This window comes from Saccostrea echinata, unplaced genomic scaffold, assembly GCF_033153115.1.
Source record: "Saccostrea echinata isolate AGI-Se365-2 ecotype Australia unplaced genomic scaffold, CSIRO_AGI_Sech_v1 ptg000009l, whole genome shotgun sequence".
Lineage (NCBI taxonomy): Eukaryota > Metazoa > Mollusca > Bivalvia > Ostreida > Ostreidae > Saccostrea > Saccostrea echinata.
In genome coordinates, this window is record NW_026889758.1 from 67,972 (window position 1) to 140,060 (window position 72,089).

General features: G+C 33.0%; 1 protein-coding gene and 1 pseudogene across 1 annotated transcript; both read right to left on the bottom strand.

Annotated features, from left to right (window-relative positions):
- Positions 1 to 5,593: 5,593 nt before the first annotated feature.
- On the bottom strand, positions 5,594 to 9,733 carry LOC133183127 (uncharacterized; annotated as a pseudogene).
- An 8,917-nt stretch (positions 9,734 to 18,650) lies between these two features.
- LOC133184038 (probable tubulin polyglutamylase ttll-15) lies at positions 18,651 to 44,655 on the bottom strand. The gene is made up of 15 exons (XM_061318908.1): positions 44,638 to 44,655; positions 44,164 to 44,427; positions 42,262 to 42,417; positions 41,087 to 41,206; positions 40,479 to 40,554; positions 37,624 to 37,693; positions 35,165 to 35,248; positions 32,894 to 32,978; positions 32,338 to 32,416; positions 31,000 to 31,108; positions 30,818 to 30,884; positions 25,400 to 25,527; positions 23,920 to 24,019; positions 22,796 to 22,909; positions 18,651 to 19,820 (listed from the first exon to the last, which is right to left on the bottom strand). Exons 1-15 carry the CDS (start codon positions 44,653 to 44,655, stop codon positions 19,692 to 19,694), a joined length of 1,599 nt encoding a protein of 532 aa, XP_061174892.1. The 3' UTR covers positions 18,651 to 19,691.
- Between the last annotated feature and the right edge of the window lie 27,434 nt (positions 44,656 to 72,089).

Below are 72,089 nucleotides of genomic sequence, written 5' to 3' on the forward strand. Positions count from 1 at the left end.
CCATGCAAGTTAAACTAAGACTTAGGCAAAGACTCTTAATTCAAAATGAAATAATATCTCATCCTGTTTGTTTTACTGAATTTGGAATTTTTTATGCATCTATGTTGCTATAGCGGAACGATTTGTTCTTACACTGCGTTTTGGCCATCGATACTACATAATTAATTGTCTATTTTGAAATACGTTGAAGTAGGAATGCTACACCAAAATTTTATTGACGGATCTTAAAGATATCCTTTTTAAACTTAGGTTTCAGCATTGAAAGATTGATATTCGCTCTTTATTATTTTATATAATTTTGTTTCATTTTTTCAGCGAAAATGTAAAAAAAAAAAAAAACTTTACATTTTATATTAGAACAAGGCATAACTTACATACATGCATGTACACGTATAAAAAAGAAGTATTTTTTTTAATTGAAGTAGTCAGTGAAGCAAAAATAGATTACCCAAATCCCAGGGCACTGATTTGCCAGAGAAAAAGTCTCATACAACTTGCTCTACGGAATAAAGACGCTCTCTATTCGAATGCGTGAAATATACGACTCCAGGGAGGTTTAAATTGCGTGTAATATCGCCGTACACACAGTAGCAAATTTACTGTATATGGCAAGGTTTTTACAGCTTGCTCTGTGTAAACATACCCTAACACTGGATATCAACACTTGCCTCTTGGGTATACAAACAACTTCGTAATACTTGTTACCAGCACTCACCACTTGACTATACAACATGGCTATTTACCACTTGTCACAAACTACAGCACATACCCTAAATACCCTGGCTCTCTACAATCACTAGGTCACTTTGATAAAGAATTAAAACAACTTTATGCAGGCTTTTACCAACAATCTATGATCCCCATGACTTTTCCTGACAATAATTCATCCTCAATCAGGACACCACAGTATACTCATTCTCTGTACAATTGGCTATGTTGCTACATAAATAATGTTTGTATCATTATCTTTTATATTGCTTCACAGGCAAAAATCTGACTTTGAGCTTGCTTTGCTCATTTAAACCATTCATTCACTTTTATTTTGTTTCTATATACGAGGGCCGTTCAAAAATTACGCGGACTCTGCTATTATTTACTTTTACTGACGTCAAATAGCGATGAAATTTTACAGAAACATATTTCTTAATGATTTTAGTAAAATTTTGGAAAAATCTTTTGATAATAATTAATTTCTCTTAAAATTATTGCTGTTTTCCTTTTGCCGATGGTGATGTACGGAGCACGGCAAAATATTTGAAAAAAGAACTCACAGAACCCATTATTTTTTCTCATTGATTTTCTATAATTCGCGAGATTGTTCGACAATTTTCTCTAAAGATTCTTTATATTGTTACATTATTATGAATTAAAATTATTGACGTAATATTTCAAGTATTAATAGAAATATTGTTATTTTTCTCCGATGTGTTCACTATAAAAACAACCGCAAAAATGACGTCGAGTGATTTGACGGAGCAGTGCACGTTTGTCAAATCATGTGTATAATATGGAAAACGCACACAGAGACCCAAAATATACTTGATGAAACGTAATAAATCAGCGATAAGCCAGACATTTGTCTACAAATAGCACAAGAAAATTTCAGACGATAGGACATTATTAATAACGTTGTGTGTGTGTGTGGGGGGGGGGGGGGGGTTCGAAGGAAGATCATCGACAAAATCGTGAACTGGACTGTTACCGTTTTTAATGGCGACCGACGTCACAGAATATTTCAGAAGTAGATGCAGTTTTGGGGTTTAAGAACAAACAAGATTTCAAACAATTCTCTAGCTTTATAGTTCTCAAGCTGGTTTAGGAATGAAATATTGATGTCTATTATGAGTGGATAGAGTGACACAAATTGTGTATCAAACACAAAAGAGAATACTTTTTGAGAAAATGAGATCGCATATTTTATATGATGTCGTGACGTCGCAGATTTCATTTTAACTGCGCCGTGATTTCTTGATAGGTCTGAAGTAATCACTCAAAATTGATATTTATTTACAATATATTGACATGAAATTTTGTTGACCACTAAAGTAAAGATTCTGTTATAATACGTGTGACTTTTTGTGTGTTTTTGTCGTCAAATATTTTTTCTCTGCAACAAGTCCGCGTATTTTTTGAATGCCCCTCGTATATATATAACATTCTTTCTTGTATTATCATTCAGTCAAAATGACCTGTTAATTAAATTATATGCAAGGATTTCTTGATTAATACAATTTAGCTAAGGGGAGTAACTCTCATTTGCTTCACTTATTAGCTCACCTGAGCTGAAAGCTCAAGTGAGCTTTTCTGATCACCCGTTGTCCGTCGTCCGTCCGTCTGTCCGTCTGTCCGTCCGTCCGTCCGTCCGTCTGTCCGTCTGTCCGTCCGTCTGTAAACTTTTCACATTTTCAACTTCTTCTCAAGAACCACTGGGCCAATTTTAACCAAACTTGGTACAAAGTATCCTTGGGTAAAGGGGAGTGTAAATTGTTAAAATAAAGGGCCAAGTCCCCTTACAAGGGGAGATAATCAAGAAAAGACAAAAATAGGGTGGGTTCATTAAAAAATCTTCTTCTCAAGAACCACTGGGCCAGAAAAGCTGAAACTTATGTGGAAGCATCCTGGGATAGTGTAGATTCTAAATTGTTAAAATCATGACCCCCGGGGGTAGGGCGGGGCCACAATAGGGAATCCAAGTTTTACATTGAAATACATAAGAAAAATCTTTAAAAATCTTCTTCTCAAGAACCACAAGGGCAGAAAAGCTTAAACTTATATGGAAGCATCCTGGGGTAGTGTAGATTCTAAATTGTTCAAATCATGACCCCCGGGGGTAGGGCGGGGCCACAATAGGGAATCCAAGTTTTACATTGAAATATATAGGAAAAATCTTAAAAAATCTTCTTCTCAAGAACCACTGGGCCAGAAATACTGAAACTTATATGGAAGCATGCTGGGGTAGTGTAGAATCTAACTTGTTCAAATCATGACCCCCGGGGGTAGGGCGGGGCCACAATAGGGAATCCAAGTTTTACATTGAAATATATAGGAAAAATCTTAAAAAATCTTCTTCTCAAGAACCACTGGGCCAGAAATACTGAAACTTATATGGAAGCATCCTGGGGTAGTGTAGTTTCTAAATTGTTAAAATCATGACCCCTGGGGGTAGGGCGGGGCCACAATAGGGAATCCAAGTTTTACATTGAAATATATAGGAAAAATCTTAAAAAATCTTCTTCTCAAGAACCACTGGGTCGGAAATACTGAAACTTATTTGGAAGCATCCTGGGGTAGTGTTGATTATAAACTATTCAAATCATGACCCCTGGGGGTAGGGCGGGGCCACAATAGGGAATCCAAGTTTTACATTGAAATATATAGGAAAAATCTTAAAAAATCTTCTTCTCAAGAACCACTGGGCCAGAAAAGCTGAAACTTATTTGGAAGCATCCTGGGGTAGTGTAGATTATAAACTATTCAAATCATGACCGCCCGGGGTAGGGCAGGGCCACAGTAGGGAATCCAAGTTTTACATTGAAATACATAAGAAAAATCTTTACAAATCTTCTTCTCAAGAACCACTGGGCCAGAAAAGCTGAAACTTATATTGAAGCATCTTGAAGATTATAAATTGTTCAAATCTTGACCCCTGGGGGTAGGGCGGGACACAATAGGGAATCCAAGTTTTACATTGAAATATATAAGAAAAATATTTAAAAATCTTCTTTTCAAGAACCACTCGACCAATAAAGCTGAGACATATTTAGAAGCATCCTGAGGTAGTTTAGATTCTAAATTGTTCAAATTTTGACCCCCGGGGGTTGGGCGGGGCCACAATAGGTATATTAAAAGGGGGGAAATCTGGTAAAGAACAGCATGGCCAAAGTTACTCAGGTGAGCGATGTGGCCCATGGGCCTCTTGTTATAATTTTGAACTCAGTTTGCCTCCCAGATACCCTGGAGTAGAGGAGAGGCACATTTATCTATATTTATACATTAACATTAATATTATTGCATTTAGTTTATTTGCTTAATACCCAGGAGCATAGAAGAAGATTTTCAAACAATTAATGCATTGTCACTATAATCATTACAACTCCGCCCTAACACCAGAACTCCAGATCCAGGGGCCATGAAATTCACCATTTTGGAAGAGGCACCCTTGCTCATCATGACTATGCATTTAGCTTGTTTGTTTAATAACCAAGAGCAGAGCAGATTTTTTAATAAATAAAGCATTTTCACTTTATATTCAACAGAGCCCCACCCTAGCACCAGAAACCCTGACTCTGGGGCCATGAATTTCACAATTTTGGCAGAGGGCTCAATACAGTTGCTGCAACATTATTGTTGACAACTTACACAAACGATCACATTACAAGAAAGATTCCGCACTATTAACGTTTGGCACGATTAACGATCCTTCACGAAAACGATTCCACACGTTAAACGATCTTTCACGATTGCTAACGCAAACGCACGATTCTTCTAAAAACTTACAAAACTTTTTTTTTTTATTATTTTATTATTTTTTATTTTATTTTTACTAAAAGCGCTTCGAAACCAAAATAACACTACTATCATTATATACAATGTAAACATTATTATATCTACATACAACATGTTAACTCTCAATATACAGATTATAAAATAGAAGTCACTACTTGTGTTAGACATTCTTTGGCAGATAATGAAGGTCTCGTGTTTAGCTTGACAATGTTTAAAATCTGAAAATTATCATTTGACAAGTACTGCACACATTTAAATGCCTAGGTAAATTTGTACAATTGAGATATTCCCAATATACCTACATGCATAGCCACAAAACGGACATGGGCACCTGGTTCGTCTAATCCCCCAGATTCTTTGGTGGTATCTATTAAAATTCTACTTCTGAAGAATTACTGGGTAAAAAGAGATTAAACTTACATGAAAGCGTCAATATTCTGTAGATCCTAGGTTCTTCTCATGACCACTGGGGGGCTATGGAGGGGTCCCAACAGTGAATCTTAGTTTTACATAGGATTTGATATATAGGAATTTTTTTTTTCAAAAATCTTCTCAAGAACAGCAAATCCATGATGAGTCATATTAATACGGAAGCAACATCAGGTAGTGTAGATGTTGTGAAGTGCGTTAGTATAAGGGAGTACAGTATTTCGCTAGTACAACTTGTGAAATATGGTGAGGGGTAACACAGGTTACAACCCACCTGAGCTGTGGACTCCGGACGGGACAGGTGTCAACAGACTTCTGTATACATCCAGGGTAGATTCACAACTAGTTTGATATAGTAGTTCAGTGATCAGCTGATCGTGACGTATACAAATATGTACATCCCGAACCCGAACTATTTTATAAAACCTTTTATTACTACATTCCTCCCCATTTTAATGAACCCCAAGGTATGGCACAAAGCAGAACATCCGACTTAATGCCATTTAAATATAAAAACAGTATACTGTACATGTATATATATATATATATATATATATATATATATATATATATATATATATATATATATATATATATATATATATATATATATATATATATATATATATACAATTTTAAAAATGATTACACTATACAATCAGCATAACATTTGTAATGCATCTTTGAAGTCTGACAGTAAGATGTCATTTCCCTTCTCAGTCAAATGTATCCTATCCCTTCTAAAAAAAGTGTTCTGTTTTTCCAATATACTTTATGATGAAATATCACTTTCCCTCCCCTTCTCTCCATGAATGATCCTAGTTCTTTATTGATAATCATTTTCTTATTTTCTCCCTCCCAGACTGCAATTCTGCCCCAAACTCTTCTTGACAGCAGTTCAGAATATATAAAAATTGTATCTGGAAAATTTTCTATGTATGAAGCAATGTCATTTTTCATTTTGGCTATAAGAGGAAGACGACTTAAAAGAGATGTCACTAGATCCTAAATGGATTATAATAATTCTTGGGATTATATCCTTTGTAGCAGAGATAGAGTTTGAGTGAGAGAAGACCATTTCATGCCTCTTATTCCATGCCATTTAATGTTGCAATTTTGTAAACCCATGTTAGTCGAGTTGGTGTCAATTGATCTTTGATGGGCCCAATAAATAATTGAGGATCCTTTTATAAGTATTTCTTTGTTTTGTTAAGTTCACATTTTTGTAGAACCTCAGCAGGAGGGCTGCTAATATCCAAAAAGAATACTGAGTATTTTCCAGTGTAATAGACTTGTAAAATTTTTAGCTGGATAAGGTGTCTTTGGTAATGCCTGATGTTGATGTGTTGCATCCAAGTAATGTTTTATTTGTACTAGGTCATCTTCTTGCCAAATTGTTCCTAAACATGTGTAAAATTTTTCATTTGAATTTATAAACAATATCACATTAAGTTTGTTGATCTGTTGATTAAAGAAATTTTTTCGCCCCAAATTTGACCATGGATGTTAGTATCATATCCACAATAGCTGGAGTCATCTTTTTCTATATGTAGTCTTAACGTAGGTCGCGGGTTTGGTGACCTTTTAAAATTGCTCGAAAACATACCATGAAAATCACATATATGAATCTCCTACTTTTGTTGTACATTCTCTGAAAATTTTATTAAATTCGTCTGCACTGTTTTTGTGTTATTAAATCCCAAACATGCCATCGTTGTCGTAATATTTTCGACTTTATTCTATTGAATTCTATAGAGAAAACGTCATTTTTGACTCGTTTTCAGGAAAGATTTCTTTTCAAAAAATCTCCGTAACTTTTAAATGGTGCAGACGAAATTGTTTCCCTTTTGGTCATTTCACACAGAGATGATTTCAGATAAATCTATGTAAAAAAAATTAATATGTCTTCGAGTTAGTTTTCTCGTAATTTAAATGCGAATAATTGCCTTTACATCACAAAATGTAGCATTTTTAAGAATGACGCTATAAACTATCGCGAGGTCAAGCTCGGTATAAAGTGCAGAAAAACAAAAAGAAGAAAATTATGTTTATATATATTTAATGTAAAGTTTGTATTTAAAATAAGCACAGATGTATGAGTTATGTAACAATGTATTTTGTCTGAAACACCTTGTTTAAGCTGTAACTAAGAGAGAAAGACAGAGAAGGCTAGCTGGGGGGGGGGGGGGGCAGGTGTGCTTGCAGGAGCAGTACTCCTAGCGTGATTCAGAGACTTTTTTCTTACAAGAATGGGGGAACGAATATTAATTAGAGAATAATATTAGAAAAAAAATTTCAAAATTTTCTGACAAGTAAGAATATGAGTAATCGCCAAAACGTTAGGGAAGAGAAATGGTGAGTGGTTAGGTACAACTTTTATTCAGGAGCAAATGTGGTAGGGGATGAGTATAGTAAATAATCTTTTTTCAACAAATACATATCTATTCTCTGTAAAGTTGAAATGATACATGTTATATGTCCAATATTCTCCTACATCGAAGACTAATTTTTGTTTCATTTTGCTTGATATAAATCCTAAATAAATAATCTTCACGAGGAACAGCTGAAGTGCTAACAAATAAACTTTTTCTTAATTCAATACCGATCAACGAAGTTTGGACCCCCAACACACTTGTATTCTAGATGTTATTTGCTTCCGATGCCTGTGATACGTATATCAAGTGCTTTCAAATGACCCGTATACGGAATTTTCACATTGGTAATGTTAATACGAGCAGGATGTCGCTGAGGTATCACCACATATCGTCATGCAGCGTTTTTCCAAATAAATCAAATTCTGTTGGTAAATAAAAAATAAGAAACAAGAACTACTCGTGTTTTATATGAAAAGATCACAAATTTTCACCGAACTTTGTCATTTTTTGAGCGTCCGATTTTTCATTCTTGACACCGTTCGATATTGTTAAAGTATTTGTAAAACATGGCGTTATAATAGTTTAAAGAATTTATTCTTTGATGAGCGTGTTTTTTTAAACACCAAGATACACAGGAACATGGGATGTAATTTTTAGTTGGGGGGGGGGGGGCAACCTAACAGATACAGACAAGTTTAGGCACGTAGCAATGGTTTCAATATGGGGGGGGGGGGCAACCTAAAAAAAAACCTTATAAGCTGTCGAAATCCTGGATTTGCCAGGCTCGACATAACAGCAACAAAAAGTGTGTGTGTGTATGTGTGTGTGTGGGGGGGGGGGGGGGGGCAACCAGCATGCATCTATAGGAAAATTAAATTACTGTAGCAAAATACTATACTCAGAAAAAAAGTGGGAACACCCCCCCCCCCGCGTTCTACGGGCCTGAAGCAGACATTCTTGAGGGGGCACAACCGCAAATTACCTCTGTTTTCTAATATGCATATTATTTTCATGCACTGGCAATATTATCGAGGGGGACAAGAACTGTAAATTAGCTCGATTTTCTAAAGTATTTTATACACATTGAAAAAATTATGGGGGCACGCCCCTCCTCAGATTCCTACCGAATTAATATCCCTGTTTTCTTTATCGCGAATTTTTAATAAGTCTGCCAGCAATCTTTTTTAATCAGTCGAAATAACACACAAGTACCTCTAGCTCCGAGATTCTGTTATTTTGGAGCTTTAATTTCTTCGTCGCAGTACTTTTACTTTGTTCAAATCTTTCTATGATAATAGATGTATCTAAATCTAGTTAAACATCACTGCCTTAATTCTCTTTACATATCTGTATTTATACGGTGCATTTACACTGCATTCCTCGCCGGTTTTTTTTTTTTTATTTATTCTTTATTCGGTTTTTCGCATACAAATGGGGGATACCTCCCAAACTTTTACCTTGATTTTATATTTAAATACTTCTGAAAAGAATTTTTAAAAAGCCATCGGACGAAATACTTTGAGAGAGGTAAATGGAGATGAAAATCTAAAAATTAATTCTATCTTGCCTTATCAACAGGCTACAATTTACTAGCCAGATTTTTTTTTAGCGACTTTTCAATTTATCGGGCAATTTGCTTGACCGGGAAAGCAAATTAAATATAATCTGAAGCTAACAGCATTGTAAGCTGTTATTATAGAAGGTCTGTGTCGTTTTTATGTTTTATGCTTCATACTTGAGCAGTTTTTCAATTGTGATATAGATATACTTTTTTTTTTTTTTTAAATTTCCTTTTTAAAAATAAAGTTTAAACTTTTGATATAACAGTTGTAACTGCGGTTGTTTATATAATGACGGTTTATCAGTAAAACAAACTTTTTATTAAAATACGTCAAAAGAAAAAAAAATAATCATGCAGTTGACACTTGTTCAGTTGCTCCGCATCTTTTCGTGATACTGTTGTGGCCTCAATGTGATGATAAATAAACGCTTTCTAACGCTTTCTATTTTCGAACATTAAAAAAATCATTTAAAAAAAGTTTTCAATCTGTGATAACTTCAGCTTGTTGTATTGAAGAGTTAAAAAAATGACTTACTCATTGTGATGTCATAATCAAATGTGCACAAGAAAGTCGCCCAAATCATATAAATTGCGTACTCAGTTTTAATGACGTCAGCAAACCCGCGACCTACGTTAAAAATCTTTCCTGGCCAAAACCTAATTTACATGTCCAACATGATATGTTTGGATAAAGAATCCAAGGAATATGTTCTTGACTAACATGTCGTCGAACATGTGTAAACTTCGAGTTACAAACAGGGTACTTTTTCCCTTTCTTACCTAAAGTGGAACCTTGCACATGGTTTGGTAGAGGTTCTTCCTCATCGTCAGGTACAAAATGATCTCCTAAGTCTGACATTTCTAAAACAATTCTACTCTACATTTAATAAAGGTTAAATAATTACTATTAAACAGTGACAAAATATTTGTCAATGAAAATAAAATTTAAATGCTCCTTATGCTTGTAAGTTTTTGATATTACTAACACAAGTTTGGCACCAATTTTAAAGTAAAATGAAATAAATATACAATTTTAAAAAATAAATATGTGTGTATTTATTTATTATTTTGTTTGTTTGTTTGTTTGTATGTTTGTTTTATATATATATATATAAAACATTAAAAACAGTTAATGAAGTTGTTAAAAAATGTTAGTTATTCATTCATATGCATTTCTGCTAATATAATCCTGTACATAGTCAAATAGGTAATGTGGTCTTTGTCGTGTTCTTTGACCTTTTCTAACCTGTTCTTTTTCTGTAGGAGAACCTGAAGAAGTAGTGGTGTTTTGATGATGCATCAGAACATCCGACGTATCATCCTTAGCATTAAAAAGATTTACAACATCCGGGAGCACATCATCAGATTCAGATGTTGTAGTTGAAGAAGTACAATTAGTCTGCTTCAAAGACCCATCACTCTGATTGAAAAATTTATTCCTGAATCTTTTTACCCAGCCGGGATGATCTAGATCTTTACAGAGCTTGATACGATCATGGTGTATTACAGTTTCTCTCTTTTTCTTATCAATGATCTTAAATAAAACAGGAGATTTGACTTCAGTTATGATATATGGACCCTTCCAAGGAGACTTTAACTTTGAACTTTGACCCAGTTTTGTAGCTGAATCAATTTTCAGTACAACATCTCCCACATTGTATGTACTTTGATATATATTGGTGTCAAAGTATCTTTTTGTCTATCTTGGGCTTTACAAATATTTTCTCTTGCAATTTGATGACATTCTGTAATATTAGACCTTAAATCTTGTAAGTATTCAGGAATTTCTTTCTCTGAGTCGTTCAAGTTGTATGAACCTAGTATCAAATCTATAGGTTGAGTTGTTTGCCTAATAAATAGACCTACACTACGGGCAACGCGGATTACGCTCCCCCCGCGGTGTGTTAATCCTTTCCGCGATACACCCCGCGATACAACTTCATCGCGGTCCTACCTGTAGCCAGATATAGACCGCGGCGGTGTGACTTACCGTTGACATGCACATCGGGATTTTTTTTTTACCTGTACAACCGTATAACCGTATAACTGCTTCTTGTTCGGTCTATATTACAGGTTTTTAGTATAAATGGTTAATATGCTATTAATATATATATATATATATATATATATATATATATATATATATATATATATATATATATATATATATATATATATATATATATATATATATACATAATGTAACTACTACCGTAGTTGTAACTACAACCCTAATTTCTTAAATGAAATTTAGTAGTGTAGGATTGTTTTTCAAAAGTATTCTGATGTTTGATCAATGTGATAAAATATTTTTTTTAGATAAATTTATTCCTCGACATAAGCATAAACTTTGTTTCCATAATTCCGTATTATTTTTTTTTATGAAACGCGCACGTTTCGCTAAATATTCGATAGATGGAAAAGTTAGATATTCTGAAACATGTTTAGGCAATGTGCAGTAAATCTCTCTCTCTCTCTCTCTCTCTCTCTCTCTCTCTCTCGTATAAATTATCATGGCATTTTTTAATCGGCATAGTTCAATTTGAACTTTCCGCTTGAGCGCATTACCGAGGCAACTACATGCAAGTAACCTTTATCATCAGAAGCGTTTGTTAGCTGAAAACACTGGATATAGAAATATTGTTATACAGTTTTACTTAGCTCTTAATGTGCAAATAAAATAAGAGAAATATTGCGCTTTCCCCATAGTATAATCTAGTATACAGATGAAATGGTGTGCTTTGTTTCATTATTTGTTAAAAATTAAAGTTCATTCGGTTGTGCGTAATTTATTGGCTTTTTCCTATGTATAAGAATTAGTATTATTTCTACCTTAGAGGCATTCACACCTCTATGGCCTCGGGTACCTTGTCATCGTATTGGATTAACTACACAATAAAATAGCATGCTGTAATTTTGGGGGTACATGTAGGATAGCCCTTAGCTTTAACATCCCAACATATTGTTTTTTATAGATGACCAAGCAAATAGAAATTGATTCAAATTTATTAAGATCAGACATTTGTGATGAGAATCCGACTGTAATTTTATCAAAACATACCAACTTATGTTAAAAAATAATAATATGAAGTTCAGACGGCAATGGAGGATTCAGACGTGGGGGAGGGGGGGGGGTCTGAAATCATAATCCTCCCGGTCTATGATTTTTATATTTAACAACTGTCAATATGTTGCAAAAATAAAACAGACTTAATCCAGGACTGGTAGGCCATCAAATTACGCACACACAATATCCCATTCTAACTGATTTCAAGAATTATGCCCGGAATACATTTAGATAGGAATGACGTTTCACAGACGACTCCGAGAATGATAATTACATCCAAAATCTGCTTATTTTAATCTTATATTGGAATCTGAATATTTAAAAAAAAAAACATCATTCATAGCCGCCCCCCCCCCCCTTCCAATAAAATTGAAACTGTGATAGATGCATTCTTTAATCAAATCACCTAAAAATGATATATCTTAAATTCACAAAACACACCACGAAAATATTAATTAATATTGAATATCATGAATTTTTGGGTATATTACCTTGCATAGTCGTAAGACTATATCACCTAGAGTATTTATATCGAATGCTGTGGCTTCTAATAGAATGAACATATTGCTTGACTTTTGCTACATGCACATTAAATAAAGTTCAGAGATTATATAACACTATTTGAAAATTGCAATAAAAGTTTTAAAATTATCTTAGATACATGAGAATATATTTTTATAAGAAAATTAATTTTCATTTTGTACTTAAAATATTCTAATATTTCAGCTTCTATATTTTTAATATCATCACTGTTACATTTTTTATTTTTTTCTTTCTGTTTGGTTTCGTTTTATTTTGTTTTGGTTTATAATTTCGAAGGGAGATAACTCGCGATTTAGACCAAGACTGTTTTTCACCTATGATCGGTAGGCTGCACCGCGGCGGTGTGAATTACCTGGATGGCCGAACCGCGGGGGCACGCGGTTATTACCTGAGACACCTGTACTAACTGCGATGAGAATCACACCGCGGGGGCACGCGGTTATTACCTGAGACACCTGTACTAACTGCGATGAGAATCACACCGCGGGGGCACGCGGTTATTACCTGAGACACCTGTACTAACTGCGATGAGAATCACACCGCGGGGGCACGCGGTTATTACCTGAGACACCTGTACTAACTGCGATGAGAATCACACCGCGGGGGCACGCGGTTATTACCTGAGACACCTGTACTAACTGCGATGAGAATCACACCGCGGGGGTGCGCGGTAAATGCATAAACCGCGTTGACTGTACTGTAAATCAAAATTATCTTTGGCAAAAACGTGTTGAAATCTATTTAACAAAGAGAAAACTTCATAATGGTCTTTTTTTTATTTAGGTTAGTAATTGATCTATAATATAGGTCTTGTAAGTGAGGTGGTAACTGAGATCTTAAATTTTGTGAAGTATGGGTAGTAATGGAGTGATCTATGTCAATTTTATTGACAGATATTTGTTTGTCATCTTCCATATCAACTACTTCATCTATTTCCATTCCAAAACCTATATTTTGACCCTTTTTTATAGTGACAAATCTATCTGTTGGATTTCTAAAGGGAATTCTTGCTTGTTCTTAATTTATCACAGAATTGGGAGGCATAATACCCTTTGAAAAAATTTGAAAAAAATTTTCCTGTTTCAATACAAAGTGAACCATTGAAAATGAATTTGTCAACATTTAATGGTGTTATTTGAACTGTTTGAGGTGGGATGACAGTTCTTTTCTGTACAGAAATTATGTAAATTTGAAAATCATTCTTAGAACCCTCTGTTTTGATCTTAGTGATTGGTACTTATGTTTGATCCAATATAAGAGTCAAGTTTTGCATATTGATAATGCTGTTGTGTGCTTTCAAAAAATCAAGGCCAAGTAATAATGAGTCTGCAATCTCCCCAACCACTATATCCCATCTTTGTACAATTGGCCCTATTCTTAACTTAACCTTTTCTGCTGTTTTGGCTTTGATGATATTATGTTCACCTGTCCCTTTTAAAGTTACTAGATGAAATCCCGCGCAAGCGCGGGAATTGAATTTATACCACTAACGACAGAAAATGAAAATATATAATTGTAGTTTCTACTGACAGCCTACAGACTTATAGCAGGAAGAAATACTTTGTTCAAAATCCTGCATGAAGCACATGTAGATGAATGTCTCCACCCCACCCCCCCCCCTCCGAAACCCCCGCCCCTACCCCACCCCTTTCTGAAAATACTTGACAATAACAATTTCGTTAATTGGCGTTTATTGTGAAACCTGTTATACTATGTTATGGATATTGTACTTCAGATGATATTATTTCATTTCGATCAAGGATAAAAGCAGCGAATATGCACAATTTACTGATAAACTGCATGATTTTTTTTTTCGGGGGGGGGGGTCACAAATACTTGGGTCTTGGTTTATAAATATGTATGTACCTTATTGATATGTAAAAAATGTAGTTTACTTTTTTAACATATCAATAAGGTACATACATATTTGTAAACCAAGACCTAAGCACGGGATCTGTGTAAAAATTAGTTTTTAACGCCCTATGAATAGGCCGAGTATTTGATACAAAAGACTGTATTCAGAAAAAAACTGAAATGTATTGATTAAAGCACAACATTTTACACAGCTTTAATTGTATTTGAACAATGCCTTATTCATTAATTTTCTCTTTTCATGTTAGCAAGTTTATTACGAAGTACAAATTGTACTTCGGGTTCGTTGCCACGATGATCTCAGTAAGGAATACTTGTATATACAAATTTCACCGATAAATTTATTAGAAAAACCAACTACATACATGAAATAGTCTTTCGATATATAAATATATTCAAAACGTATAGTGTTATCAATGATTTACCATTATTTCAATGACCATTCATACAAAAGCTTTTTTTTTAAATGATCGCCTCGTATTTCTTTTTAACATCGGGCTCGATGCTATATGATGTTCTAGAAGCTTCCGTCAATATTAAGATCGGTGAATGACGAAAATAATTTGCATATTTCCCTCTTTAATCGGTTATCACAACTTATTTCTTTTATATCATCTAAATCAAGTTTTGATTGAATAATTCAGTGATGACGTTTAAAAAAATAAATAAATGATTGCTTGTTGTCAGTTTCATTAAAAATTACCAGTATTTTAGATCCGCCAACCGGAATCGCCACCGTACTCAATTTTTTGCTATTTCATGGCTGTTTTTAGAAAATAAAAGAAGACTTTTAATTTAATGTACGATACTGACTATGCCAGTGAAATCTAAATATAGTTTACGGACATCATCTTGTATACAGTGTATTGTTAGAGGAGTAAATAAGAACTCTGGTGCACCCGTTTCGGAGTTTATTTGCAAAATTTATTAATTTATAAGTATAGATTTCTTTATTCAGTGTTTGTTTTGGTTTGAGGGTTTCAAAAAGTTCATAATTGATTTGTGCTGCAGTATCTATCACAGCATCAATTGTTTTGTTGTTTACAGTACAAGGGAATAAAGGGTGTTTTTCAATTTATCATCTTTGTAAAGTTCAATTTCTTGTATTTTAAATTTTACTTAAAGACGAGGCCTGTCTAATGTATCCGAATAGGTTGGATAATGGCCTACATCTCCAACCTATTGAAGTTTAAAGGTTTAGACTGGGGTGATGGTGACCTATTCCTACGATTAGGACAGTCTTTGGCATAGTGACCTTCTTGATTACACTTAAAACAAGTTTGTCTGCTTGGGCTACTTGAAGAAGATCTAACTCTTGCACTCTCTCTACTGTTTGATCTGTAATTGTTTTTCTGACTAGAGGATTTTAAAATTTTTAGAATATCTTGAATGTTTGTTTTTATTTCACTTGTGTCATCTTCTAATCTTTTGACCCTTGACTCTAGTCTTGACACTTTTGTTTGTTCTGTGTATGGTGTTGATGTTTGTTTTGTTTTGTAAATAGCCCTAACTTTGTTAACTTTCTCTTCATCTTCCTCACCCTCACTCTCTGAACTCTCAAACTTCACCCTTCTTCTTTCAGACTTTTTAAGACCTAAAATAAGCTTTTAATTTGTGATTGCACTTTTTATGTACCGTGTTGCAATGTCTAATGTGGGTGGGTTTTTGTCCATGGCTTGTTTATTTGTGCAGCCTCTCAAAAATACATCTATTGCAACAGTTTGTCGACAGTCTTCTGGTGTGTCTGGGTATCCGTCTGTTGTCATTTCCAAAACTTTATCTGCAAACTCTTCTACGGATTCCTCAGGACCTTGTTTGACATCTTGAAATTGTCTTCGTATTATATGAGGCAGGTCTTTCTTGCCAAATCTCTCATTCATTTTTGCGCTCAGTTTCTTAAAGCTTCTCTGATCTGAACTTGGTCTGGAACTGAAATATTTCAAGGCTTTGTCTCGAAGACTCTCAATAAGTTTGTCCAGTTTCTGTTTATCGGACCATTTGTATCTTGATGCAATGTGGGAAAACTTGGTGAAGAAGGGTCTCCAGTCACTCTTTCCATCAAATGTAGACATTTTTGGTGGACTTGGTCCCTTTGGCTCATTGGTGTCAAGGCTAACCGATGAAAAGTTTCTGTAAACTCCTTGTGGGGCTAACTTGTCTACTTCTCAACTGATTTTTTCATCTTCAAGTTGCTTGATTTTATTTTCTAAATGTTGTATTTTACTAACCCACCTGCTGTCTTGTTCCAAAAGTTTTTGTTCCATCACTGCAAGTTCTTTGTCCTTTGCTGTCATTTTTTTACTAATTGTGTTTTCATAGTGTGCTTTTGTGTTTTCTAACTCTGTTTCAAATTTTTGTCGTAACTTGCGCACTTGTTCTTCATGTTCAGATCTTAATGTATGTTCTTAAAAATTCCATTTGTTGTTGTCTAGCAGTGATGTCTTTTTCTGACTGAGAAATTTGTATATTTTTTTCTTTCAATGTCTTTTGTTAGCTTACCAATTTCTGATTGTAATTTTGTAATTTGACTTAGAGCATCTTCAATATTTGGAAGTGTTTTTTCTGGCTGTGTCACTCTCTCTCTCTCTCTCTCTCTCTGAAAACAATCATACACTCACTCACAAGGGGATCCCGGATTGTGCTTGGGATTGTTGTAAGTGCTTTTAAGTCGTCTACAGAAAGTTTCCCTTTTTCTTCTTTAAGTCTCACGATTAACCCTGCCCTCTTTTCTCCTATGTTTGGGATTGTTTTTCATTCCTCAAAGCTGGCATTGTTTATGTCTACAGGGTTTTCACTAGTTGCCATTTTGATTAAGTTCTACTTTGTTGAGAAAATAAAGATAGAAGAAACAGACGTGTTGTTGATTAACTATCAGAAAGTCCGAGAGTTCGAGAGTGAAATGTTTATGATTGTTATCAGAAAATCCGACAACAATCAAATCAAAATGAAAAAATGAGAAAAAAGACAGGAAATGATAGAAACCGCCATTGAATTTATTTTTTGAAAAAGAATTTTATTTGATAAGATTAACGAAAAGCAAAGAAAAAATTGGCGCGAAATATGAACACATAATGTCGCACTTCACCGATCGGGGAATCCTACCGGCGACGCCAATGTTGTGAAGTGCGTTTGTATAAGGGGGTACAGTATTTGGTTAGTACAACTTGTGAAATATGGTGAGGGGTAACATAGGTTACAACTCACTTGAGCTCTGGACTCCGGACGGGACATGTGTCAACAGACTTCTGTATACATCCAGGGTAAATTCACAACTAGTTTGATATGGTAGTTCAGTGATCAGCTGATCGTGACGTATACAAATATATACATCCCGAACCCGAACTATTTTATAAAACCTTTTATTACTACATAGATTCAACTTTGTTCATATCATGCCCCAGGGGCAGGGTGGGGCAACAACATGGATCAAAGTTTTTCATATTAATATATAGAAAATATCTTTAAAAATTTTCTTCTAAAGAACAGCAAGGCCTTGATAAGTCATATTAATACAGAAGCGTCCTTAGGTAGGGTAGATTGAAGTTTGTACAAATCATGACCCCTGTGGGTAGGGTGGGGCAACAACAGGGGATGAAAGTTACACATAAGAATACATACACTGTAGTATATATGTAATATTCTTTCTTCTCAAGAACAGCAAAGTTAAGATTAGTCATATTAATACAGAAACATCCTCAGGTAGTGTAGATTCAACATTGTTCAAATTATGAATCTGCTGTTGAAGAAGGGCCATAGTTACTATGGTGAGCGATGTGGCCCATGGGCTTTTTGTAATAAAAATATTTTTTATTATATATTAAAAATGCAATTATTTTTGCAGCGTAAGTATATCTTTGGCAGGACTTACAACCTTTACTCTGCTTATCCATCTTCTTTTATGTAGAGTTTCAAATACTGGTTTTATTGTGGGAAATTTTGTTGCATTATGCAAGTACTTTTTCATACGAACAATAGTTTGTCAAATAATAAATAAGTAAACTCTAGGATGCATGATGTACTTATTTCTAATTACGTTTACAGGGATCAGGCCAACTTGTATTGTTATGTATATGATCTTGGTAGGTCACACTGACTCATGTCTTCATTGTGGCTCATTAGCAGGTCAGATTGACTCACGATTGCATTTTGGCCCATTGATAGGTCAGACTGACTTGATGTCTGGATTGTGGCCATTAGTAGGTCAGCCTGACTCATGTCTACATTGTGGCCCATTAGTAGGTCAGGCTGACTTATGTCTACATCAGGCATTTCTTAAATTTAATGAAGTAAAACAGAGTAGAAAGAGTTTTTTTAATTACTAGCAATGAAGTAAAACTTTTTAAGTTAATTAAAATGTTTACATCAACATCATACATTCTAATTATTGTGAAGCAAATGTTTTCTGAGTTACAATGTACATGCATGTATTATACAAAGCTACAACTTTTAAAGCATACTAGTCAGTACTTCTAAATCAATTCATAATTTAACATTGTGGACTTCATACAGGTATTAACCAGAACTTTTACTTTATTGCAGTATTCAATAAAGAAGGAGGAATGAAAGAAAAGTATATGCCTGACTGGGAATTGAACCTGGGACCCCTGTATTACTAGTCAGGTGCTCTAACCACTGAGCTACTCAGGCCGATATCCATGGTCCGTATTAAAGCTCAAACCACTACACTATTATTTCCCTTTTGGAAATAAATAGATATAGCTAAGCTAAATCCTATATAGTGGTTTGATGACAATTAACACAAAACTGACAAAAACATATGCCTAATTTCAGCAGCAAACATTTAATTTACATTTCTGTTTGAATATTGCACTATATGATAAGAATCCACAAATTAAAATATCTTAATGCATGTCCAAAATTATATCAACACACTAAAGCTGAAATCCCTAAATCAAGATATGCTCCACTTATAACACAAAATTGATATGTTACAAAAGATCACCCGCATATGTATCATATAAATAATATGTATTAACAAAACAAACATACAAAAAATGAAGTATATCCCAGAAATTGTACTGAAGAAGTTCAAAACCATGTAAAATGGTTAAACCAAGGAGTACATGCAATATATGCAATGGTATCAAATAAACACAGGCAGATGCCTTAATGGCAATAATACCTAAACTGCGCCTAATATTTTCAAGAATCTATTTTTACATTTTACTCGATTAAATCTCCTAATTAGATTTCCATTGAAAGAAATTTAAAAAATAGCAATGTAACTCTTCTGTGTCGGAGATAAGGAATTCTGCAATAACATGACAGTTTTTGTTTTAGTGGTTATTCTTTTGTAACGGATGATTGATTGTTTGGTCTAACACCAGGCGGCATTCTGTCTACATTTGCCAACAAACCACATGTACATCAACTTATTCCTCTTATTCAGACTCTGAAACTCTGGGTCTTTTGTTGAGGGGGACCATTCTAAAGCGAACTCCACCGTCTAAAAAGATAAAATAGAAATAAACGAAATCATTTCAAAATTCTAAAGGATTTGATCGAGAGACCCAAAAGGCCTTAACCGTCACCCAGTATAATAATACCCTGTAAAGGATCTACAGAATGGTAAATTATTATATTAAGATAACACAAAATAACCTGTAACTCAAAAAACAAGCAAAATAGGACCATCAGCTGAGATCAATAAAACAGTTCTGGTGATCAGCAATAATTCAGAAACTTGTCTGTACATGCCAGTGCTATTTACACTCCATCACTATCACCATACATAAGACAAAAGTCTTTTAACATGAAACCAGTATTTGCAAAGTATATTCATGCCATTGGCCTTGCTTGGTCTTTGAATTATATATATATATATATATATATATATATATATATATATATATATATATATATATATATATATATATATATATATATATATATATATATATATATATATATATATATTAATTACATAAGTAAGATATTTTCATCTTTGTATTTACAAATCTACCTGATTTTTAAAAACTATGAAATTACTTTTTCTATTAATCACTTAAAAATTATTGTAATTTTTTTTTATTCAATTTAACTATCAATTACACTATTTACATTGATTATTATATTAATATTATTATTATCAGAAAAATAACTTCTCTTAACGCAGAGCAAAAATTCCTATACATGATTGTAGTGGAGAATTTCACTATCCTGGGAGATTTCTCGTTGTAATCATACACTTATTTTGTCTGCTAAATATCAGAAACAGATAAGATTTTTGAAGAATTTATGCATTTTCGCTGCACGATCAAAAGCGGTTAGGGTTAGGGGTTAAATCCAGAAAACCCTGTCCCTGGGCCATAAATTTCACAAATTTGATAGCGGGCTCAATGTTTTTTTTACAATCAAGCCAACAATTTGACTGCTTGTTAATTTTGATGGTTTTAGCCCCTCTGCTCAGACCCAAGTGGGACAAAGGTCATGAGATTCACAATTTTTTAAACTTTACTTTCACCAATAGATACATACAAAACATTGTTGAAATTGGTTCAGCAGTTTCAGAGAAAAAGCCGAAATTATTCCAATTTTAACGCACAACGACAGACAAAAACAGATATATAACATAATAAATAGATCACTTTAGTGATTCAGGTGACCTAAAAATACAGATAGAAAAAGGGTAATTTTGATATACATATAAAATACTTTATAGACAAGTGATATGTAAATTTAATTCATGTATTAGTACTATTTAGTATGTTGTAACTACACATGTATTTACCTCTAGTCTTAATTTACTTTGAAAGAAATTCATGTTCATCTTTATTTTTTTTTTCACAATTTCTTAAAAGTTCCTACTCAAATTTGACCTAGAACTTGCCAAAAAGACCTTGTTTAAAAAAAATGACAATTACATATTCTCTGGTCATAAGTAATCTTTTTGTGAAGTATGGACATCCAATGTTTCTCCATTAGAAAATTATAGACCTGTCATGAACTTCACACTTTAATCACCAGTGACCTTAAATTTGCCACAATGAACTTGCTTCAATGTTACTACACAAACTCAGGTCATAAACAATCTTTGTACCAAGTATGAGTTTCCAATGATTCTCTATTACAAAGTACTGTAAAATCACATATTTTCGTGGGGTCAAATTTTCGAGGTTTGAGAAAGAAATATTGGTTTGTGGGGATTTGATTTCGTGGTTGAAGAAGTGTTGAGTAGTAATGCATTTGAAATTTTACATTTTGTGGTGGTCAAGAATTCGAGTCTCTCCATACCTCGAAAAAATGTAAATTAAACCCCCACGAAAATGAGTATTTAACAGTAATAGCCAGGACAAGAATACAATACTTTTTCTGTCAGTGACCTTGAACATGCCACAATGACCTTGCATCAAGGTTATGACATACTCTGGGGCTATAAACAATCTCTGAACCAAGTATGAGCTCCAATGATTCTCCACTAAAAGATATAGCCCAGTTAAGATTGCACAGATAGACGTACAAGGTGATTCCTATATACCCTTCTAAACTGTACTTGTCCCCACTAGTCACTATTTTTCCGTTATTTCCCGATCATGACAAGGAGCACACAGCGGGTGTGACCGGTCGGCATGGGATGCTCACTCCTAAATGGCACCTAATCCCACCTCTGATGTTTGGAGGTCCGTGTTTGCTCTGCTCTTATTTTGTATTGTTTAATGGACTTTTGAGCTTCATTACTGTTCGTTATCTCCATACATTTCATTACAGTGATTAATTATCATAGGTGAATAGCAAAACGGAATAACTCCTCTCAGTAGATTTTAAAATCAAAGCCCCACCCTAGCACCAGAGGGCCTAGACCAAGGGGCCGAGAAATTCACAATTTTGGAAAAGGTGCCCTTGCTTATCATAACCATGCACTAAGTATGTTTGCTAAATCCTCAGGGGCAGAAAAGAAAATTTTAAAGAAATAGTGCACTTTCACTATATAATCATCAGAGCCCCTACCTCAAACACCAGTACACCTGACCCTGGCCACAAATTTCACAAATTTGGAAGAGGCATCCTTGCTCATCTTAACCATGCATTTAGTTTATCTGGTAAATATACAGGTGGAGAAGAGAAGAATTTTAAAGAATTTGTGCATTTTCACTACATGATCATTAGAGCCCCACCTTAACTCCTGAACCCCTGACCCTGGGGCCATGAATTTCACAATTTTGGTGAAGGGTTCAATGCTTATAAAATCAATAGTCACATGAATAAGTGATTGACTCAGGTGACCTAAAAATACTCTACGCTAGTGCAGTAGTTTAAACAGTAGTTTAGACATAGTTGGATATGTTACTTAAGACTGTTCATTTACAGATTGCAATGTATGGGAGTAAACTATGACATGTTGTGTCTGAAGACTACTGAGATAATAAAGTTTCTATTGTGAACATCTTCAGTTTGCTCTCATTACCAGCTGATTGAGCTTACCATTTTTTGTGGGAGGACACGACCACAGCTTCCCTTATTTACATGCTCTAGATAAGCCAGCTTCAGTGTTTCCTTCATTGTCAGAGACACACATTGGCTACATAACTTACACATCTACAATACAAACTTCTATGTTTATACTCCTTTATTGGAAATGCTTACTTCTTATTTTCATTATTATTATTATCTTATCATGTTTTAAACTTCCAGCAAAATGGATAATGGAAATCAGTCACCAAATAAACTTCTGTAAATAAATGCATGTTCATATGCGTCATACTGTTCATTGTAAACATTGAATATTGAAATAGATTTCCTTCTTATATAATTGAAATAAAATGTATGAAATGAACGATAACTCCAAAAAAGAAACACTTTTCAAGCCTCTTTTATGACATTCTATTTTCTAAAAGTATCATTTTGTTGACATTAGCTCATGGGAAAGTGAAAGAATTACTTGATAAAGAACGAAATCCCCGGGATTTTTAAATCGACAGCGTTTTTTATCTTTCAGTTTTTTAGAAATTTAAATCCTCTTTTAAAAGGCCTGAGATAGAGACACGAAGCATGCTGCACAAAAATTGCATCTAATTTACAAACCTTTGAGATCCTAAGTACTAAAGATACAGATTTAGTTATTTCCAAAGAATATGCTTTGTCTGTACAATATCAAACTTACACAAGTCCTACAGCTGTGTAGACATGATTTACAGAGACACCACTCAGGGAACACAGAGTATAAAAATAACTTACCTCTTCCCTACAGCTATGTAGACATGATTTACTGAGACACCACTCAGGGAACACAGAGTATAATAACAAACTTCCCTCTTCCCTACAGCTATGTAGACATGATTTACTGAGACAACACTCAGGGAACACAGAGTATAAAACTAACTTCCCTCTTCCCTACAGCTATGTAGACATGATTTACTGAGACACCACTCAGGGAACACAGAGTATAAAACTAACTTCCCTCTTCCCTACAGCTATGTAGACATGATTTACTGAGACAACACTCAGGGATCACATAGTATAAAAATAACTTCCCTCTTCCCTACAGCTATGTAGACATGATTTACTGAGACAACACTCAGGGAACACAGAGTATAAAACTAACTTACCTCTTCCCTACAGCTATGTAGACATGATTTACTGAGACACCACTCAGGGAACACAGAAATGTCCTTGTCAGAGACTCTCATATTGGCTTCATCCTCTGAACTGTTCGAATCAAAGACAAATACAAAGCTTTGAAATTCATTTAATTCCTACCTGCATGATATCTGAAATATAGGTGTGGTTATATAAATAGGCTGAATAAAAAATGAAAATAAGTAAATTCCAGGTATCAGTAAATAATTAGTATAATGCACCATATTTACATGTTACTTTTATGAAAATTTGTATTCAGTAAACTAATCATTTCTTCTTGCTGTTCTATAGAAGACTTTAAAGAAATAAGTATGTACGGTTTTGGCTTTATTATGCCCTAAAAAATTGATGTTTCAAAAAGTTTTGAAAATTCCTTAAATATGAGTTGAATATATGATTATGATCAGGAAAGAAAATGGTATAAAGGATGTCTGTTCTGGAAATAAGACGTCATTAATCTGTCACAATTCAAAATTTGAAACAGAAAAGACCTCAAAATGACTCATTGAATGTGTTATTTTCCTTTAGAAAATGGTGTCCACAGCCATCACCCACTTCAGTTTTCAGATATATTGTGTAAAAATCTTTATGAAAACACATATCTTAAAATCTTTGTGGGCAATACATGTGGTCTAAATTGTCTGAAAGATACCTTCTTTCCTATACATATTCCCATGTAAAAATTTGATCACCTATTGTGACCACATCAAATTTGAATCAACACTTATCAGGAAGTTTCATCTTTTTAGAAACAGTGGTTCGTGAGAAAAAGATTTTTTGTGACACCAACTCTATTTTTAACTATTTTTAATTGATTGATTGATGGATGTATGTTGTTTTACGTCCCATTCGAGAAATTTTTACTCATATAGAGACGTCACCATATAACGGTGAAGGGCTTCAAATTTTTACCTATACACGGCACTCAGGGCCATTGAGCAGTGCGGGTTCTTCATTGTACCGACAATTACTGTGACACGGGACCTCAGTTTTCAAGGACTCGTCCGAAAGACTAGTGACTTTCACTTCTAGTACCGGGCTTTTGGCAAAGGAACAGTCACTTTCTATGTTTATGTCTAAGATTTGACGCGGTGCGGCGAACGAGAATGGAACCTGGGTCTCCGAATCACAAAGCGAGCGCCCTTCCACTAGGCTACCGTACCGGTGCCTATTCTTAATTATTTCCCCTTTCAAGAAACCCTGGACCTTTATTGAAGCAAACTTGAATCCCCTTTACCCAAGGATACTGTGTGCAACGTCTCTTTGAGCTAAAAAAAAAAAGGGAACAAGATTATCTAAATCAAGCCCCAATAGTCCTGTGTGACTTTGTCAGAAATCCAACCCTTCTACTTATCCAAAATTCAGAATGGAGAGCTTCTAAGGAAGCAAACATATCAATTACTAATTTTAATCTCAGTGCTGTATAGATATCAAATGTGAATCTCATACCTTTTAAAGAAGTCATTTTTGACTGGCCTAGTGACTAAGACAACACTCAGCAAATTGAACATTACTTTTTCATACATCTCGGCATTTCGTGGGAAGTGACCTGAGGACAGGTTAGGAGACATGTTCACCTGGAAATTTAAGACACGTTAACAGAAAAAAAAACATATAATGGTCAATTGCCACAGAGAGCTAATATCTTTTCCACAGCCTTAGCATAAAATTGCATAATGGCCAAATTGGATTTTTTGCACACACACACACACATTCATAGAGTCACTCACACTTATCGGATTAAGCTGGAAATATGATGAAGAAATATGAAGGCTGCTTTAAGAGGACAGAAATCATTATACATGCATCTGTTGTTCACATATTAAAAAAAATACAAACAATTATTGAAAAAACAAATATAAAACATTCCATAATATTCCATAGATCGGTTAAAAAGAAAAACATTTCAACTGGGTTCAAACATTTTCTTCCATAAGTCCCATTTCTTTTCAAACAATGATAATTTAGAGTTATAGATTGATACAATTTTCTCAATGTTATATTTCATTTTCATATGATTTATAAGGCCAAAAAAGTTTGGTTTTTTACATTGTGATGAGCAAGAAAAAATATACTGCTTAGTGTATAATTTAATAAAGTTTATAATCATGTTATCTTTAGTGAGTGGTATTTCACCAAAAATAATATTTTTAATATTAAAACCAATTCTTTTAGAGGTTGTTCTACAGATATGCATACTCAAGTTTCTCCATAAATCCACTATGTCATTACAAGTTACAAATACATGTTGAATAGTTTCAATATTCTCCTTACAAAAGTTGCATGAATCAGATGTTTTAATGTTAACTTTTTTAAGATAATATCCAACAGGAAGAATTCTATGAACAAGTCGGTATTGAAACCACTGTACAGAAGAATCATTTGTAGTCTTGAAACATACTCGAAAAACATCTTGTGTGCATATATCATTCACTCCATGGGGAGTCAACTCTACATTCCACTTTGAAATTGCTGTAGGCTGCATACAATTTTTGTTTATGACATTATAAATAATTTTTGTACATTTATTATTTAACAAAATATTTTCATAATAAAATGGTAAATAAGGCAAGCAACTTTTCTTTATTGATGTTCTCTCAATTGCCAGATTTTTAAAGCATTTTGCAATAACACAAATGACACTATTGAACTGCATTACATTTAAAGTAGGAATATTAAATTTTTGTTGAAAAGCAGACTTTGAAAGAAAAAAAACAATCATCAGACAGGAAGTCTCCAACAGTTTTAACACCTTTAAGATACCAATTTTTTTATAAAAATATTCTTACTATCAATCTTTATGTCTGAGTTGTACCATACTGGAATATTACAAGCTTTATATTTCACATCCTTGTGCATAGGAATTTCATGAAAGCATTTTTTCCAGATTTTCATACCGTTCAAATTTAGCCGGTAAAGGTTCTGTTTAATAGGCAGGTAAACAGTCATAAGAGAAGACTCCATACAAGGTGACAAAGAGAAAGAGGGGGAAATGAGAGAAAAACTGCACATTTAAAGTAAAATAAAAAAACAAAAAACGAGGCCCTGGGCTTTAAAAATTACCTGAATATCATGAATTTGTTAAGCTATGACCAATTTGGACCCACTTGGAAATGGGTTAGACATATATCACAAACATTTTACAGTTTGATAAGAACTCTTTACACCTTTTCTCACATAATCTGTCCATAATACTACTTGGATGTCGCAAGCAATTTAAATTACATTTTTCTTAAAATAATTGGTAAATATATTGTAGTATTTTGTTAATGACAAGTCTAGTTATCAAACTAACATTGTTAAGTGTTAATACACAGGTAAGAACCCCCTGAGATCCAAACCCTAACCCTGTAGTCTAACAAGTGGCTTTTCGGTCTTTCGCTTAGGCTGAACAGGCAATGATTGGACCATTGATTTAAAAAAACAGCAATTATATGCTATGCATTAAGTTATGGCTTTTGAATATAACAATGCCTGATGAATACATGTATATAGAATTTTCACATTTTCAGATTTTTGTCTAAAGTGAAATTAAAAAAAAAATAAACATGTCGCTCAATTTGTGTAATTCATGTTTACAAAACCAAGTCCATCAAATGCAACCAGAAACAAATAAAAGTTATATGACAAATTAGTTACAGAAATACATTGTTAAGGAGGTTCGATCTTCAGCTTTTGAGCAGATTTTGGTCTGGACCTTTATTTCGAAAATTCTGCATCATTTTTAAGTTCTAACATTAAATCTGGATTCTACAATGCAAATTAAACTATATCCAATGAAAAAACCGCGATTAAGTTCCATTCATATAGGATTAAGACAGGAACTATATTTTGTGGCGGAAGTTTTAGAAGAAAATGATCAATTTTTTTTCCTTTTGAAATATATACAGTACTTTAAAGTTTAAAATTCATATTTTTCCATGCTGGTTGCAAACAGAGCTGTTTTTTGCAGTGAAATGTTTTATGCTGGTTCTGAAATATCTATCAAATTATTTCTTCTGAATTCTTTCATTACATTGTTACAAATAAAGTAAATATATTCTGAAAGTCCAGGAAAAAATTGAGCCAATTTTAACATAAAATAAACATCGAAGATGTGATTTTTGACTAAGACATAAATTACAGTGCAGAAAAGTCATTAAATGTACTGTAGCCCCAAAAGAAGCATATTGACCCTCATTTTTTGTTTTTATTTTTAATTAAGCAATGTGTGTAAAGAATAATAATATACTTGACAAAAAGTTTAAGACTTTAAATATCAAGATCCAACCTCGTTAAATATATATTCTTTTAACCAGAGGTGAGTGGTTCGTTTTCAGGATCCAGTTAAGGAATTTATTTAATAGCTACCATATTTATGCGGTATAAAGTGTGTTTGGGCAGTTTACGCGAAGCGGTTTATAAAAAAGCGTGAGCTTTTCCAACCCACTTTATACCGTATAAATTGGGTACCTAATTTCATCCCTTATAATTTAATTTTCATTCATTTAGTGTAAAAAAAATGATTGCCCTCAAAAAATGACATCAAATTGTACAAAATTTAAATGTAACGTCAAGCGGATCGATACGTTCTTGACGCAAGTCATTGTGACGTAGGCAACCCATTTAATACCATATAAAGTAAATTTTTATCCAATCAAATACCGCGTAATAACCAGAATTAAATTGTTTTTCGTTATCAACAATACTTAAAAAATAGAAGTAAAACTGTCATTGCATATCAATCTATTCATTCATCCTGACCAATCAAACACGTAAACCATTTAAACGAGCATTGATCTGTACACAGTACACATTTTACATCATTTAATCTTGTACAAAGTAATCTACGTTTTGTAATTAACGTTATCAATATAATTGATATAATTATGGTTCCTATCTTGCAAACAGGCCTGTAGAAGGGGAAGCTGCCCCTTTTTTCTGAGTATAGTATTTTGCTTTGACTAATTTTCCTTAAGATGCTGGGATGCTGGTTACCCCCCCCCCCCTCCCCCCCCCCACCCCCCTCCAATTTTTTGGGTATCTAGGTTTGAGCACTGGCAGATTCCAGGATATGGACAGTTGATTAGGTTTGTTTTTTTTTTTTTTTTTTTTGCTTGTCAGATTTTTTGGGACCCCCCCCCCCCTCCCTTTTGATACCATTGCTACGGGCCTGGCAAATATGACGTCGGGACAATATGGAACCATGCATAAAACGTTATTGGTTTTCTCGAAAGCATCTTAACATCACCAAACTTCCAATGTAGATCTGATACAGTAAGCACCACAGAAGTCTCTGACGAGATTGTAGCTCTACTGTTTTGTACTTGTAACAAAGCACTTGGACTTGAAACTTTGCAACAGCAATAAATAGAATGATGATCCTTGGTCAAGTCTCTTTCTGTTGCAAGATTACTTGCAATCAGACTAAAACTGTCGGAGGAGTAGCATTTAGAGCACATGGCGGGTGTGACCGGTCGGCAGAGGATGCTCACTCCTTTATGGCACCTGATCCCACCTCTGATGTTTTAGAGGTCCGTGTTTGCTCTGCTCCAAAGTTTGTATTGCTTAATGGACTTCTGAGCTTGAATACTGTTTGTTATCTCCATATGTTTTCTTTCAACCTACTTTTGTCCAAAGTCTTTTTTTTTAATCAGATTAAAATTATAGGAGGAGTAGCGTTTTGAAAGTATTTCATAGAAATTTATATTTTTCACTAACTATCGCAACTCTGTTCATCAAAATCAAAAACTGATACACAGAATTATGTATCTTAGTGTAGTGGAGGAGAAATAGCATTTTGGAAAATTATTCACAGACAGACAGACAGAAAGCTAGAACAGACGGATGGACGAAAGACACCTTAACATCACATTAGCTCTGCTTCTGTTCTGCAAAAAAAGGTCTTTTATGCAGATTACAATAAACAATTCTTAAAGATTTTTCCAATTCCTACTTTGATCCCTAATTAAGGTGAATCTAAATAACTTGAGGATGCTGGCATATCATGACCCTGCCATTCTTAAGAAGATTTTTTAAGATTTTTTCCTATTAACATGTATTCCTATTTAAAACTTTGATCTCTTCTGTAACCCCACCCTACCCCTGAGGGTCATGATATGACCAAACTTGAATCTACACTATGTCAGGAAGCTTCATGTAAGTTTCATCTTTTCTGGTCCTTCATTTAACTTGAATCCCCTTTACCTAAGGATACTTTGCGGCAAGTTTGATTGAAATTGATAAAAACGATTCTTGAGAAGTTGAAAATGTGTAAAATTTATGTATGACTATAGGATCGATCCCAATGTTCATTCTGTAGCACATAAAATATACGTTTTCTTGATGCAGGGAATTATTGTAACAGTGGTATGTATTTTTTTAAATGATTATATTTTTTGGACTACCCTCCTTTCAGATGAACATTCTTTAAAATCTCCAGCCATCAAAAGGATATTACTTTGTTCTGTCCATTATTTTTTCTCCTCTTTAACTGGGTGAAAAGAGTATGCAATTTCATTTACATTTTCATGTACCTCATAATGAATTATTTGCTCAGTCACATGTTTTATTCAATGATATAGACAAAAACTGTAAACATGAAAATTAACGTTAAATATACCATAAAACAGCCTTTGTGTAAACATCCCCCACGTACAAACACCTTTAAGCAGCATATTTTATTCAGTTTTAATAATAAATAATCCTAGTATTGCAGGAATTACCAAAACGCGTAATGTTCTTGCTTCTAATTTGCGTAATTAACACAACAGGTAAATTTCCAAGTTTACAGTAAATGTATAACAAAAATGCTACAGATTCTGAAAAAAGTATGTATGTATGTATTAATCCTTTAACACAGTCTATAATTTCTGTAAAGCTACTTACCTCCATAAGGTGCACATTTAAATCCTCATCTAGGATAAAGTCAAATCGAACCAATTCAAAGAAATTTCTACAAAGCAGTATAAATACTAAACTCTTACTTCACATGTTAATTAAATTTTATAGAGAATATAATGTATTTTATAGCCATTGTTAAACAAAGTCCTGATATAAGATGTACTGACCTTGAAGAAGAGTACATATTTGTAGCGGAAATGATGGCCGCCTCCTTCTGTAAGTAAACAGTCTTGATGGCAGCAGAAATATCACGCCACAACTTCCTAACATTGTGACCTACAAGGCACAGCCAAAGTTATCTCCCTTACTGCATTTATAATCCAAATCTCATTGTTCATGTGGGTTCTGGTATATTTTTTTAAATAATATAAGAGTAAGTACATGTATGCATGTTTATGAAGTTGATAGACCTAATCATGATCTTGAGGAATCAAGTATAGAACATTTGCTAAGATAAATACAATAATTATATTAAAGTATGTGCACAAAAACTCGGCCGGAATTCGTTTTAGTGATATTTCTTTCATTTATGGACAATTTACGACTAAATTCATATGGATAATAAATTCAAGGTTTTCAGTTCAATGTAAATGAGATCAATAGTCAGTGAATGTACCATGTTCTCTCTATACTTTAAGCGATGTGTCAATGCATACTATCTAATCTGGAATAATAATTCTTCATGGTTCCTGGGGACGTAATTTCATGGGTAATACTTAATATGATAGATAACTACCGTGTTCAATGTATGTGTGTATCAATATTCATGGGAATATAAATTTGTGGGTTAGCTTTACCCATGAAATCCATGAACATTAATCCCCCACGATCAATGATGATTCCACAGTATTTAGTTTTCACGTTGTCAAAGTTGTCATGTTGATGTGTGATGCATCAGGCCTCTCGTCTCTGTTTATGTTCAGTAGTCATTAATAGCACCTTTTGTGGCATGGGTTTAAAATAATTGCTTTGAGCCGATGTCTGACTCCTAGTCCATTTGGACACTAAAGCTGGTCCTCTCCACTCACATACACTCACAATTTGTTGTGCTGACCACTGAGGATGAGAAGCAGCAATTTTTATATACCCATCTTACCCATCTGATGTCATTTATGTCAAAATTTTTCTTTTGACAAAACCCTGGTAACCGCATCTCCAAGCTCCCCTCTTAGAATCTCTTCAGATTAGATCTATCGTTAATGGAAGATCTCAGTATGTTTGTTATTTCCCAAATTTTTTGTGTTGATGTGGTTCCGCTTTCATATAAATTTAGGAGATTTATCTGTTGTAAATTTCTGACATCTCCGTTTTCCAGAAATATGCCGTCTGCTGAATGCTTCATTATGCATATTGTAACAAGGGGAATCACTCTAAAATCAGTCCTACTATTTCTTATTTTGCCATAGATTATTAAGAAACTACACTGTAGTTATTTTTAAAAATAAACAACTTTAAATGAATACAGATAAATCCAGGTATTTTTACACAATACAATTTTTTCTCACCTTTCCTTTCCAAATAAGCATCAAATGATCCCTTAAAGCTGAAATTTAATTCTCTATTCAGCTTTTTCAGGGATGGAATCTATAAAAAAAAATTTCATATCAGTAATTAGTAAACTTTCCTTTAGAAATTATTCATTCTTGAGTAATTGACCATTCACTCATGTCATCTCTCTTAGAACCATTACATATGATATTTTATCCCTATTATCCAAAAAATATTCTCGTATTTATAAAGTTAAAACCTTCATGATTAAAGTGGTAAAATTGAAGACACAATTAGTTACTGTAAATCACGTTTTATTAGCGAGAACTTTATTTTCCACATAATAATACACGAAAAAATCTGTTTGAGAAAATTTCATTCAAGCGTATACATGTATTTGTATTCTTTAAAAAGATTATCTACAATATATATATTAATGACCTGAATTAGTGTCAATTTAGTCTCACTTTTGAAGTCAAAAGAACTATTTTACAAAAAAGGTATTTTATGCAGATACAATAAAGTAGTCAGGATAATTGCAGATTTTTATTTTATAAACATGACAAAGATTACCTTCCAGACTGGAGTGAAGGCGTCTCCCACCACATACTTGCTGATGTTACGGGCATCAAAAGGGTAATAATCCTGGGAACAGAACCTACAAATATTATAATGTCACTGCTATACAGCTAAAAATTAGACATAAGGCATAATTTAGTATGTATATCTACTTAACATTAGTTAATACAGAACATTTTCCAGTGAACATTTTGTAAATATATGAGAAAAACTGTGCAATGACTACAATGCAGAAAAATTTATTTTTATCCGTGATGAAATTGGTCTTAATACTTGGGACAAAAGATCTCTGATAAACATATGTTTATCACATACATGTATGTACTTATTATTGTACATTCAAAAAACAAAAAAAAAAATCATGCATATGTGTCATGTATCTACTCCCCCATTCTTTTCAGCTTTGGGTTCTATTTTTACAAAATATGAATGTCAATGCATCAAGTTAAACTGGCATGAATAAAGTCTCAGACTCTCGAATATTATGGCATGTCAAACGTTGCAATATTCGATCTTTTGCATTTGCATTGTATAATTTTCCATTTGCATTGTATAATTTTTATTTGTATTGTATAGTTTTCTATTTGTATTGTATAATTTTTCATTTGTATTGTATAATTTTTATTTGTATTCTATAATTTTCTATTTGTATTGTATAATTTTCATTTGTATTGTATAATTTTTATTTGTATTGTATATTTTCCATTTGCATTGTATAATTTCTTATTTGTATTGTAAAATTTCTTATTTGTATGCGATAATTTTTCATTTGTATTGTATCCGCGGACTGTTTATTTGTTTCGTTACGAAGGATTTCATTGGTCAAGTTTCAGCCTGTATCGGGTTGAAGATGTTCCGGATGCTTAAAGCAAACTGGGCTGATATGTATTTGCTTGCTTGATTGATTGATTATTGTTTAACGCCGAGTCGGCAATATTTCAGCCATATTTCGGCGGCATATGTATTTGCGTGCATGTTAGACGGTCATTGGATTCTAAAAAGGGAGCGCTGGTAGATGGCAAATAAATAATCTGTCCTTAGGAATGCTGACTGAGAAAATAAATAAATTGACCTTGAGTGGTGGTAACTACCCCCACCCCCAAAAAACTGAGTTTTCGGGTTTGGGCGGATTTTCTTCTTTTTGTTTTTCTCCTTGTCTCTGGTCATATTGGAAATAAATATTCTCTCCTGCGAGAGAATGAAAATGAATAATCGGATTCGACACCCCCCGAGAATCAAATGGTCGTCCCTTAGCATGCACCACAAATAGAGGAGCCGAGTTTGTGTTTGTAGAGAGTGCGCGATCGGAATTGTGGGAAGGGTACCAGACTAAGTTTGTGATGGGCACCTGAGACCTTTATACAGACTAAATTTTATGACCAATGACATCCTTCGTAACGAAATAAATAAACAATCCTCGGATACAATACAAATGAAAAATTATCGCATACAAATAAGAAATTATACAATACAAATAAGAAATTATACAATGCAAATGGAAAATATAGAATACAGATGAAAAATTATACAATACAAATGATTTTTTTTACAACACAAATGGAAAATATAGAATACAAATAAACATTATACAATCCAAATGGAAAATTATAAAATCCAAATGGAAAATTATAGAATACAAATAAAAATTATACAATACAAATTGAAAATTATACAATACAAATGAAAAATTATACAATACAAATGAAAAATTATACAATACAAATAAAAATTATACAATACAAATGGAAAGTTATACAATACAAATGGAAAAGATCGAATATTGCAACGTTTGACATGCCATAGAATATATACCTTTTCAGTGCATCTATTGATGTCAATGTGGTTTATACTCCAACTTCAAATTATACCCACCTGAACAAAACCTCAGACTCTACTGTATACACTCTCAGTGAATCTATGGATGTCAAAATGGTATACACTCCAATGTCAAATTATACTCTAGTGTCCTTCGGATGAGACCTTAAAAACCGAGGCCCCATGTTACGGCAGGCGTTGGCACGATAAAGAACCCTCACTGCTCAATGGTCCTGAGTGCCAAGTAAAGGTCAAAATTTGAAGCCCTTCACCGGTATATGGTGACGTCTCTATAAGAGTGAAAAAATTCTCGAATGGGACGTTAAACAACATACAATCAATCAATCAAATTATACTCACCTGAACACAACCTCAGATTCTAGAGTACACACTCTCAGTGAATCTATGGATGTCTATAAGGTGTACACTCTAACGTCAAATTATACTCACCTGATTGAAGCCTCAGACTCTATAGTATACACTCTTAGTGGATTTATAGATGTCAATATGGTGTACACTCCAATGTCAAACTTCCTGTAATCAGTTTTAATTTATAAAATTATAAACCATGAGGGTTTCCGGTAATTTGTGGACAAAATATTTTTTTAAAAAAAGTTAATTCAGAGAAGTTGTGTCCTTGCTTAAGTAAAAGGGAAGAGGGTGGGAGAACTGAAAAAAATATGCAGATGTTGAAAGAAAAAAATTAATCTTAACCTTTCGGCTCTTGGTCTTTACGTCAATAGGTGTTTTTCAAAGATAAAAGAACTTCATGATCTAAAGTTATCATCTGAAAACTATGTATGCAATATACATGTATAAGTTACTGCCCTTAGTCTTTGTCTTTTTTAACTCAAAATCAATAGGAGTCTTTTTTTAAGTATTTTGATTAATAGTATCAAATGTCATTGCTAATCCTCAAAGAGAAATCAAGTTATAACCAGGAACTTTATTGCAAGGTAGGAGTTTTTTACTTTGATCTTTCGACTAAAAATAAAAAGGGGTCTTCTTTAAGACATTGGCAGTTATGATATAAATTTTCATAGAAAAAGATCAAAGAAAAATAAAGTTATCTGGCCATAGAAAAAGATCAAAGAAAAATAAAGTTATCTGAAAACCATTTTTGCTCTGTATGATTTTTCACCTTGACCTTTGGACCACAAAATCAGTAGGGATCTTCTTTAAGTAACTAGTTTATGATATACAACTTCATTGAAAAGCTCAAAGACAACTAAAGTTATCATCTGGGAACCTTTGTTTGCAAGATGAATTTTTGATCCTGTCAATTGACCTGTTGACATCAAAATCAATCGGGGTCTTTTAAAAGCAATAAGGAGTATCATATAATATTTCATTGCAATATTTCAATGCTTTTTTAAGATAAAATTTAGAAACGAAACGAAAGTGTTATGAATTTCTGACCTTCATATTTGACCTTTCATCTAAAAATCAATAATGTTTTTTTAGGCCAAAGGGAGTTGTGTATTTAATTTCACTGAAAAATCAGAGAAATGAAAGTTTTACACAAACAGTATGACAAACAGACGGCGGACAGACAGACTTAAATTAATATCTCCTACTTTCAGTGGGGGGGGGGGGGGCAAAGAATGAGCTTAAATTTTTCAGCAAGGCTTTTTCTATCATATTTGAGTATTGCATAATTTTTTTTGACAAAATATAGACAAGAATAAAATTTTTATCGTACTTGAATGAGCCCAGTCCTAGGAAGCACAACTAAAAAATCAGCTTTTCATAGGAGAATATGCTTTTATTTCAAAATAAAAAGCATAAAATAAATCAGGTTGCAGTAAGAATTACTATTTTCTAAAATGTCATCATTTTGAGAAGTTCAAGGCATTTGCATAATTTTTGTCTGTGTCTCGATCTGTTGAAATGAAACATTGGTAAGCACAACAAACGAAAAATGATGACCTTCGATAACGTCATGGTGCACTTGAGAGCAGTTCACCTCTATGTAGATTTACAACTGGCATCTCCACAGACTTTTTGAGATAAGACAAACAAATATGAGAAATATCGCTTGAGCTTTGATATTAATATGACATGGACAACTTTTAAAAAGGAAGTTTTGACTTAGAGCCCCATGATAGACAAAACATACATACATAAATGGCTACCGGAGTAATGAAAGACTGTTCACGAGATAGTCTCTTTAGTTGAATTTGGTAAGATTTCAGAAGGCCCCCTGTGTATGAGAGATTAGTTCCTTTCCTGATTCAGTATTGCAGGCTGTATTGGTGCAGATCCAACATATATTTATCAGATTATCGAAACAAATAAAACATATATATTATGTTGAAAAAGACATTTTGACTTAAGCATCCGTGCACCATAATACCATTTATAAAATAAAATGCTATTTTTTGCTTATTTGACTGAGCCATATATCTTTGTGACTATGTATATTTCCTAATAATGTGCTGATAAGTAGTGAAAATTAAGGAGTGCAGCACTGATTATTGCTTACTCTAGCCAATTTGTCTAAGAATTAAACAGACAACCCTCGTACATCAGTATAAGAAAGAGGTTACAAATATGGCTTAGCTTTCAACTGAGTTTATTTTGAACTTTTCTAACAATAAAACAAATTACAAAAACATTCATGTACACATCAATTTCAATATGTTATTTTTAGAACTACCGTATGAGCAGTTAAATATACATCCTTCTGAAACAGACTTACATGAAACTCTATATTGTCAAGTGCATCTTGTTTCCTTGTGTCAGTTTCACAGTAAGCTGGGCACACAATGAAATTGATGATATAAAAAAAATAAATTAAAAAATTTCTTCTCACACACTATTTAGTTATACTCATTGGAAGAATTGGAGAACTTTTTATATGTGCGGGGTTTTTTTAGAAAACAAATTGATTACCGTATATATCTTACCTGCCATCAATAAGAAATGGTCGGTCCACAAACACCTGAACAAAGGAACCTTCTTCTGTCAAGTCTAGTTCTTTTAAAAATACAAGAAAGTTACTCTAGTTATTTGAAAAAAAGGAAGGTTACTCCAGGTCTGTAAGAAAACATTAGGGAAGTTACTCGCTTAAGGTCTGACAACATGTTGCTCGAATATCTGTTTTGTATCTCTTCGTAATATACAACAAATTAATCATAATTTTCATTATATTGTGATTTTTAAACTGTTTCTATAATGTCTAAGTAAAAACACCAAAACTTGTGATATTAGCAATGCTGGTAATTTTCAATATAGTAATATCATATAAAGTAAATACCAACATCTGGTATCTTGCACCAATGCCTGGTAATATATATATATATATATATATATATATATATATATATATATATATATATATATATATATATATATATATATATATATATAAAGCACTAAAAACCAACAACACTGTATATCCTAAGTGTCGGATCTACTAAGTAGATACAAGGTCACGGATGGAAATTTATATAAAGCACTAAAAATGACCAACGACACGAACAATAATAATTGTCAAATTTTCGGGACAACCTGTCCCTTCCTCAGGACAAAGAAAAAAGTTAAGAAGTCATAAAAACAAAGGAAATAGAGAAGCAAAAACAACTAGCACTACTACTAAACTACCAAACACTAAATATTTACAATGTTACATGTTTAATTTGGAGTTTATAAACAGTTGTGAACAAAGAAATCCGGAGCGCTATGAATTGCGTCCGGTCTATCGGGTGTAGTCTGGTGAAGTGTGATTTACATAATTGAACGAATTAATTATCGCTAGAGTACTGACCCTGTACATGTTGATCTTGATTACCAGAGTACTGACCCTGTACATGTTGATCTTGATTACTAGAGTACTGACCCTGTACATGTTGATCTTGATTACTAGAGTACTGACCCTGTACATGTTGATCTTGATTACTAGAGTACTGACCTTGTACATGTTGATCTTGATTACCAGAGTACTGACCCTGTACATTTTGATCTTGATTACTAGAGTACTGACCCTGTACATGTTTGATCTTGATTACTAGAGTACTGACCTTGTACATGTTTGATCTTGATTACTAGAGTACTGACCCTGTACATGTTGATCTTGATTACCAGAGTACTGACCCTGTACATGTTTGATCTTGATTACTAGAGTACTGACCCTGTACATGTTTGATCTTGATTACTAGAGTACTGACCCTGTACATGTTCGATCTTGATTCCCGTAGAGTTCTGACCGTGTACATGTTAGATCTTGATTCCCCTAGAGTACTGACCTTGTACATGTTCGATCTTGATTCCCTGAGTTCTGGCTCTGTATATGTTTGATCTAATACCTCGAGTATTGACCATGTAACGTTTGACCTTGATTTCTAGACCTCTACCCCTGTACATGTTTGATCTTCATTCTTAGTTTATACTGACCCTGTACATGTTTGACCTTGATTCCTAGATTACTGACCTTGTACAAGTTAAATCTTGATTCCCTTAGAGTACTGACCCTGTACATGTTAGATCTTGATTCCTAGATTAATGATTCTGTTAATGTTTCATCTTGATTTCTCTTGAGTACTGACCTTGTACAAGTTAAATCTTGATTCACCCGGAGTACTGACCCTGTACATGTTAGATCTCGATTCCCCTAGAGAACTGACCTTGTACATGTTTGATCTTGATTCTTATATGGATGATCCTGTAAGTGTTTGATTATGATTCCTAGAGAACTGTCCCTGTACATGTTTGATTTTGATTCCCTAGAGTGCTGACCCTGTATTTGTTAGATCTTGATTCCTAGATTAATGACCTTGTTCAAGTTATATCTTGATTCCTCTAGAGTAATGACCCTGTACAAGTTAGATCTTGATTCTCCTAGAATACTGACCCTGTACATGTTAGATCTTAATGCCTAGATAAATGATGCTGTAAATGTTCGATCTTGATTCCTAGAGTACTGACTCTGTACATGTTAGATCTTGATTCCCCTAGAATACTGACCCTGTACATGTTAGATCTTGATTCCTAGATTAATGATGCTGTACATGTTAGATCTTGATTCCTAGAATACTGACTCTGTACATGATAGATCTTGATTCCCCTAGAATACTGACCCTGTACATGTTAGATTTTGATTCCTAGATTTACGATGCTGTAAATGTTCGATCTTGATTCCTAGAGTACTGACTCTGTACATGTTAGATCTTGATTCCCCTAGAATACTGACCCTGTACATGTTAGATCTTGATTCCTAGATTTATGATGCTGTACATGTTCGATCTTGATTCCTAGAATACTGACTCTGTACATGATAAATCTTGATTCCCATAGAATACTGATCCTGTACATGTTAGATTTTGATTCCTAGATTTACGATGCTGTAAATGTTCGATCTTGATTCCTAGAGTACTGACTCTGTACATGTTAGATCTTGATTTCCCTAGAATACTGACCCTGTACATGTTAGATTTTGATTCCTAGATTTATGATGCTGTAAATGTTCGATCTTGATTCCTAGAATACTGACCCTGTACATGTTAGATCTTAATGCCTAGATTTACGATGCTGTAAATGTTCGATCTTGATTCCTAGAGTAATGACCCTGTACAAGTTAGATCTTGATTCCCCTAGAATACTGACCCTGTACATGTTAGATCTTGATTCCTAGATTAATGATGCTGTACATGTTAGATCTTGATTCCTAGAATACTGACTCTGTACATGTTAGATCTCGAGATCTTGAGATTCCTGGATTAATGACCTTGTACAAATTATATCTTGATTCCCCTGGAGTACTAACCCTGTACATTTTTTATCTTGATTCCTCTGTGAATGTTTCTTTTCTTGACCCACAGGGTGTCTGGGTGCTCCTCTGCCTGTAAGGTAGCTTTCATAATAATGCGTATCAATTAATTACAAACTAATGAACAACTAAAACACTGTATTTATGTTATAACCATTTCAAATTGAGTAATGGCCTAGTATTGAAAGTACCTCAATCCATTTTGTGCTTTTGTACATTGCTGATTATATTAGGGAAATGTTCATCTAAGATGAAGTTTTGAGGTTAAATATGTTTTTTAAAAAATATTTTGTGTAGATGAAGTAATGAATTCCAAATAATATTAAGTAACAAAATATGTGTACATCTTATTTTGTCATAATTCAGCAGCTTTTCAGGGGTTTGATACCTGTGCCCAGACAATGCTTCACCTAGGACCTACTTGGGGCTTCAAGGCTTTTAACCCCGTTCTAAAATTTCTGGATCCGCCACTGACATTGCCGTACATATTGCAAAACTGACCTGATTAATTGCACTCTGATTTACAAATTGTATATATGACCTGATTAATTGCACTCTGATAACATATTGTATATCTGACTTAATTTAACTACACTCTGACTTACATATTGAAGAAATTTGTCCTTTTCCTTGGGGATCTTGAAGGCCCTGGGTATAAAGGGATTTTTGGAGACTGCCAGATTGACCTTGCTGGTTATGTAACCTGACCCAGGGAAATGGTTTACCTGTACTCAGGTGAGAATAGGGGTGACATTTCACATAATGTTCATCATAAAATAATTTAAAATGTTATTTCTCAAACAATCATAATAGATTTAAATATTAATATATATATATATATATATATATATGTACACATAAACTGATCTAAACCGATATTAGTCACTCAGTTCTTAGACATATAACTTGTTAAAAGTGTAATATCCCTCTGATAAGAGAGATAACTTTCCGAGGAAGTAATTCCAAGCAATTCAATGAATTGTCTTATCAGAGTTTAATAATGAGGACCATTTTATAGTCAACTCATTTAAGCCTGATCTATCGTACAAATGTTGATTTCTAGTTTCTTATGCCAATATTTTCATAAATTACTTATAATAGTTTACTTAAATTATTTATACTTTAAACTGTGAAAATTGAGATATTTCTATCTTTTAACGTATTAGTCTTTTAATTGATATAGAAATTTCAGATGCAGAATTTTTATAATCAATTAATTGATATTTTGTTTCAATAAAAATATTTTCAAGAACGATAATGAAAAGATAACACTTTTAGATGGATTCATTTTATTTTACAAGCACAGAAAACAAAGTGATATTCTGATTTAAAAAGCAAAACTTCTTATGTTTTCTAATGTGAATTAGATAGGTATGATAGTAAATATTATTTTCATATATACTTCACATTTTTTATGTTATTGTGAGGTAAAGAAATTACTGATCTTTCTATTTACCATATCAAGTTTTCAGAAATTTTTAGACATAATATTCATTTCTGAAAAAGCAAGCAACGCTCCATTCTTCAAACAATTTTCCATTTGAATCTAATGTTATTGTTGTTGATAAAAATCAATGTTGGGAATTTAAAAAAAAAATTGGTGATATTTGAAGCAAAGGAATAATTCACCTTAACACACAGATCAGTGACTGCATGTATCCTGAATCTGGCTGAGATAACTTTACCCACTTTTATTGACCTTACTGGAGAAAAATATAAAACAAAAACTTTTAAGTTGTTGTTTTTTTTTAAGTTTTAAATCTTTAAACACAATACATACCTTCTGATGAGGCTTGAGATTTGAGATTTTTTTGGCCAGCTTTACAAACGGATATTCATGTGACCAGAGTACATCCCAATCAGACTCGCCATCACCAACAACATATCCTATCCTCTTAAATACTGCAAATACATGCTTCAAGTATCCAGACTCTAGCTGAAATATATAAAGCACAACATATCCTATCCTCTCAAATACTGCAAACACATGCTTCAAATATCCAGGCTCTAGCTTAAATATATAAAACATAACATATTCTACCTCTCAAATACTGCAAATACATGCTTAAAGAATCAACACTCCAGCTGAATTATATAAAAAAAAAACATATCCTATCCTCTCAAATACTGCAAACACATACTTCAAGTATCCAGACTCTAGCTGAAATATACAAAACATAACATATCCTATCCTCTCAAATACTGCAAATATGGATAATGGCCAAATTTTAAACTTTCAATTTTGTAACATATTATTATTATACTTCTATTCAAACTCATCAAATTCATTCACATATAATAGGAAAATAAATACACATTCTAATTTTCTGTTTATTTAAAAAGCTACAAGCATTTACTTGGTAAAGAAGTGAAATATGTGGAGATAACGAACAGTATTCAAGCTCAAAAGTCCATTCAACAGAAGGCAAAATCGTAGACAATTTGATTTTATTATTTTTGGCTATATGTGAATTGTGTTTAAATTAGGGATGTCAACGAATATTCGAGTACTCGACCATCATTCGATCATACCGACTATCGACTAAAATTTCTTTAATCGGTTATTCGTTAAAAATGTGTTACATAAAAGTAATTTTAAATTCAAGGTAATAAACGTGGATTTGACCATTTCATTTACAATTCAATGTTCTCGTAAGTAAAACTCAGGGTATGGTTTAACTGTTCAAAGGAAATTATTTGTATGTCGATTTATTCCTCCAAACCTACAGTTTGAGATACTTAAAAAGATGCCAGGATGGAAAAACAGTTAAAAGTACGTTATCAAGGTTATGTAAAACTGAACTTGTATTCTGCAGTGGAACATCAAATATGATGTATTATATGCCGAATCCATCAAACATATACACAGTACACATTCCTAGTAATATAAGTTCTCCACAAAAATGCCAAAAAAGCAGAGCCGTAAAGAAAAATGTTGTTATCACGTTCAAGAATTGTTTGGTTTTGTAGATTCAAATTATTATAAAGTTTCAACCTGCAATACCATAAGATCTGACGTAATGCAACTATTCATAAAGAATAATTAAACAGCTGTTACAAAATTGTAAGTACGTGTAAATTGGGTGACAGTTATGAGCGTAATTAAATGCTGTTTCTTTCTGATATTAATATCATGCAGTGTATTGTTTGTTTAGACAAAATCTCAAAATTAAAATTTATCGCAAGCTCTCTCTGTTTTTATAAGAGGCACGCTTTAATTGTTTACCTGTCAAAGGACACTGGCACGACACGTACATTGTAGAAATGGCTTCAATTAACGGGTACATGTACAATCGTTATGAAAAGAAAGGACAAATGCGAGCGTTTGATATCCTGCATTTAGATAAAATATGCAGTAAATTAATATTATATTAATTTTTGAAATCAAATGCATTGGATCGTGTAGATGTACAGTATTCATTGTACTCCGAAAATGTTTACGTTTTAGAAATCCGTTGTATAATGGTGATAGCGTAGGTTAAATATTGTACAACTAGTCTATAAAAGACAAATATAGTGAAAATGACATGAAAAATTAATTTAAATTTCAACGAATATTCGACTATCGTTCGACTAAAGCCTCCGACTATTCGACTAAGCTGTCCGAATAAAATTGACATCCCTAGTTTAAATCTACAAAAGACTTAAGGGCAGACAACCTCCAACAAGTCACTTGACCTACCTTTTTGCCCTCCACCCACACTATAGGCACCCTGACAGCATAATTTCCAGTCCTTCCCTCCACCTGTGGGAGATTAGCCTGTTGTAACACTCCGGTTTCCCTCATTTTATAAAGCTCATAGATATTAAGCAATGTAAGAAGGATCCCTAGTCCCAGCACTACAATCACTAGGGAGAAAAGGAGGCCAGGTTTCTTCATCTTAGGTTTGGGTTCTCCAAATGTAGATGAGATCGCTCTCCTTGAATTAATGCAGGTTAAAATTACCTGGATGGTATAGAAGTTAAAACAAATGTCAGCTTAAAAACTTGATTTGACCTTTAATTTTGTAAAAATAAAATATATATATATATAGATATATATTCTTAAGATTTATTAAATTAAAAGAAGCTTGGGAGTTAATTTTGATGTAAAAATGATAATATTAATTATATTAAAAACCACAAGTGTGCCACAAATAAATCTAGTCACACATACAATGTCTGTATAATACATTCTTTGCACATAATTAAGCACTGAAAGGAAATTTACATTATTAATTCACTAGCATGTTCATGAATTACCTTGCATTAAATCCAAGAATTTAAGTGCGTATAAATGCTAAATTCTTAATTATATTAAAATAATTTTGATATTTGAACGAACCTTTCATCAAATATTACTACATGTATTGAATAATATTGAATTTTATTTTAACGTTTTTAACATATATCCCGGTATGTGAAATAAATATTGTGAGATATTCAAAATCAGATTTTTTTTTTACTTAAAATCCGTGTTCTCTGTTAATATGTTTTAGGCGAGATCAATTCACTTAACAAAGTCTTTATAAGATTAATATTCCCACTTTAAGTAATTTTAAACTCTCTCAAACTCTCTCTCTCTCTCTCTCTCTCTCTCTCTCTCTCTCTCTCAGGGAGAGAAAAAAACCTATAAACCACGTAAACATGTTCAGATGAAATAATGACGCAGTTAAAAAGAGGCAACCATTTGTACTTGACAGGAAATTGACACAACAAGGCCAGAAAAACAATTGACTCCTTACTAAGAGTACTCTAACACATATATGACAGTCTGTCAGCTAGTCTTGTTAACATTCATTTCAATTTATGCTTCTTCAGAGGTCAGTCCCATGTGCATGACATCGGGTAATATAAATTTGTTGAAGACTTTGCATGTGTTACTTTAGATTACCTTTCCTAAACTTGTAAAGATGATGCTGCAAAGTAAGTAAACAAGAGCCCATAGGTCACAGTAATCTAAATCTGACATTGGCCCTGCTGTTCTTCAACACAGGATAAACAAAATATACCTTGACTCAAATGAAAAAATTCTTTATCCGTATTTTGGTCCCATCTTAGCACCAAAGGGTCATGACATAACCTAACATGAATCAATACAACCGTGGGATTCCTCAATATTATTATGACTTACATGTCCTTAACTGCTGTTCTGCTGATCGAAGAAGTAAACATGTACTAGGTGAAAACTGCTTCCTTATTTTAGCTTTATACGGTAACCTCAGGATCTATTATTTGAAGAAAAAAATCGAATCTACACAACTTTGGAATTTTTTCATATAAATTAAATTTAGTATTGCCCTGCTATTTTTAATAAAAATATTTTCAATTTACCTATTAAAATTTTAATCCCCTTTTTTGGCCCCATCTTATCCCCGGGGGCCATGATTTAAACAATCTTGAATCTGCACTGCATGTGAATGGTTGCATCCAATCATGGCCCTATTGTTCTTGAAAAGATTTCAAACATTTTCCCTTATGTTCCAATGAAATTAAACTTCGATCTCCTATATGTGGCCCCACCATACCGCAGGGGGTCATGATTTGAACAAACATGAATATGCACTACCTGAGGATGATTGCATCTTAATAACTATTAATTATGCCTTCTTGATCTTCCGAAGAATTTAAAATATAATTCCCCATATTTTCACACGTAGAACTTTTGGTAATAAATAATGACTCTACGGTAAAAAAAATCAAAATGTGGAAATGTTTCGTATGGCATAATGTTTTAGTCCTTACATAAACGTGTCTTTGAGCTTTTGTTTTTATTTCCAGCAAATAATTATCTGTTTCCAATTTTTGCACTTCCTTAGTTTGATGAAAATTAAGAAATAATAAGCTTATTGATATTAAACAAGGATATTTATTATGATGTTAACAATGTGGCTAAGATGGAGGTCTACGCATGTAATAATGTACTTCCTAACAACATTTATCTATTTAAGAGCCTCTTGAGGCACTTTTAGCTCACCTAAGCTGATAGCTCAAGTGAGCTTTCCTGATAACATTTTGTCTGTAGTCCGTCTGTCCGTCTGTCTGTCTGTCTGTCTAGCTTTCTGTCTGTCTGTCTGTCCGTCGTAATCTTTTCTCATTTTCGACTTCTCAATAACCACTGGGCCAATTTCCAACCAAACTTGCCACAAAGTATCCTTGGGTGAAGGGGATTCGAATCTTTTAAAATGAAGGGCCACAACCTCATTCAAGGGGAGATAATTTAGAAATAGTGATAATTTGGTTGCATTATTTAAAACTCTTCTTCTCAAGAACCACAGGGCCAAAAAGCTGAAACTTTTAAGAAATCATCTTTACATAGTGTAGATTCAAATTTGTTCAAATGATGATGCCTGGGGGTAGGGTGGGCCACAATGGGGGATCAAAATTTTACATAGGAATATATAGGAAAAAAATCTTTAAAAATCTTTTTCTCAAGAACAGCAAAGCCATGATTAATCATATTTATATGGAAGCATCTTCAGGTAGTGTAGATTCAAATTTTTTCTAATCATGACCCCAGGGTGTAGGGTAGGGTCACAATGGGGGATCAAAATTTTACATAGGAATATATAGGAAAAAATCTTTAAAAATCTTTTTCTCAAGAACAGCAAAGCCATGATTAGTCATATTGGTATGGAAGCATCCTCAGGTAGGGTAGATCAAAATTTATTTAAATCATGACCCCCGGGGATAGGGTGGGGCCACAATAGGGGATCAAAATTTTACATAGGAATATATAAGAATTTTTTTTTTAAATCTTCTTCTCAAAGCCATGACTAGTCATACCGGGTATTGATATAGAAGCATTCTCAGGTAGTGTAGATTCAAATTTGTTCTAATCATGACCCCCGGGTGTAGGGTAGGGTCACAATGGTTGATCAAAATTTAACATAGGAATATAGAGGAAAAAATCTTAAAAAATCATCGTCTCAAGAACAGCAAAGCCATAAATAGTCATATTGATATGGAAGCATCCTCGGGTAGTGTAGATTCAACTTTGTTCAAAACATAACCCCCGGGGGTAGGGTGGGGTCACAATGGGGGGTCAAAGTTTCACATAGAAATATATAGAAAAAAGTCTTCTTCTCAAGAACAAAACCATGTTAAGTAATATTGATATTTATATTGAAGCATTTTCAGGTATGTAAATTCAAGTTTGTTCAAATCATGACCACTGGGGGTAGGCCGGTAGGGTGGGACCACAATGGGGGATCAAAGTTTACATAGGAATATAAAGGAAAAAAACTTGAAAAATCAGCAAAGCCATGATTAGTCACATTGATATGGAAGCATTCTCAGGTAGTGTAGATTCAATTTTCTTCAAATGATGACCCCCCAGGGTTAGGGTGGGGCCAGAATGGAGGGATCAAAGTTCCGCATAGGAATATATTGGCAAAAATATTCTTCTGAAGAACAGAAAAGCCATGTTTAGTCATATTGATATGGAAGGTACTGTAGATTCAAGTTTGTTCAAATGATGACCCCTGGGGTAGGGAGGGGCCACAATGGGGAATTAAATTTTACAAAGGAATATACATGTATAGGAAAAAATCTTCTTCTCAAGAATAGAAAAGACATGTTTAGTCATATTGATATAGAAGCATCCTAAGGTAGTGTAGATTCAAATTTGTTCAAATCATGACCTCCGGGGATAGAGAGAGGCACAATGGGAGATCAAATTTTTTTAAGGAATATATAGGAAAAAATCTTTAAAAAAATCTGCTGCTCAAGAACAGCAAAGCCATTTTTTATATTGGTGTGGAAGCATCCTCAGTTTAAAATTCAAGTCCCCCCTGTAAACTGTTCAATACTGAACTGACATGTGCGTTTTCCTAGCTAATGTGCTCAGGTGAGCAATGTGGCCCATGGGCCTCTTGTTTTATGAATATTTGCAGACGCTATATTTGATTTTGCCTTGGGTTTCTGGTACTTGAATCACAATTAAAATAAATCATCTCATTTTTCACATGTTTTGAAAGACTATATTTTCAGTAAACTTTGCAATGCTACACATTGATATATATGATATACATGTATATTGATATATATTTCATACCCTTGCTTAGAGGACATTGTCATGGTTACAAACACAATCTTAAGCGTTTTTGAGATGACTTTTAGAGACCTTTTGATGAGTATGGATTTGAACAAAAGTGTACAGTATAACTTATTCTTACTTGACTTTTCTTTTTTATACTATACTCCTACACATCAATTTTAACGGAGTATTGCAGAGAAAATGGTTTTCATTTAACAAAAATTATCTAAAAATAATAATAATGTGATATGGTGAAATTGTTATAATGTACTTTATATTTAAAAATTATATATTTGGCATAATAATTTTTGGTAAGATAATATTTCCCGTGGTTGGTTTTGAACCGTGGTCTTTTAGATATCGAGGCGAGCTGCCTATCCACTGGACCATGGAGTAATGCAAACAATGTATCGTAAATTATTTAAATAACCGTAATATCATTATATTCTTAGATCAGTACTACTTCATGTTAAAATTATTTTCTGGGTTTCTGTAAGTTCTTTATTTAATATATACATCTAAAAATAAGAATAATATAAAGTAATAGTGTTTCTTTAAAATAATAATTTTATTCCTTTGTTTGAATTGTCGGTTGTTCATAACAAGACACGCCATATTGAGATTCAAAAGCCTTGTGAAATTGAAGTCCATAAAAGTTAAAATAAACTCTAGTTAATCGCCATAGAAGTTATTAAAGTATGTAAGTATTTATCTATTAAGTATCCTGTAAAATTTATGTGTAATTTACAGCATATGAAGAGTTTATTTTGGAATTCTTAAATGAGTTGATTGTTTAGGTTTTCATATGAGATTTATTGTTTACGAAAGAAGCTAATGATCAAATTAATTAATTCTGTTAAATAATTATCATATCTTATATCATGAAATAGTAAAAAATATTGTGGTCTTGTTAAACCGGTGAACTAGTTTTTATAATTCAAGGTATGCTATTGTTACAATTAGTTTGAGAGTTTAAAATATATTGATCAATGATACAGAATACGTATTTAAGGTCTGTTATATTATCATATTATGTTAACAACAATGATGTGACAGATCACGCATGGATCTTTGATTTTTCCCTTTCTTAGGGTATGTTTTATCCATGATAAAGATCATGCATATTGCTATATATTATAAAATTTTGCCATAATAACATTTATACAAATTTCTACAAATGCCTGAGTACTATGAAATGTATTTATATTTTCATTGTATACTTGTATTAATGTATTTATATTTTCATTGGATACTTGTATTTCTGCATTTGTATTGCAAACTATGTAATTCATTGATCTTTTTATAAGCATATTCAAAATGACAATATCTTTTGATGTTAGATTTTATTACTTGTTATTATTATATTTTAGGCATTAACCATTATTATATATTATGCCATTTATAAAATATGGCAAGGTAACCACATAAACCGGCGTGTTTCAGTAATAAAAAGATCGAATGTTTTTCTTTATATGATCTTTGCTCGATTATAAGTAGAAATTTGGATAATGTTTTAGGTCTTAACAAATATACATTTTTTCTTATTGTTCTTAAAAATACAGGAAAGAAAGTAAAATTAAGTTTTCTTTTCCTTCGTCGAAGTTAACCGTACAAATATAAAGCAAAAAAATTTAATTCGATACATAATCAGCAGAAATAAGGACAAATCAGGAGTTGTCAAAACCAATTATGTCGTTCTTTATTTGTTGTGGCATGACTTTTTGAATACTTTGAAATAACCAAGTATTGCAAACGATAAGAAAGATGTTTCACTTTGTTTATTCATTACATATTCTACTTTGCTGCAATTAAATTGCAGACAGAGCTTGCAAAATCATTATGCTAAATTTTAAACTTTATAACCCTAAGGTAAGAATGTAACTTAATGATAAATAGTTGATTATAGTTCCCTTTTTGGTTCTTTTTATATAAATCAATATATATTTAATGCTACAGAAAAATTAAATAGAAATATTCTAAAAATAAGGCAAATGTTTGTTGGTTTTTCTTCATATAACCTTCTGCTCAGATATAATTAGCATTTATGTTGAAGTTTTCTAAGTCCTAACTTATATACATGTACTTATTTGCTACATTCCTGAAAAATACAGGCATATCAAGTACACTTAAGATTGATTTTCCTTTGTTTAGGTACACTATACAAATTAGAAGAAATAAATTTAAATTCTTTTCATAATCGGCAAAAAAGAGGACAAATGATATGTAGTGAAATGTCTTGATTCTTGTTTTGTTGCAGCATAATTTTTTTCCGACTAATGAATTACCATTGGGGATGCAAACACTTTGTGTAATAGGATAACTTGTGTGGTTAACATTTTGCTGATCTTTTTGAGCTGCACATTTGAAGAACTTTATAGGTTAGTAAAGAATTTGCCATTTTAATTTTTTATTACAGTTCCTGAAATGCTTTCAAGGATTGCATATTGTGTGGCTAGGACCTCAGCCTCGAGTATTGTCTCAATAACATGGCTAGGATCTCGAGCAGCCCCAAAGATGGCCTTGACAACATGGGTAGGACACCAGCCTCAAGGATTGAAGGATTGTATAAACAACATGACAGGATTCAGCCACAAGGAGTGAAGGACTGTATAGACAACATGGGTAGGACACCAGCCTTAAGGAGTGAAGGACTTTGTATACAACATGGCTAGGACTTCAGCCTCAAGGACTACATAGACAGCATGGCTAGGCACCAGCCTGATTGACAGTACAAACAACATTGGTAGGACCTCAGCCACAGGAATTGCCAACATCACTATGGGTGAATTAAAAAAAAATGACCACCAAACTGAAATTTTTTGGAAAAATTCAACTACTTATAACATATTTTTCACTCATATCATTATATTGCACATGCATTCTAGTTTATTCTAGTTTAAAATCCTGAAGTGGCAATAGAATAGACAATTGGATTAAAAAGTATCAGAATTTTTATTAGTAAAATTTCTTTTGAAAGAAATAGCATTACACGTTAAAAGACTTTCTAAAATGCATAATCACAAGAAATGATAGTTCTTAATGCTTCAGAATTGTAAAAGAGGTATAAATGATTAAATCTAGACCTTGATTGGGTATCTTCTCTTGTATATGTGACTTTTTGGTTGTTATTTTACATTATTTTTTCAATTCTGGTTTTTGAAAAGTTTTAATATGAAAAAAATATGAAGCAATAAAATTACCCAAAATTAATTTTTTTTTTTTCCGTTCAAGTCAATTCTTTAAATCTAAGCCAAAAAAGAATTTTTATATACGAGTTCTTTTATAAAAAATACTAGATTTGGAAGTGACCCTATGTAAAATTATTGTTTTGCACTCCTGACATCTGATATGTATTTTATTTAACATTATTTTAAAAATTATAACACACAATAACCCATTCTTACTTTGTAAATCAATTTGTCGTTTTGATCGTTTTCATAGTTTACGGCAGGTTTTTCATATTTTGAAAACCTTAAAACATGATTATTTGCAAAGTGTAATATATGTAAATTTTATTTAAAAATATATGTGAAATGATGAAAACTTTTCCCTGAATTGACAGTAACAATTTCTGTAATTTGTTGATAGGTATAGTGTTTTGAAAATCAAATAGTATCAAACATTTTTTTCAACTTATTTTTTAGTAAAGATAGTTAAAAAGCATTGGTAATTATAAATGTCAATTATAATTATATGTCCTTTAGAAGAAAAACACAGTAACCCACCAGAAAAATTCTACTCATCATTTTTTCTTTATTTTTATTCTTATTGAATGATTTATAATTCTAACATATTTGTTGCACTCCTGACCAAAAGCATTGGGGCCTTAAAAGTGGAACTGTGAATTGAAAATTACATAAGAATTTGTTGTGTTGTTTCAGTGAAGTTGAGGAGGAATTACTTGAATTTTATGACAATTTTTAGTGGGTTTATTTTTAACGTTCATTAAGAAATAGATCGAAGATAAAAAACACATCTGAATTGATAAAATTGAAAAAGGAAGGATTTAATCATAAAACTGTCAATAATTTAGTATTAAATTATACAAAAGGTCATTATTAATTAACGAATACTTCTAAGCATGAATAGAAGTGTTTTCTTCACACAACACCGTTCACGGTAGCTCAGTCGGTAGAGCGCTCGCTCCGTGATCGGGAGGTCGTGAGTTCGAATCTCGGCCGCGACAGACCTAAGTCGATAAAAAATAGGTAGCAACTGTTCCTTTGCCATGCGCTCGGCACTTTGGAATGAAAGTTGCGGGTCTTTCGGATGAGACCTTAAAAACCGAGGCCCCGTGTCACGGCAGGCGTTGGCACGATAAAGATCCCTCACTGCTCAATGGCCCTGAGTGCCGAGTAAAGGTCAAAATTTGAAGCCCTTCACCGGTATATGGTGACGTCTCTATATGAGTGAAAAATTCTCGAATGGGACGTAAAACAACATACAATCAATCAATCGTCACACAACTTGAATCTTTAAAAATGTGTTGCACTCCTGACCACAGAAATATAGATCTGAAACACAGACACTGTAATTGCTAAATCTATTTGTTAAAAAATGTTCTTTGTGTCTTTATTTTCCAAAATAAAAATCAGAAAATCATATAATGATAACAGTTTTTTCATGCTTGGGAGCAAAACATCAAATGTTGCAATCCTGACATTATTGGGTATGCACATATACTTGACTCTCATTAATGCTGCTTGTGATTTATATATCATTTTTAAAATGTATATCAGTTATTGATTTACACTTCCAAAATTCTTTTTTGTCTTAATTTTCTTTCAGAATTTTACAATTAATGTTTTTTTGGCAACACTACACTTTTTCTGTTGCACTTCTGACATGGTATGACATTTTTAAACATCAGCCATGACCACAACTTGATTAAACAAAAGTTACTACAGTCCACATTTAAAGCTCAATACTTTAGAATTTATCAGGAAAGTCTTTATTTTCAACATAAAGCATTATTATTTATTTCACAGATCTTCAAGAAATATTGAAATTTCAAAATGTCACAAAAAGGTGTTTCACTCCTGACAATAGAATATCAGCCACAATGATTACATAGACAACATTGCAAGGAACAACAGCCTCAAGGATGAAATTGAAAACAAGGGGGGACTTTTGATGAAGATGTGGCAAGTCTAGTAATAGGAACTCTCCTTAGAGGAGGAATGGTTTTCAAGTAAAGTTATGAAGTTGTCCTGTGGCAAATAAGCTTCCTAGCATCATATATGACCTGGTATTAATTTGACTTTAAATCAACTTGTGGAAACAAGTTCATTAAGGAAGAATACAATCAAAACTGTATGAGGGAAAGGGAAGATCAAAAGACAAGAGAAAGAGTCATTGAAGTAAAGATTTGTCATGGAATTTGATTGATTATAAAATTGTGTTTTGATGAGCATCAGAGTTTTAAAATGGTTAATTTTTAGCTCTCCTGCATAAAATCTCAAGTGAGCTCTTCTACTCATAGAATGCTGGTATCTATCTGTCATAATATAGCTAACAGTAGTGACATGGTGATTCAGGTGAGTCAGGTGAGTGTTGTGTTTCATGGGTCTCCTTTATTTTTTTTATTTTTTGTATTTGGTCTGTCTGATCTAATTATGTGAACTTTAGTTCAGCCTATTGATATTCTAATTCTATTTATTGAGTGAACCTTCTTTGTTCTTTTTCTTAGTTGTACATGTATTTGTTATCAGTGGATTTTACAGTTTGTTTCTTTCAAACCATACAATTGTAAATCAGGTAGAAAATTCTTTTAAACAAATGCAAACATTTTTAAATGATTCAACAGCAGTGGTAGATATAAAAATGGCATTTTTTAAAATTATTTTTATTAGTTTAACACATGGTTGTCTTAGCAACAAGTTTTCATCAAATGTCGATACTGTAGATCACTCAATTTTCGTGACACCTTATTTTCGCGAGATGGCCATAAACTCTTTATAAACCAGACAAAATTTTCACGAATAGTGGTTACTGCATTATATAATCTTAAGGAATACTAATATACGCGAGAATTAAATTATCGCGAGTACATTGTCTTGCGTATCTACACAAAAATAAAGTTCTCGCGAATAAAAAGTGATTTGCTGTATTCCAGTCATAAGGATTAAATTTTGTTGTGGTCTCTCTCTGAGAGGGACATTAAACAGCATAACATCATTTTTTTTTATGTTTAACTAATTTATAATTTTCCAAGCATCAAAACTCATTCATGTTCGTGTGTTTTATAGTATTGATTTTTGTTGAGTTGATTTAATTGTTACATGCATTATCTTCCTTATTTTCAACACCCAATTACATGTAGTTTTGTTGGTAATTAAAACTGATAGTATATTATTAAACTTAGTTATATGATCATCTCATTGTTGTGCCTCTCTCTGAGTTAAAATAACTAATAAAACTATAACAACCAGTAGTGGTGACATGTATAACACAGCTGTCTATAGTTGTGGCAGATCTTAGACAAACAAGCAAATTCAAAGAATTGTGGTCCCCTGCTTTCGGTGTCTTAGTGGATGGGATTTCCATTATTTATAGCATATTGTATCAGATATGAACGTACTATTATAATTCGTTCAAAAGTAATCACCAAAGTTAAAGTTTTTGAAAATTAGGTCAAACATGAAGGTCAAGGGGTCAAACATCATAGCATGTTCGGAAACGTCTTGTTACAGGTAATGTACGAGGGTTGTCCAAAAACTTCGTGGACAAATGCTTAATTTTCTTTATAAAGTCCGCAATGGCAAACATGTGCGATAATATCTTAATATAGACCAAGGTTGAGTAAATGTACAAAAAATTAAAACAATGCACACTATTTACTGAACATTATAGGTGTAAATACTTTGTATATGCAAGTCGCACGGGCCAGTCTGACGTAACGCTTATTTCATGATAACGTCAGAAATATGAATTTTGAATTTTTATCGCATGTTCATAGATGCACGCTATTTTTCTTTATTATACCACATTGCCAAATGTGTGCAATAATATTTATGTATAGATTATAATTAATTTAAATTTTAAAATTCAAAACAATAGACAATAATTTACGAGCGTCATCAATATTAATACTTCATAAACACAGGATGCACAGCCCAGCCCGACGGCGTTATATTTATAACAACGTCATGAATACGGATATATCCTATTTTCATCAAATAACAGTGGTTTTTCACTTCTTGTAGTGTCTCCGAAATTTTACACACCGTTGAAAAATCGTATACACCAATTACAAATCACTAGACTAAATATTTTCCAATAAATTTAAGTTGTTTGAATAAATATTTTGTTTCTGACGACGTTTCAACCATATTAACCATAATTGTATGATTGGACGCTGTCCCGTTCGGATGACCGACGTCGCTTTTTCTGTCAATTTTTGAAATATACTTCTTGCGGTTTTCACTTAATATTTTCATTGTTTATTTAGTAAGCGATACTAAAGGTATCAGAAAATGGCGATAACCGCTTTATTTGTCAAATATTAAATTTTCATTCAGCTTTGACTCGTTTTAAAAAGAAAATAGTCATTTCAATCAGATCACTTTATTTAAAAGTTCATGGCATTTTAACCCTGGTCCGTGCGCACTATCGGCGACCTTTAATGACCGAGATTTTTACAAAAATATTAAGTTCAAACAATAAAAACCAAACTATTCCGACTTGGATTTTCATAACTAATATTTTGGTATACAATAAGCATATATTGAACCATTCATTTTGACAAAAACGCCATTGTCCACGAACTTTTTGGACAACCCTCGTACATGTCAAATATAAAAGCTCTATCTCTTCTCAATCAAAAGTTATAAGGAAAGATAACATTTTTCAAAAGTGGGTCAAACTTCAAGGTCATAGGGTCAAAAATCAAAATATATTTAGAAAGGCCTTGTCACAGGTAATATACATGTGTAACCTTAAAGTCGTATTTTTTCTCTTTCAAAAGTTATGACAAATTTTAAGTAATGTTAAAATTTCTGAAAAGTAGGTAAAACTTCAATGTCACGGGGTCAAAAATCATAGTACATTTGGAAGGGTCTTCTCTCAGGTAATATACATGTGAAATATGTAAGCAATATCTCTTCTCATTCAAAAGTTATGACCAAGGTTAAAGTTTTTGTGACAAATGGACTGACTAACAGAATGAGATTTTAATGTCCCCTCATTTTCGCGAAAGCGGGAGACAATACACATCCACCATATTTTGTCATTTGCCAGCTGTTGTTAGGCCTTTCAACTAAGTAGCACATATGGTAAAAAAACATTTAATGGATAGATTTATATAGTCACGTGAAATTCCCAAAAATTTATAACCTATACATACCTTTAGTTAAATCATCAAAAAATTTAATTATAAATATTTGATTTGAACGATGTTGTGTTTAAGGACAGGTAACTCAAGTGTGAATTTCTTCACACGATTCTTGAAATAACGGGATTAAATGAATAGGAACAGACCATGTTAAAGATTTTTAACTCTCTCTGACAGTTGTGATGAAAAAAATTTTTTTTTTTCTATGTGTGCATTTTTGTGCTTCTTAAATGTATATAAATATATACATTTCTACAAGTAAATGCAACAATTAATTATCTTATTCGTTTTACTAAACAAATTGAAATAAATTGATAATGGGTAATTTTCGTATCAATGAGTTTACATATAATGGAGATGTTCTTCAAACAGTATCAAAGTTTTGTTATCTGCATTAACTTTGAAATGTAATGGAAATTCGAACTTAGGTATATCAGTGCTACTAATGGAAAGGGCCAGAAGAGCTTATTTTGAAATTAATAAAAGCATTGCTTTGGATAATCAATGTAAACTTTTAGGAAAAAAAACGTTTTGTAACTCCATTTCTACTTTATTGCTGTGAAATCTGGGGTATTTATAATAATATTGGTTTTTTATTTGTTTGTGTATTGTTTAACGCACCTCTCGAGAATCTTCCACTCATATGGAGACGCCACCACAAGCCAGTGAAGAGCTTCTAATTTTTTACCTATACTCGACACTCAGGGCCATTGAACAGTGAGGGCCAGCACCTACTGCGACATGGGACCTCGGTTTATACGGTCTCATCCGAAGAACCGGTCTCCACGTCCCACAGTGGGATGCAAACACGCGATGTAAGGATCAACTCCTTACTCCGCGACTCTGTATCGAACGCTCTAACCACTGTGCCACGCGGGCGACTAATAATGTTGGTGAAAATTCTTTAACCATTCCTTGTAGGACAGATTTAGGTACAGAAACCCTGTGGACAAGAATACTTGTATAATATTTTGGATGGGGCCATCTTATTACTTTTAAAAACACCATAGCATTTAATATCTATAAAGCAACAGTCCATACAAACTTTTAGAATCTTTCTTCCATTTTTCAAAATCGGGATTTTCATTCATTACTAAAAGTAAAAATTCCATAAAATCACTCCTGAGAAGTAAAAAACAACAACAACAACAAATATCAGATCAATGCTTACAAGAAGAATATGCAAAAATTCGTAAGTCATCAGAACTAAAATTTTATCAAGTTATTTTTTTATAATTTCAAATGCTGTAGATATATTGATATATTTAAAAAAAAATAACAGAGAGAGAGAGAGAGAGCAGTTAATTATTAGTAGGATAAAATTAAGTGTACATAGTCTTGCCATAGAAAAAGGGAGACCCTTGTCTATACAAGCAGATGAACGATTTTGCATTAATTTTAATACATGAGAGTTGGATGATAAATTTTATTTTCTGTTCAGCTGTCAAAAATACTTTATCCATTTAGGTTAACTTTTGAAAGAAACATAATGAATTGTTTTGTTTTGTTTTGTTATTTAAATATCAAATACGCCTAAGACAGAAAAAGTTAAGCTTTGTTTTAATAGCAATTGCCCAGAAATACTGAAAATAGCACACTCGAGCTCATTCATTAACAAATGTAATTTATATGAAAATGATTGTGTTACCTAATTATTATACTATAAAGGAGGATTCAGAGGATACCTCATCATCAAGTGAGGATGAGCTATATAGAGTAAGTACAGGTAAGAGAGGTCGGACTAGGCCTGATACATCAAGTATCTACCAGTTAAATGGTTTTCAAAAATCTGTCGGTACCGAGGGCAAAGTAAGTTCCGACAACTTAAGTCGCGAATATCGTCAATCAACACAGTTCGATCCAGATTCGACTGTAAAGACAGACCAAGAGTCTCACATTCTGTCTGTACCCAACATTGATTTACCACCTTTATCCCCATCTTTATTACAAAATGGAGATGTTAGGAGTAAGACCTGTTACAGTAATTTCACCGCCCAGATCTCCAAGGAGATCTACCAGAATAAAAAAACCTTCCTGATAGATTTGGTACATGTAGTTGGTATGTGGGAAATCAGCAAGTTTGGTAAGTGTAAGTGACACAGAGAAATCAAGAAGTTGGTATGTGTAAGCGACACAGGGAGAGAATTTCACAGTATTTTATGATATTGGATTTAACTATAAATGCCATGATAGTGGTACATGGACTCTACTGTATATAGTGTTATGAGTTTATAATGGTTACAATATAAGTAACAATGAAGTTTAATGACGAGTTGGTTATGATACATAACAGAGTATTTTTATGACAATGCTTATAATGTAATTTATGTATAAGTTTAGTATTTTTCATAGTATAATGATTCACAAATTATTTTCAGATAAATTGTCAGGAGACATTTGCTCTTGCACAGGGAGAATGTCACAGGATTAGTATTTACTATATGTTACTATGATAAGTTGCGCATGCGTCATCTCATTCATTCATTTATTTATTCATGGTTTGTAAGTTCATGACCTCTGATGTCATACGGTGAGTATGGGATGTGTATGGGTGTGTTTGACTGGTTTTTCCAGTCATTGCGCATGGCTGGCGCGAATTTTTATTAATCTTTGCATGCAGTAATATTATTTTAAATCACTTGATGAAAATCCTCTGATATAGACGGACGAAAGGCGGAAATTTTGTGGCGGCGGACATAGTATGACGATCTTTTTGGAAAAAAGGCGGACATTTCGTTACGGCGGATATAACGTGAAGATTTTTCTTAAAAAGAGGCGGACATTTCGTGACGGCGGACATAATGTGACGGCGGACAAAACGTGACTCAACATTCGTCTTAAAGTAAAGTTATTGTCTACAAGTAGTACACTTAGTCTATGTCTGAACGTAAAAGTTTTGTAAAGTAAATTGAAGTAATGAAGTATACGAACATTGCAATAAAATGCAACTTATTTTATGTATAATGCAGTAAAATGCACCTTAGTGAATGTAGAGGAAAATGTACGAGTATGAGCAAAGTATATTAAGTATATTATATCTGTATCTAAGTTTGATTTATATTATAGGTCCCATTATGCCATTGAGCCATTAAGCCATGTAGAAAGCACATGTGTGTTGTAAATATTGTAAATAAAACTATTTTATCACAATTGTATTGTGATTTTAGGAAGCCGCAGGCCACTCTGTGACACAACGTATCTAGAACACGAGAGAATCATGAAAAACTTGTTACTGCTAAAAAGAAACATAAAACAGTGGAAAATCGACTTAAACGACCATAACTAGAGTTGCTCCGCTTATCCAACGCAAAAAGATTTTACCGAGTTTTCAAAAGTCCGAAAAATAAAGTTGATACAAATCTTAACGAAAAGTGAATTTAATGAACATTTCAAAAATCTCGCGAGAGATAAAGCAGACCAGGAGGCAACCTTATTTGAAATACCCGAATCGCCGACTTTCCACGAATTTGACATCCCGATAACAATTGATAAAGTGTTAGTACTATTTCTGATTCAAAGGCAGATAAGTAGTCTGGTTTTGATAGTATTATTAATGAATTTTTCAAAAGCTTTTCTATAATTTTTTCGTCTCTTTTGGGAAAGTTGTTTAATTTTCTATTAAAATCCGATTGTTATCTGTTTGGTCACAAGGCATTATTGTGCCAATTTACAAAAAGGGTGATAAAAATAACCCAGACACTTATCGGGGTTTATAAGGTCATCTATCAAAACTATTCACATCTATCTTGAATAAACGTTTGTTGTCATGGAGTGAGGAAAACAGTGTAGTGAGTGATGCACAATTTGGTTTTAAGCCCGGTTACGGGACTGGGGATGCTATTTTTGTATTGTATTCATTAATTAATTAGACTTTGAGTGAAAAGAAACGTTTGTATTGTTGCTTTGTAGATTATAAAAAAGCGTTTGACAGCATTCAGCATAACAAAATGTGGTAATGAAATACGGTATTAACGGAAAATTATTTAATATTATGAAGTCTATGTATTGTGGCTTGTAAAGCTGTGTGAAAGTTAATGGTCAATTGTCTGAATATTTTTTCTTCACAAAGAGGTCTAATGCAAGGTGAAGCTCTCTCTAGCCAATGTTATTTTCATTATTTATTAATGATTTAGAGATAGAAATGCTCACAAATGGTTGTGAAAGTGTTCAACTTCAAAATTTGAATCTGTTTTTACTTTTATATGCGGATGATACTTTTTTTTTCTCAGAATGTGTTCAGGGTCTGCAAAAAATGCTTGATACATTGAAGTTTTATACAGATCAATGGGTTTAAATTGCTTAATACAAATAATTGCATTCTGCAGACATGTTATAAACAACTGTTATGTGAGTATGAAGAACAACAGGAAAATTGTACAAACTGGTTAAGTGCAGTTAGAAATGAACTATATTGTTTAGGTCTTGAAAGTTTTTGGGAACAACAAGAAGTTGTTAATGTTAAACAATATTCTTTTCTTGTAGAACAGGGTCTTACTGACGCATTTATACAAAGTTGTTATAGTGCTTTTGAAAGCTCGTCAAAATGTGTTTTGTATAAAGAAATCATTGATACATTTGATTTAAAAAGATATCTGGTGAAGCGATTGACATACAAAGAAAAGTCTGTGTTATGTAAATATCGAATTTCTGCACATTCTTTGACAGCACAAAATTTGAAAATGAATGAATGAATGAAAATAAAAGGTATAAAAATCTACCCCGAAATGAACGCAAATGTTTATTTTGTAAGAGGAAGGAAGTTGAAGATGAATTTCACTTCGTTTTGATATGCCCGGTATTTTCTGATTTACGTAAAAAATATATTAAGCCTTATTATCATAAAAAGCCTTCCTTTTTCAAACTCATTCAACTTTTCAGTGCATATAATTTTAAAACTATTCAGAAACTTTGTCAATATTTATTGAAAGCTACAAAACAAAGGGAAACATTAATTTGTCAAATATCATTAATGATGTTTCAAATTTCAGTTAGTTAGATTCTATCTTTGTTACAAACTCTTTATACCCATACCCATACATTTATATATTGTAGTTCATTTTGAATCCTCTGTCATTTGCCTGTATTGCATATATTTTGTGTACTTTGGTCAACAATAAACAAGTCTTTTACTAATTATTGAATTATTAAAAATTCAAATAATGAGTGCACAGCAATTATCGTGTACTCATTATTTGAATTTCTAATAATTCAATAATTAGTAAACGACAATAGTTATGAGAAGGAAACATGTCTCTTCCAAAATTGTGAAAGATGTGGCTTCAGGGTCAAGAGTTTCGGGGGAGGGGCTTATTCAATACATACTGAAAATAAATTAATGTTTGGGTCAGTGGTTCTGGTATTTGGACAGGGTAGATAGCAAAAATAGTTATACTTTGAAAGTCTTCTCTGCCCCTGAGAATTAAGCAAACAGACTAAATGCAATAATATAAATGTTATTTTTATGAATATAAGTAAATCTCCGGGGTATCTAGAAGACAAACAGAGTATAAAATTGGAATAAGTGAAGCAATTAAGAGTTACGCCCCTTTGCTAAATTGTGTTAAATCAAAAAATCCTTGTATTCAATTTAATTAGCAAGTTATTTAATTGAATGAGAATGCAAAAAAAAATGTTATATACACTATACAAAATTGCTAACGCACCACTTATTATTCTTAATTGTGAATTGATCATTTCCTGATTGGTACTAGTATATAAAATATGCCATCTTTTCCAAAACAAGTGGATTGACAAATGTCTTGGTGTCATGTCAAGACCCTTAAAGGACCATCTTGTCCGAAAACCAATGTCACGATGTGCACTGCGCACCGTTTTTGCCAAGATATGAAGTTGGTGATTACCGATGGTGGTCCGTGACGTTGCGACGGGAGCAGTCTCCCACTTAAAAGTCAAATGATATACCCTGATTGACTACCATATTGATTAGTAGTCATCCAGTGCCTTGGTGTCCCTACCAAATCCACCAACTTCCGGTTGCCCCACTTTTGTGGAACAATCTTGAAGTTATTGTGTGCTGCTTACTATCTATCGTAAACATTTTTATGATCGTTAATTCATTTTCAACAATTTTATGATCGTTAATTCATTTTCAACAATGCATAATCTTTGAATTAATTTAATTTTTTCACAAATTTCTTCAGAGGAACCCCCTGCAGATACCATACTGGATGCCTTAGCAGGCTCTTCTAGAGTCAAACGCCGCATATGGTGTAACTTTTTTCTGAGTTTTTAATTAGTATAAACGTAAAGAACACAACCACAAAGAAAAAAATAGAAATTTATTCCACCAAAAAAGTACGGAAGCCCGTTGAGGCCAATTCAGAGAAAGAAATATTTTTTATTGTGTTTAAACGCAATAATTATTGCATTTAATCGCAAAACATTGCGTTTAATCGCAATAATCATTGCGTTTAAACGCAAAAGATTGCGTTTAATCGCAATGTATATTGCGTTTAAACGCAAAACACTTTGCGTTTAATCGCAAAAGATTGCGATTAAACGCAATCTTTTGCGTTTAAACGCAATACTTTTGCGATTAAACGCAATAGTTTTTGCGTTTAATCGCAATGATATTTTTGCGTTTAAACGCAATAATTTTTGCGATTAAACGCAATAGTTTTGCGTTTACGGAATATTTTTGCGATTAAACGCAATACTTTTGCGATTAAATGCAATACTTTTGCGTTTAATCGCAATAATTTTTGCGTTTAAACGCAATAATCTTTGCATTCAAAGGCAATAATCTTTGTGTTTCAAGGCAGTCATTTGTATCAAACCTTGCAGAGAACAATGGACCCACGCATACTTATATCTTTTATTTCTTTCACTTTTTACTTATTACGAAATTGTGTGTTGTCTTTATAGAATCAGATTTCTCCGAGCAAACACTCTCTGAAAGGTAAATCACTAATAAGAATTTATAGAGGAGAAAAAAAGGTCGGGTTGTAAAAACAAAGGAATCCTAAGAACGAGACATGTCTTAAGCTTATTCTCTACATTTTTAATGAAGTTCCGGTCAGTTGTTCTGCTAAAAAAACTGTCCCATACGTTGCAGTCACAAGTTTAAATCATGTATAAAGGGATTTTTGGAAAGGACTGAGGAAATGTTGGAATTACGTACAACATGATGAAGTATTTAGTCTTCAATGTACATTCATAACCCTTCCTATGGTTGCATACAGTAAACACAAGAACAAATGTGATGGATTTATATGAGGTCAAAATCAAAATCGAATGAAAACAGATTGATCGATGTGTACTACATGTATCAAATTGACAAGTGCTATTAATACCACTGAAACTTTCTCTATAAGTTGTGATACACGTAAGCAATTGATCAGAGACTTCATTAAGAGTTTTGGGTTCTAATATATTTAAGACATTCAGGTTGTTAGGATGCCATTGTTTTATTACAATTTTCAAAAACTGGAAAATTTTGCAAAAAGACACAGAACAAATCGGATTTTCTCAAAGTTGAAGTGTCGGGTCCTAGTACATGTAATTATAAGCTTTGACTAATTCATGTTTGATTTTGAAACTACAGTATCATTGTGTTTAAATGCAAAACAAATCCTTATAAGGAAGGATTATTGCGTTTAAACGCAAAATTATTGCGTTTAATCGCAAAATTATTGCGTTTAAACGCAATACTATTGCGCTTAATCGCAAAAGTATTGCGTTTAATCGCAAAAATTATTGCGTTTAAACGCAAAAAATATTGCGTTTAAACGCAAAAAATATTGCGTTTAAACGCAAAGTGTTTTGCGATTAATCGCAATCTTTTGCGTTTAAACGCAATAATTATTGCGTTTAAACGCAATAAAAAATATTTCTTTCTCTGAACTGGCCTCAACGGGCTTCCGTAGTATTGTACCTTGATCAGGTTGATGTTTGGTTAAAAAAATTTATTATTTGTATTTGCTCGCTACGGAAGCCCGTTGAGGCCAGTTCAGAGAAAGAAATATTTTTTATTGCGTTTAAACGCAATAATTATTGCGTTTAAACGCAAAACATTGCGTTTAATCGCAATAATTATTGCGTTTAAACGCAAAAGATTGCGATTAATCGCAATGTATATTGCGTTTAAACGCAAAACACTTTGCGTTTAATCGCAAAAGATTGCGATTAAACGCAATCTTTTGCGTTTAAATGCAATACTTTTGCGATTAAACGCAATACTTTTTGCGTTTAAACGCAATAATCTTTGCGTTTAAACGCAATAATCCTTCCTTACAAGGATTTGTTTTGCATTTAAACACAATGATACTGTAGTTTCAAAATCAAACATGAATTAGTCAAAGCTTATAATTACATGTACTAGGACCCGACACTTCAACTTAAGAAGATCTGATTTGTTCTGTGTCTTTTTGCAAAATTTTCCAGTTTTTGAAAATTGTAATAAAACAATGGCATCCTAACAACCTGAATGTCTTAAATGTGTTAGAACCCAAAACTCTTAATGAAGTCTCTGATCAATTGCTTACGTGTATCATAACTTATAGAGAAAGTTTCAGTGGTATTAATAGCACTTGTCAATTTGATACATGTAGTACACATCGATCAATCTGTTTTCATTTGATTTTGATTTTGACCTCATATAAATCCATTACATATGTTCTTGTGTTTACTGTATGCAACCATAGGAAGGGTTATGAATGTACATTGAAGTCTAAATACTTCATCATGTTGTACGTAATTCCAACATTTCCTCCGTCCTTTCCAAAATCCCTTTATACATGATTTAAACTTGTGACTGCAACGTATGGGACAGTTTTTTTAGCAGAACAACTGACCGAAACTTCATTAAAAATGTAGAGAATAAGCTTAAGACATGTCTCGTTCTTAGGATTCCTTTGTTTTTACAACCCGACATTTTTTTCTCCTCTATAAATTCTTATTAGTGATTTACCTTTCAGAGAGTGTTTGCTCGGAGAAATCTGATTCTATAAAGACAACACACAATTTCCTAATAAGTAAAAAGAGAAAGAAATAAAAGATATAAGTATGCGTGGGTTCATTGTTCTCTGCAAGGTTTGATACAAATGACTGCCTTTAAACACAAAGATTATTGCCATTGAACTCAAAGATTTTTGCGTTTAAACGCAAAAAGTATTGCGTTTAAACGCAAAAGTATTGCGTTTAATCGCAAAAGTATTGCGTTTAATCGCAAAACTATTGCGTTTAATCGCAAAAGTATTGCGTTTAAAAGCAAAAATTATTGCGATTAAACGCAAAAGTATTGCGTTTAATCACAAAAATTATTGCGTTTAAACGCAAAAATATCATTGCGATTAAGCGCAAAAATTATTGCGTTTAATCGCAAAAGTATTGCGTTTAAACGCAAAAGATTGCGTTTAATCGCAATCTTTTGCGATTAAACGTAAAGTGTTTTGCGTTTAAACGCAATATGCATTGCGATTAAACGCAATCTTTTGCGTTTAAACGCAATGATTATTGCGATTAAACGCAATGTTTTGCGATTAAACGCAATAATTATTGCGTTTAAACGCAATAAAAAATATTTCTCTCTCTGAATTGGCCTCAACGGGCTTCCGTAGCTCGCCTCAAAATTTTTAATCCCAAAATGAAAAATAATAATTGTAAAATTATTTCGCCCACTCGCCTCACTTTTTATTTTTGAAAATCCGAAGAATTATTTTTTACAAATTGGTGTGGCCTAAATAGTAGAGTATGTCTGCTTTTATTTTCTATGAACTTTGGGTTTCAGTGGACCAGTTATTTTCTGAAAATTATTTCAGTTCTGCCATTCTTGCATTACTGTTTTCACAGGTTTTCATTGTTGTCCATGCAAGCACAGCCACAAGATATAAGCTACATTTTCTGTTACATATCATTGTTTCAAGACTTGCCCATGCTGACCAACATGATTATAAATGACTGCAAGAATTAATTGGTTTTTTTAGCTCACCTCGACGACGTCGAGATGAGCTTATGCTATACCCCCGGCGTCGGCGTTAGCGTCGGCGTCCCGATTAAAGTTTTAAGAGCAAGTCCATTCCCAAGTAACTTTAAGCTCTACCTAGATCAAACTTGCATGGATGATGCTTCTAGAGATGGACACTTCCACACTTTCTTCGGATGCTGGATCTGACCTACATTTTCCAGATGAGTGACCAGGTTAAAGTTTTTGGAACAGGTCCGTTCCCAAGTAACTATAAGCCCTACCTGGACCAAACTTTCATAGATGATGCATCTATGGATGTACACTAACCAACCTGCTCTGGATGCCGGATCCGACCTAGATTTTCCACATGAGTGAATTCTAGCCATATTTTAACCAAATTAGCATGGATGATGTATCTAGGGATTGATACTTTCAGACTTGCTTTGGATTCTGAATCTGACCTACATTTTCCAGATAAGTAACCAGGATAATTTTTTTGGAGTAGCTATATAATATTATGGCCTGTTGTGATTAAACTTGCGTAGATGGTGCATCTAAGGATAAAAACTTCCAAACTTGTTTTGGATGTTGGAGTTTTCTTGATTAATAAACAGGTTAAAAGTTTTTTGAGCAGGTCTATTTCCAAGTAACTATAAGTCCTACTTAAATCAAAATTGCATGGATATTGATCTTTGGATGTACACTAACTAGAAAAAAAAATATGATGTGAAATTTGCCTTACTTGTAGATAACATTCGTCGAGGTGAGCTTCGTAATCTTTGATTACCTTTTTTTATGCCCCCGGATCGAAAGATCCCGGGGGTATATTGTTTTTGTCCTGTCTGTCTGTTTGTCTGTTTATCTGTTTGTCTGTTTATCTGTTTGTCTGTCTGTTGTCAACTTTAACGTTGCCCATAACTCTTGATTGGTTGGAGCTATGACTTTCATATTTCACATGTGTATTTCTTGTGACAAGACCCTTCTTTGGGTACCATCATATTTGACCTTTTGACCCTGACCTTGGAGTTTGACCCACTTTTGCAAAATTTTATGAGACTTTAACCTTGGCCATAACTTCTGAACAGTTGGTGCTCGGGGTTTCAAACTTCACATGTGTATTTCTTGTGACAAGACCTTCCTCTGGATATCAACCTCTTTGACCCTTTGACCTTGACATAGGAGTTTGACCTACTTTTGAAAAACTTTAACCTTGGCCATAACTTTTGAACAGTTAGAGCTAGGGCTTTCATACTTCACATATGTAATCCTTGAGACAAAACCTTCCTTTGGATACCAACCACTTTGACCTTTTGACCTTGACATACTTTTGAAAAACTTTAACCTTGGCCATAATTTTTTGAATGGTTGGTGCTAGGGCTTTCATACTTCACATATGTAATCCTTGTGAATTCACCTTCCTTTGGATACCAACCACTTTGACCCTTTGACCTTGACATAGGAGTTTGACCTACTTTTGAAAAACTTTAACCTTGGCCATAATTTTTGAATGGTTGTTGCTAGGGCTTTCATACTTCACATATGTAATCCTTGTGACAAGACCTTTCTTTGGATACCAACCACTTTGACCCTTTGACCTTGACATAGGAGTTTGACCTACTTTCGAAAAACTTTAACCTTGGCCATAACTTTTGAATGGTTGATGCTAGGGCTTTCATACTTCACATATGTAATCCTTGTGAATTCACCTTCCTTTGGATACCAACCACTTTGACCCTTTGACCTTGACATAGGAGTTTGACCTACTTTTGAAAAACTTTAACCTTGGCCATAATTTTTGAATGGTTGGTGCTAGGGCTTTCATACTTCACATATGTAATCCTTGTGACAAGACCTTTCTTTGGATACCAACCACTTTGACCCTTTGACCTTGACATAGGAGTTTGACCTACTTTTGAAAAACTTTAACCTTGGCCATAACTTTTGAATGGTTGGTGCTAGGGCTTTCATACTTTACATATGTAATCCTTGTGACAAGACCTTCCTTTGGATACCAACAACTTCTACCTTGACCTTGATGTTTTACTTACTTTTAAAAAAAACTTTAACCTTCGCCATAAATTTTTAACAGTTGCAGCTAGGGCTTTCAAATTTAAAATTTTTTATCTTTTGGCCTGGATTTTGACTTGCATTTGAGAAAATTAAACCTTCGCCATAGGCTGACATACGGGGGCATCAGTGTTTCACAAACACATCTTTTTTTTTTTTTTTTTTGGTGGCCTATCTTTAATTCTTCTTTCATCATGTATGTGTTATGGCAGAAGAAAAATTCCTCAATAATTGCAGTAAAAAAAAAGAATAATGAAAAGAAATTGATTTTATTTAGCAACTATAACATCAAAAAGCCAGACATTAAGCCATGTATTTTATTTTTCAGTGAGGAATGGGAAACATATCCTTAGTCTTGTCTTAGTGGGAGGCTAGAAAAGAAAATGTGTGACAAATCCCAAAACTCTGAGCAGAAACAGAAGTTGGATAAATCGTCCTTTGGAGACAGGAATCAAAATCCTGTTTGGAATGGTGCTAATGCTCCAATTTTGAAGAGATTTCAAGATGTGGTTAATGCCAAAAGAACCGGTGGTAAGAAGAAGCGGAAGTGGAATTCTGGAAAGCCCAAGTACAGTCCCTAAACACAAAGTTAACATTAAAACGTATCAAACATTGGCAAACTTTTCAAGCAGCAGTTTACCTCAAATTTTATCTTCACTTAATACATCTGACGGTGCACTTGGTTCACCACCTGACATTAATTCAGAGATTTGTGAAGATAATTTAGAACCTTTAAAGATTGCATCAGGCTCATGTGATGATCCAGAAAAAAATTCTCAGAATTATCAAGCATTTCAGATCTTCTGTACCTCTACACCAGGAGAAGGAATACCTCCAGTTTCCCAAGAGATAAAATCAGAGGTTTGTGAAACAGATCCATTGTCGCAGCCTGCACATCTGCCATACAGGGAGCCGGAGAGAAATTCTGAATGTTGTATTCCATCTGGCTCACCTCTATATTTCACACATCATGCATCTACACCTAAAGTGTCTATAATATCTGAAATCCTCAAGTCTGAGATTGATGAAGGGGATAGAGAATCTGCAAGTTTCAAGTTTCAAGTTTTTATTTAAGACAAAGACCCCCAACTGGGGTATATGAATACAAATTTAAGACAAAGACCCCAACTGGGGTATATGAATACAAATGATACAACAAAATAACATACAAGCATGAAATGAGTGGCACTAATGTAAATTACTATATACATGTATAGTTCAAAACATCAAAGTATAGAAGGCCTCTGCGAGTATTAAATAGATCTATATGTATTGCAACATATCTTAAACAGTTGTTTTGTTATTATTAATTTATTTCTGACAATAAAATTTTGCAAAATTTGGCAAGTCCAAAAATGACTTTAGCATCCTTACAATTTAACAGGTTATGAAATTTAATAACAATAGGGTTAGCGTAAAAAATATTTGGAACAAGTATTTTTCGTTCTCTTTTGAAAAAAGCACATTCTAAAAGATAGTGGAATTCATTTCCTACATTGTTGGAGGAACAAAAATCACAAATTCGATCATCTCTGTCAACAACCCAAAAGCGACCTTTCTTAGTTGGAAATCTATGATTCATACATCTAAATTTACATAAAGCTTTTCTCAAATCTTTTGGAAGATAAATCAAATATTTTTCAAAACAATGTTCTAATTTAAATAACCCATAATTAGGGTTTTTGGCATATCAAAAATACTGGCATATCAATTCTGCTTAAATTGATCAATTAATCTAGTTTTTACCAATTTTGACACCACCGGTTTTCTTTGGAGAATACTGTCGCAACCATAACTCGGACATTCCACAGTCATTTAGTGTTTTTTCAGCATAGTTAATCCACTTAGATTGCATTAAGTCATATTCTCTAAGCTTTAATAACAATTTATATAAGAGAAAAGATATTTTGTCTTGTTTACCTCAAATAAGTCTATGCCAAAACCCAATAACTCTGGACTTAATAAATATTTCTACTGGATATCTACCCAGTTCGCCAAATAAAACATGATTAGGGGTAGATTTTTTTCAGATTTAAAATTATTTTGTAAAATTGTAAAAATAAACTTTCTATGACATTGTTATTGTCAATTCCCCATACTTCACAGTCATAAAGTAATATGGGTTTAATCATACTGTCAAATAATTTCAGCTGAATGTCTATAAGCAAATCTAAACATCTTACTTTCTTGAGTAAACTGAACATAGCTTTCCTAACTTGCTCAAATAGCTTTGTTTTATTACTAACAAAAGATCCATTACTAGAAAAAGGTACACCTAAGTAAACAAATTCATTAACAACTGATAAGTTTTGTTATCATATGTAAAGACCATTAGTGAATTGTCATTTTTAGGTTTATAAAAAAAAAACAACCTTTGTTTTAGATGCATTAACTTGCAATTTCCAAGTTTTACAATACAAGAACATTGCATTTAAAGCAGCTTGTAATTGAGGTGCTGACTCTGCCAAAATTACAGTGTCATCAGCAAAAAGTAACAAGTAAAGTTTCAGGATTATATCTACCTCTTCTGTACTAAGCAAAAAATGTACAGCTTCTGTAACATTTGTTAAACCATCATATGCCCTAGAAATAAAATCGACAAGGTCATTCAAATAAATTGAAAACAGAACAGGTGATAAGTTTTCACCTTGACGCACACCGACATTACTGTGAAAATACTCTGACACATTGCTACCCTGACGGATGCACGACTTTGCATTATTATACATACTATAAACACCTATAACTTTCCCGAAACCCAGCTTGCTCCTCGCACAGGAGATTCATGCTCTCCAGATACTTATTTAGTCTATTGTTCAATATTGCAGTAAACAATTTACCAAAACAACTTAATGCAGTTATTCCGAGATAATTATCAGGATCACTAGAATCACCTTTGTTCTTGTATATAGTACAAATAATTCCTTCAGACCAAGTTGAGGGTATTATTCCAGTTTTAAAAACAAGATTAAAGAGTTTTGTAAAAGTACTGATCATTTTTGTTTGAGAATTTTTAAAGAATTCATTCAGTATAAGGTCATTACCACAAGCTTTATTGTTCCTCAGTAACTTAATCATCTTTTGTACTTCTTCTAATGTAATTTCAGCATTCAAATCTCCATTTAATTCTGAAATATTTTCAATGTCAAAATTATCAAAGTCATCATCACTACTGTCTGAATTTAATTTCTTAAAATGGTCTAAAAAAAGTCTCTAAGCTAACTTTATCTTTGATCTTTCTACTCTGTGTACCTGATTTGTTAATCA

Coding starts and splice junctions, on each gene's coding strand:
- LOC133184038 (XM_061318908.1), bottom strand. Junction 42,418..44,163: donor TGTGGGTGGAGGGCAAAAAG/GTAGGTCAAGTG, acceptor TATATATTTCAG/CTAGAGTCTGGATACTTGAA. Junction 25,528..30,817: donor TAAATGTGCACCTTATGGAG/GTAAGTAGCTTT, acceptor TTAAATTTCCAG/GTGAACATGTCTCCTAACCT.